Source organism: Hibiscus syriacus, unplaced genomic scaffold, assembly GCF_006381635.1.
Source record: "Hibiscus syriacus cultivar Baekdansim isolate YM2019G1 unplaced genomic scaffold, ASM638163v2 tig00111582_pilon, whole genome shotgun sequence".
Taxonomy (NCBI): Eukaryota; Viridiplantae; Streptophyta; class Magnoliopsida; order Malvales; family Malvaceae; genus Hibiscus; species Hibiscus syriacus.
In genome coordinates this window covers 37631-109719 of record NW_024063126.1, presented here as the reverse complement: position 1 = coordinate 109719, position 72089 = coordinate 37631, and the positions used below count along the sequence as shown (strand labels likewise).

The 72089-nt window shown below is 33.5% G+C and overlaps 1 protein-coding gene, 1 long non-coding RNA gene and 3 pseudogenes across 2 annotated transcripts; 4 read left to right on the top strand and 1 right to left on the bottom strand.

Annotated features, from left to right (window-relative positions):
* The first annotated feature begins 39458 nt into the window (after positions 1–39458).
* On the top strand, positions 39459–40512 carry LOC120165374 (annotated as a pseudogene).
* A 611-nt stretch (positions 40513–41123) lies between these two features.
* On the top strand, positions 41124–42560 carry LOC120165522. Its single transcript, XR_005519820.1, has 2 exons — positions 41124–41223; positions 42183–42560. It is a non-coding gene; the product is annotated as an uncharacterized LOC120165522 (long non-coding RNA).
* Positions 42561–42670: 110 nt separating this feature from the next.
* Positions 42671–47522, bottom strand: LOC120165521 (protein EMSY-LIKE 3-like). Its single transcript, XM_039175026.1, has 12 exons — positions 47100–47522; positions 46493–46554; positions 46090–46179; positions 45878–46023; positions 45670–45779; positions 45324–45561; positions 45028–45222; positions 44884–44952; positions 43881–44126; positions 43719–43787; positions 43576–43639; positions 42671–43005 (listed from the first exon to the last, which is right to left on the bottom strand). The coding sequence occupies exons 2-12, from the start codon at positions 46518–46520 to the stop codon at positions 42938–42940; spliced, it is 1323 nt and encodes a 440-aa protein (XP_039030957.1). The 5' UTR covers positions 46521–46554; positions 47100–47522; the 3' UTR covers positions 42671–42937.
* Positions 47523–54376: 6854 nt separating this feature from the next.
* Positions 54377–60779, top strand: LOC120165143 (annotated as a pseudogene).
* A 2050-nt stretch (positions 60780–62829) lies between these two features.
* Positions 62830–66143, top strand: LOC120165192 (annotated as a pseudogene).
* The last annotated feature ends 5946 nt before the right edge of the window (positions 66144–72089 follow it).

Sequence of the window (72089 nt, the reverse complement as noted above, 5' to 3'; positions counted from 1 at the left end):
GCCGACTCACTAGTAGCGGTTTAACCGGTGTAGTTTGAACCAGACTAGACAACGGTTCCTGGTTGAACCGGCCGATCCAATCTGATTTTCAAAACACTGATCTTAATCTTATCCGAAACTTGTATTCCTTGAGATAAGAGTGAGGCACACCTTGAGAGTAGGGCAAGAGCTCTAAAAGTGAACAAGAAAATATTTAAGATAATTTATGTATGTAAGATAATATTTATTTGTATATTTATTGAATATGATGTGTGTATATATGGTAAAATTAATTAATATAAAGTCCTTAGGTGTCAAATTAAAATTTTAATTAATTATGATAGATGATGTTATGGTGTGATTTGATGAAAATAAAGTTATAGAAATATGATTATATTATTCTAACAAGGCAGGTATCATTGATTGATTAAAGGTACATAATAATCCATATAAATGTCAACCTTTAACTCCCTATATAACCATGGCCACTGAACCATTTCTTGCAAACAAACCCATCGATTCTGGGAAAAAATTCAAACAGTCAATCCCTCTTTCTTTCTCTCCAAAAGAGGGGTAAAAACTTATTTTCCCAGAAGTTAACTGAAAACGAACATGGCTAGATACGACAAATACTCATTCTTGGACTACTATCTCCTCCTCCCCTCCACCTGTTTTTCTTCGTTTCCATCTTTCTCTTGGTACTGGGTTTCTCCTGCTACATAAATTACGAGTCCGTGTTCGAGGATTTAATGAACCAGGTCAAGTTCTTCCTCATGCTGGCCCCGGTCGTTCTTCTCCTTCTGCTTCACTGCTTTTCGGGCAACATTCCGAGCCTGATTCCGGAACCGGAGAAGGACTTGTTTAACCGGGCAGGAGGGTCGCCGTGGGGAGTGGCACTTGTGCTGGTGCTCCTTTTCTACATGATCTCCTATCAGTCTTCTTTCCATGAACGTTGGTTCCCGTTTGGGGCTTAGATCATCAAATTTAACAGATAATACATGTACGTAAGTTTGAGCTTGTGCTTTGCTTCTTCTTCTTGTTCTTGTGTGATATACGTATTTTGTAATATTTTATTAGGTAAATATTATACCAACCACTCACCCAATTATAGCTAATTTTCATTTTAACCATCATTTTTGAATTCTTGTCAATAAAATCATTTAACTTTTTAAATGTCATTCAATCAAGCTAGAAAAGTTGCTACCGGGTAACATTCCGAGCCCGATTCCGAAAAATCAGTCAATAAGATCATAGCTCATTTTCATTTTGACCATCATTTTTGAATTATTGTCTCCAAGGAGTTAGTCATCAACCCTACCATTGCGCCAACAACATTTTTTGGCTAATGTTTCACAATATATAATATTTAACTTATATTATCAAGAAGAAAAAAAAAAAAAAGGAAAACGAAAGTAACAGTAAAAAAAATTGAACCTTAGGGTGTGTTTGGTTCACGATATAAGATTATCAGTGGGAATAAAAGATTACCAGGGAATAGGATTACTGGGAATGTTGTATTTTGTGTTTGGTTGGTTTAGCAGGAATGGTGTTTGGTTAAAGGAATAAAAGATTATTGGAATATATATTTAACCAAATTGTTCTTATTATATATTTATTTTTTTTAACAAGTTGGAAAATATTTATATATTTTCTTTAAAAATTTAAAGTCATAAAATTTATTTTTTTTTACAAAATTGAAAATATAAAAAGGTTTAATGAAATGGTAAAATTTTATTTTAACCCTGAACTTCATATAAAATTTTAATTATACTTTTTTTTTGTAAATCTAAAATAGTTTAAGGATAAATTTATAATTTAACCTTCGTAGAATTTTTATTATTCAATGACATAATAAGAATATTTTTGGAAAAAAATTAAGGGCATTTTAGTCCAAACGTCGGTAATCCAACAATACCTAAGGAAAGGGAGGTAATGACATTCTAGAAATATACCCAAAATCCACTATTGTGTAAGATTACCGGGAATGACATTTCCAGCTAACCAAACGGGGTAATGTGGATTTCATTCCCGGGAATCTCACATTCCCCCAACCAAACACACCAGTATTACAAAATATAAAAAAACATACTCTTATAATTCAATATCAATATTATTAACTAATTAAAATATTAAATTTAATTAAAAATATTAACATTAAATTTATTTTTTTTAAATTATTTTAACTACATTTTTAAATATATAACATGTATTTAATATTAACTAATAATTACATCTGTTTGGTTGGCCAAGTTTTTTATATGCGTAATAGGCCAATGTTTGATTCGTTAAACACTAGTTTTACAAGATTAACAAGTTAAGATTTGTACAATATTAATCGACTTAATTACATTTTTTAACTGTATAATCCAATAAAAATAATTAATATAAATGATGTATACTTTTTTAAAAAAGTAAATTAATAATTACATGTTAATAATTAATTAATTAAAACATAGTTAAATAACTAATGTAGTGGAAAACTTATCATGTAAGTTAAACACATATTAAATACATAGTTAAATAATTAATACGTAAAATATAAATGTTTCGTTACTTTATTTTCTTTTGGCATTCTTATAATATAAAAACTAATGTGGTGGAAAACTTAACAGTTGTCGGTGCAATGGTTGAGTGGGATACTTAAATTCTTTGGAGAGCTGGATCGAACGTGTCACCATCTGATTGGTGGAAAAATCTTTAAATTAAATTAAGAAATAGCTTTCCAATTGTGTGACATGCGTCTTCATATAATTGGAGGATTAAATTTGTTTAATTAATTTAAATTATAACTAATAATAGAATGTATAAGTAATGAGGACTAAACATGTAATTATATCAATTTTCTAACTGTCAAATCAACACTACTGTTAACTGCTAGTGGTCTGATTGAATGCATTTAAATAGTTGAGTGGTCTGATTGACAAGAATTTAAAAATGATGATCAAAACGAAAAGAGGCTATAATTAGGTAGTCACTTGTATAGTTTACTTTTTTTTTTTTTATAGTTATAACATCTCCGGGAGGTTAATATATTATATGTGTAAATTTCATCTGTTGTTTATCAGGTTTTGTAACTGCCGTCTTTAAGTGAAGAGTTCACCGTAAAAGTAATAATTTATCTGGCTATTTCGGCTTTGAAACTTATGGTAATTAAACAAAAGGGAATAATAAGAATAGTAGGCTGTGCATGGGAAATTAAGAGGTTCATCTCATAAACTTTGTAAATAAACTTGTTTTTGTAAAGTAATTAGCACGCCTAAAAACCAGAGGACTAGAGTCTAGTGTTAGAGTGTAGGGTGCGGTTGAAAGCCCAGACCCTCACATCCTCACGATTTTTAACGTTAAGTCAAAGCTTAATTAATGTGTAAATGCTCTTTTGTGTTAAATTCAAAATCTTTTACTATAAGGTTAAATAATCTACTATTGGTAATAACAAATTTCTTTTGTATAGATAGACACAAATAAAAATTTAAAGCAGATACCACAACTAAATTTAAGAACTTGTAATACCCCAAAACGATACGGATGGCCTAATATAATCTGAGGTGTCATATTAAGGTCACCGGAACGACCCACATTTAAAATCTTGAAAAAATTAAAATTTTATCAAACGCAATTTAAATTCATAAAACAATTTATAAAATAAAATATAAGTACAAAAATTGTACTGATGTTAAAACAGAATTCAATCATATACAATATCAAAACATGTGTCAGACACTGATATAAAAAAACAAAATGTGACCAACATGCGCCCTAATTATACATGTACATACTCGGAAGCAACGTCGAAGAAACTTCCAGCATTGATGTAGATAACTGAGCAAGAATGATTCACTTTTAATCTGAAATGATACGTAACATAATGAATTTGGGAAAGCTCGATAATACAATTCTACCAGATAAATGCTGAAGGACAAGCATATAAACGACAAGCATAAACATTTCTTGATGATGTAAGCGTATACATGCTATAGTGATGAGTTGAAATATCACTAAGTAGTTCTTCAGGTAACATTCGAAAAACTTACAATTCAATAAAAACATTCAAATAGGCATATTCATGAGATTAAGTTGAGGAGTCTAGTGTATTCTATAAAACCAGAAAATAAGTGTTCAAATAGTCTAAAAATAGTAGTAGTCTATTTCAGTAAAACAGTTTTGAAAATCACAGTAATATCCTCTACCCAAACACTCCATTTGCAGTTCTGGCTTACCCTAGGTCCATTGGACGTAGGAAACAACCTAAGGGAGTACCTTGGGGCCTTAGAGCCTACCCAAGGGAGTACCTTGGGGCCTAAGAGCCTACCCAAGGTGTAATACCCCAAATTTTGGTCAGTGACCAAAACATAAATCTTGAAAGTTTAGTGGCCAAATCAAAAAATTGGAAAAGTTTAGGGACCAAAAGGCTAATTTTTAAAATTTAGGTATTTTGATCCCATAAATGAATATTTCAACCCCAATAATGATGTTTTCATGGGAATTAGAATTTTGAAACGAAATTTGTAAAGTAGTAAAGTCCGAAAGAAAATCAGATAATCAGATCGAACAGGAATTTTATGAAAATTTGAAGGATGATAGATAAAGGTTGGAAATATTATTTCCATATTTTAGAACAATGAAATTTAATGTGGATCATTAGAGTTGAAGTTGATTTTACATATTTAGTTGGAATTAGAAAATTTAAGGACTAAATTATAGTTTTTGAAAATTTACAAGGGTAAGGTGGAAAGTAGATTTTATTTGTTCATCTTTGACTTTGGAATATTAAAAGGGATGATAGTACAATGGCAAGTTGAAATTATCATGTTTTATAAGGGTAAAATGATAATTTCACATTAAATAATTTTAAATTCATTTATATAGATTAAGCCAAGTGTATTGTTTTAATTGAAGAAAATCAGAAATTTTCAGTTTCTTCCAGCCCCAAAACGTGCACCGCCATAGCTACAAGGTAAGAATTTTATTTTTTTTTTAAGCTTATTCGATGATTTTGGATTAAGCTATTAGATAGAGAATTAATCCCCTTGAAATTATCTATCATTTGGTATAAATATTACATGGAGATCATGCTTATATGATGAGTTTGGAAATTAGGGTTTATGTAGGGTTTGTTGATTTTGAGGATTTGATGAAAGACTTTTATTTTTTTAATGTTGGAGATTAATTATAAAGCTTGTATGATGATTAAAACTACTTGAAATTGGGTGGAATATAATTTGGCCATGACCTAGGGTTTTGAGAAAATTATGATTTGATTAAATTATGTTAGGGCTTTGATTGTAGAAGCTTTGAAATGATGTTTAGAGGTGAAATTCATGCTTGAATCAAGTGAAAATCAAGAACCCTAACTACTGTGATATTCAACCCTAAGGAATTAATTGGGAAAAATTGGGAAAATTTTCCCTAGGTTTGGAAATGATGTTTGAAAGGTTCTACAAGCTTCAGAAAGTTATTTAGGCCATTTGTAATTTATGAAAGGGGGACCTATTTGAAATTATGAAAAATTATAGGGTTTTTATGAAATGTTAGAAAGATGATGTACTATGCTGGAATTGAAAGTTAGAATATTGAATTTGATGTTAGAATGTGAAATTTGACTATTTTCAAAAGTTGGCAAAGTTTGAGTACTAAATGGAAAATATTCACAAGGTTAGTGACTTAAGTGGTAATAGTGGAGTTGAGGTATTGGGTTGAAAATTAGATGCTGAAAATTTAATTAATTTGTTTGAAACTTGAATTGAAGCTAAAAGGCAGAGGACTATTTGGAATAAAATGGAAGGTTGAGATGAATTCTAAGAATTCATAAAGGTAGTTATAAAGGTAGTTAAATGGAAAGTTGAAAAATGTTATATGAAGTTTGGGTGAATTTGGATAAAAAGGGATTTATTGGTCAATTTGAAGTATTATCACAATGATGATGTGATATGAAATTCGTATCAAATGAGCATCAAAAGGTTTTTAGGAATTTATTTTCTATTGTGTGCCTATGTTAGTAAGATTCTAACATATGGTTTGAATTGTATATATATGTAATGGTGTTCATTTAGATTATGATTAAAATCAGATCAGCAATGTTAAAGCTAAGGAGAAGCTTAAGGACGTAATGGGAAGTGGTAGGAAGGTTTACAAGCTAAAGATATCATGTGAGTGTATATTTAATTCGTATTTGTGTTATCGAGCAAACATTGGCTACGATGAGCCAACGACGGATTACTATAGTAAGAAGTAGGGGTGTAAACGAGCCGAGTCGAGCTCGAGTATGTGAGCTCGACTCAAACTCGAAAACTTTAAACGTGGCTCGAATCGACTCAAAAATTCGCTAGCTAAAAATTATTGAATCTCGAACTCAAAAAATTATTGAAACTCGACTCGAACTCGAAAAGGCTTGAACTCAAAAAAAAATTCAGGGCTATTGAAGCTCGATTTTGAGCTCGATTCAAGCTCGCTAGATTCAAGCTCGAACTAGATTCAAGCTCGAATCAAACTCGAATTTGAACCTACAAAAATTTATATTACATTTAAATACATAAATAATTTTCCCGTTAATCAACCATCACCATACATTTAAATATGAATGTGCATGAACTATAAAAAATCTAAAAAAATAAAAATACAATTACAAGAAATTTAGGATAATTAATATAAGCTTTGAAGTTTTTATAATAATTATTAGTATTATGTTACTCATGTTTATTATAACATATGGTGCAAATCCACCAGGAGGAAGCCCGAGACAATACACCACCCACGTGAACCCACCGAGGAAGACCCATGCTGGTCGGCCATCCACCGAAACCAATACTGTCATCGCCCATGCTGTCCATGCTCGAATCCATGCCCTGTAAACACACAAAACAAGGGACAGAGCACCAAGCACAACAAGAAGACAGAGAAAATTCAAGGATATAGTTCGATCATTGTCGCTCTTTGTGAGTACTATAAATAGTGGGAAATGTGTGCAAGTATACACAATTGAACAAGTAATAAAGTGATGAGTGAGTATCGTTCCACAAGGATTGGGGAAATCAAATAAGTTTGTCACGGCACTTTACTCTGTCACCTAAGTAAAGTTAGAGATAGTATATATACAAATGATAATGTTGTGGCAAAATGAATGGATGGTATGGAAATGGAACGATGGTAATGTGGTAGTAAATGGATATGTTGTGGCAAAATGAATTGTGTGTAGTGCAATCAAATAAAAATGTAAAGGCAAAATAAACTGTAAATACTAGATTTGCTTATAAGAACTTTAGACTCCTCACACGACAAACTACTATGGGAATGAGTGATAGGAGTCACTTAGGAAATCTAAGTTTACTTTTAGAATAGTCTTACTTCTATATCTTAACTGCCCGACAGAGTTTACTAAGGGGTTCCCTATGCTATCTCTAGTTAAGGGACTCGACAGATTGAAGATGCCTTGGCAAAACCGATTGGCGTTAGCTACTGCAGGGATCCTATTGGTCCAAATAACAGGATATGTCTCGGCAATACCTTTTTGCGGCAGCATTAACATCTAACCTATCGCTCATGCACAACTCCTTTTAGTCGAATGAAATCTTAGCCTTATCTCTAAGGTGGATTAGGCCTAGTTACTATCTAGAACCTCTTGCTTATGTGGTTCCTCCCTAGTTTCTCTCGAATACTAAGGATGTGCTACTTAGATATTCTCTCGAACACTTAGTAATCTCATAAGGAATGGCTACTCTCATAGCTCCTACAACCTTAAGACATTAAGATCCATAAACAAAACAATTAATAACATAGAAAAATATCATTCATTAAAGCAAAACTTAATATCCAAAATGAACTCCCACACAAATAGGATTAGTTCATGGTGGGGTTCGAAATAAACAAGCACAAAGCAAGTTTAATTCCTTACAACCCGAATAATAAATAACGAAAGCAAAGAGCAAAGGGAAGGAGGAAAAGCCTTCGACGTGCACTGCCGGAGCTTCCCTCGGCCACCACGATCAATCCTAGCGATCTAGCTCCTCTCGGACGCCTAGAACGCCACTCCCTCTAGCCTGTCAACGGAGGAATGCCACGGTAAATCGGATTGATGGAGAACTTTTTCTCCGAATTTTTAGGATCTTGGCGGATATCTAAAAATCTCTCCAAGTCTTTTTTAAAAGGTCATGCTTCATCTTCTTTATAGGGGAGAATGAACCTAGGGTTTTGTGTTAAAGATGGTAATGGCCCCTCCTTTAATGCTGATTGCAGAAAGCACTTTTTTATAGTGACAGCTGGCTCTTACTAATGTTCATTCCTTTTATGTGAAAGTTGGTGCAAAGATGGTAATTGGCCCCTCATTTAATGCTGATTGCATAAAACACTTTTTTATGCGTGCAGCTGGCTCTTACTAAAAATATTTTTCTCTCGTTTTAATCACTCTCGAATGCCAATTGGTTTGGCATTGCATTTTGCTCAGTAGTCTCCTTATGTCACGACATTTCCCTTTTGCTTTTCCTTGCTCCCAAATCCTGCACATCACCAGAAAAACCTTCCCCATAAAGCAGCACTGATTACAAATAAAATGCCACGGCAAACATAATTTCACCACATTCAACTATATGCTCCTAAAATCTCTATGATCCTAAATGGGCTCTTAGTCAGTTAATAACTTAAGTGAAAGGTCCCAAATATGACCTTTTTACGGAGTTATCACACCCCAAACTTAAGCTATGCTTGTCCTCAAGCAATGGATAGTATTAAGCAAAATAAAAATACCATGGCAAGTTCAAAAGCAGAATAGTTATATGGGATAAAATTTCAGCCCTCATAACATTTGGCTTCAACATGCTAGACAATTTTGAGAAATCAAGTACTGTCCCCTAGGCAAGATTCTTTGTGTGGGTGTGTGCGTGTTTGTATCAGTCATGCTTAACAAACCTAAAAATTTTCTACACAAGCTTCCTTGTTTTGCCACGACATTTACAAGTTTACTCCCACATTGTTTTCTTTTTTTTTATTCCTTCTACGAAGGGAGTCAGCCCATCACACCTACCATCCCACACTCTAGGTGAAAGGGAGCATACCTTCCACCCCCGAGTTAGTCAGATAGAGTCATCCCGTGACTACTTTCATTCACTCATATACCACAGTTGCCTTTTATTATTTGTAGTTTCCAGGAAATGCCATGGCATAGCGAGTGTCCTTCTACAATATGCCGAAGCATTTATTCACAACTTCATTCTTTTTTTTTACAAAATGAGGTTTTCATCGTTTATGCCAAGACATGTAAGAATTCTATTATAAAAAATTTCTAAGTTCCTTAAGCATGGAAAACATACAATCGTGTATTCAAAGGGTTCAATGAAGCAAGTCCTAGAGTTGGTTCTATCATCCTCAATCATGTACATTCAATCCTATCCATAAAAAATTCATCATCATCGGGCATCCTTAATTTATTCCAGAAAACTAATTCTAACACTTACTATTGTCATGGCATATTCGTTCTACTAATAGTATCATGTAATGATTTGAGAACCCTACCTCCCCCAAACTTGAGAGAAGTATTGTCCTCAATGCTTACAAAAAACTATGGTAAAACTAGACTACATGCTATGAAATGCAATGCAATGCAAGGTACCTTGACTTCATGCTTGTGGTGGTGCAGCGGTCGTGCGACGTGGGCACTTTCGTAATTGTATGGGGCTTGAATGTTCAGAATTTGATGATGGTATGATTGAAGGTTGGACGAACCCTAAACCTATAAAGAAAAATAAAATAGCTAAAAAGGAAACTGAATAAAAAAACATAATAAAATAAACATTATTTATGCACAGGAGTAATTTTACGCAATGGTTGGACTCCTTGGTATGTCTTCAGGCGTTGGCCATTAACTTTAAAGATGGACCCATCGTCCATGTTCTTGATATCAACAGCGCCATACGGGTAAACATGGTGGACTTCGAATGGTCCCGACCATCGTGACATCAGTTTTTTAGGGAAGCGTTTGAGCCTAGAGTTAAACATAAGCACTTTCTGGCCAACATGAAAATGTCGTGGCAAAAGCATTTTGTCATGCCACATCTTCGTTTTTTCCTTATAGAGCTTGGCATTTTCATATGCTTGCGCTCGAAACTCTTCCATTTCATTCAGATCGAGCAATCGTTGCTCCCCAGCTGCTTGTGCATCGAAGTTCAACCTCTTTATCGCCCAGTATGCCTTATGCTCTAGCTCGACTGGTAGGTTGCAGGATTTTCCATATACTATCTTGAAGGGCGACATTCCCAAAGGTATTTTGAATGCGGTCCAGTAGGCCCAGTGTGATTTATCGAGTTTTGGGGGACCAATATTTCCTTCGAGGATTCACCACCTTCTCGAGGATTTACTTGATTTCTCGGTTGGACACTTCAGCTTGCCCATTCGTTTGGGGGTGATATGTCGTGGCAATCTTATGTCGCACTCCATACTTTTGTAATGCCTTGGCAATTAGCTTGTTATCAAAGTGGGTGCCCTCGTCACTGATGATGGCTCTTGGTGCTGCAAATCGAGTAAAGATATTCTTGTGAAGGAACTTGAGTACCGTCTTAGAGTCATTCCTCGGTGTGGCAATTGCTTCAACCCACTTAGAGATGTACAAGTTTCCAAAAGAAGATGGAAATGGTCCCATAAAATCAATTCCCCAAACATGAAAGAGCTCTATCTCTAAAATATTTTGCAGCGGCATTTCGTGTCGTCTGGAAATGTTTCCAGTGCGCTGGCATCTGTCGCATGCTTTGCAAAATGCGTGGGCATCTTTAAATAGTGATGGCCAGTAGAAGCCTGATTGGAGTACCTTGGCAGCAGTCCTCGCACCTCCAAAATGCCCTCCACAGGGTGCTGTGTGGAAATGGTGTAAGATGGCTTGTTGCTCATCTTCGGGGACACACCGTCGAATCATTTGATCGGCACATTGTTTGAACAAGTACGTTGTCGTCCCAAAAATAGAACTTGGCATCATGCAGAAACTTCTTCTTGCCCTGGTTGTTTAGTTCATAAGGAAAAACACCACTAACAAGAAAATTGACAAGGTCAGCGTACCACGGAATTGCTGTGGCATATAAAATTTTCTCATCAGGGAATTCTTCTTTAATATTGAAAATGTCATGGCATTCTGAAATGTTCTCTAGCCTAGATAAATGATCTGTAACCTGGTTCTCAGTACCTTTCCTATCTATTACCTCTAAGTCAAATTTTTGCAATAGTAATATCCACCTAATAAGTCTAGGCTTAGCATCTTTCTTGTTCACTAAATATTTTATAGCTGAGTGATCAGTGTGAATAATGACTTTGGTGCCTATAATGACTTTGGTGCCTATCAAGTATGGCTTAAACTTGTCAAATGCAAACACCACAACAAGTAATTCTTTCTCAGTGGTAGTATAGTTCAATTGTGCTTCATTCAAGGTACGGCTAGCATAATATATAACATGAAAAATTTTACCTCTACGTTGCCCAAGAACAGCTCCCACGGAAAAATCACTTGCATCACACATCAATTCAAACGGTGCCGTCTAATCTGGGGGAACCATGATCGATGCAGAGATAAGTCTTTACTTCAGCTCTTTGAATGCGCCATGGCATTTCTGATCGAACACGAACGGCTAGTTCTGTTGCAGTAAGGTGCACAAGGGTTTGGATATTGTGGAGAAGTCCTTGATAAATCGTCTATAAAATCCAGCATGTCCAAGGAAACTCTGAATGCCCTTGATAGAAGTTGGTGGGGGTAGCTTCTCGATCACCTCGATCTTTTCTTTGTCCACCTCAATTCCCTTTGCAAAAATTTTATGGCCAAGAACAATGCCCTCGGTCACCATGAAGTGACATTTTCCCAGTTTAGCACGAGATCGGCCTCCTCGCATCGTTTCAGTACCTTTGCCAAATTGCCAAGGCATTTTTGAAAGTTATCTCCAGAAACAGAAAAATCATCCATAAAAATTTTCAGAAAGTCCTCAACCATGTCTGAAAATATGGCTTGCATGCAGCGCTGAAAAGTTGCCGGGGCATTACAGAGTCCAAAAGGCATTCTCCGAAAAGCATAAGTGCCATAGGGACATGTGAATGTTGTATTCTCTTAGTCCTCTGGTGCGATGGCAATCTGATTGTACCCCGAGTAACCGTCCAAGAAACAATAAAATGCCTTGCCAGCAAGTCGATCCAGCATTTGATCGATGAACGGCAAAGGGAAGTGATCCTTCTTGGTGGCCTTGTTGAGCTTGCGTAGTCCATGCAAATCCACCACCCGATTACTGTGTGAGTAGGTATCAATTCGTTGTCCTCGCTTGTTACCACTGTCATGCCTCCCTTTTTAGGCACACATTGAACGGACTCACCCAAGAACTATCTGAAATGGGGTAAATCACTCCAGCGTCAAGCCATTTAAGAATCTCTTTCATCACAACTTGTTTCATGATTGGGTTTAATCTTCACTGCAGCTCTATGGATTTTCCGTTGCATTCTTCCAGCAGGATTTTGTGCATGCAGATTGTTGAACTTATTCCCTTCAGATCTGCCATCGTCCATCCTAACGCTCGCTTATGTTATGACAAAACACTTAGCAAACTAGATTCTTGGTTAGGAGTAAGGGCAGAGGAAATAATCACAGGTAAAGTTTCATTATTACCCAGATAAGCATATTTAAGATGTCGTGGCAAATTCTTAAGTTCTAGGGTAGGAGCATGCTGTAATGAGGGCTTCAGAGGAACAAACTCTTCAAAATTCAATGGTTCAAAATGAGTACCTGTGCTAGCTTTAAGGAAGCTAGCCTGCTGCTCTTCGGATGAAAAATTATTAGGCTCTCCGGCCTTTAAGTCTTCCAATAGCCCCTCATCAGGTCCTAGCTGAATGAAATTGTCCTGGAAAAATTGATCGGCTTCTTTCATGATTACTGTATCCACTTCTAAAATGCTCTGGCATTCTTCAGAATCATCCATGTACTTGAGAGATCGGAAGACATTCACATTGACATGTTGATCGCCACTCACATGGTTAACTCGCCCCTCTCGCAGTCGATGAGAATACGACCGGTAGCTAGGAAGGGTCTCCCCAGAATTATGGGTGTTGTGGCGTCGACCTCACAGTCCAGAATCAAAAAATCAACAGGAAAAACGAACTTGTCAACCCGCACGATGACATCTTCAATTCACCATTCAGGACACACATGTAACGATCGGCTAATTGTAAGATGACGGATGTGGGTCTTGCATTTCCTATCCCAAGCTTCACGAAAATTGACTTAGGCATCAAGTTCACACTTGAGACAAGGTCACATAGTGCCTTCCCAACAAATTTATCTCCTATCGAACATGGAATGATGAAACTGCCCGGATCATGTCTCTTTGGTGGCAGCTTGCTTAAAGAAGAGCAAAATTCTTTTGTCGTGGCAATTGTTTCGTACTGCTCAGTCTTTCTCTTCTTGGTAACAATTTCCTTGAGAAACTTAGCATATGTAGGCATTTGTCCTCCAAAAAAGGAACATTTATTTGAAGTTGACTTAGAATGTTAACGAACTTCTTAAACTGGATATCCTCGATATCCTCGTTATGCTTCTTCAGTCTTAAACTGGTACTTCTTCTAGCAACTCTTACTCAACTTGCACGATCACAAGGGGTGAAGCAACCTTCGGTCTTCCCCCAAACTTATCTTCAACATTGATTTGTGTACCACTCCAGAGAGTTAGCACACTACAGTGTTCTTTGCCATGAGGTTTTGTGACTTTAGAGTCACTCGGTAGATGTCATGGTCGTCGTTCTTGTAATGCCGCGACAATTTGACCAACCTGACTCTCCAGCGTCCTTAATGACGAACTATGGCTCTGAAGCAGAGCTCCTTGATTTTTGATGGAGGTCGCATGGTCTTGCAGCATTGTTTTCGTAGTTGCTATGAACTCTTGCATTGTGGCCTCCAAGGAACTAGTTGGATGAAGATGGTCCTCCCTTGTTAGAATTATGCCATGGCATATTCGATTGATAACCCTGGGAGTCATTGAAATTCTGTTGACGAGCTGGTTGACGAGTATTGTTGGATCCTTGATTTCCCCATGAAAAGTTTGGATGTTGATGCCATCCAGGATTATATGTGTTGGAATAGGGATTGTTGTTACCTCGATTGAAGTTACCAACATAATTGATGGATTCTTGATTAGTCGGGCAGTCACTCTCATTCGTGGCATAATAAACATGCTGAATGGGCCTTCGTTTTTCTCACCTCACTTGGCCTCTATAAATTCTTCAACATGTTGGTGATAGCAGCAAGTTGGGCGAACACCGTATCCTTAGAATCTAGCTCGAAAGCTCCATGTGTTTTTTGCCCAAGTCCAAGCCTTGTGGATGGAAATTGGTAATCATTGGTGGCAATCCTATCCAGAATGTCAAATGCCTCTGCTGGTGATTTGTCAAGTAACGTCCCATTTGCCGAGGCATCTAGCATCATCCTCGTGGGTGCATTAACTTTATTGTAGAACATCACCACTTGCGTCCAATCTTGAAAACCATGATTTGAACACTTATGAAGCAAGCTTTTATATCGGTCCTAGCACTCATACATTGATTCGTCATCAGCCTGAAGAAAAGAAGCAATGTCATTCCTCAGTTGGGTATTCATGTTCAGAGGATTATACCGCAGCAAAAAATTTTTGCACAGATCAGTCCAAGACTCTATTGAACCCGCTGGAACGCCACTCAACCAAGCCCTTGTTCGGTCACGCAGAGAATACAGAAATAGCTTTAATTTCAAGACATCTTCATGCACTCCTTGTTGGCGAAAGGAATCGCACACCTCCAAGAAGTTTCGAATATGCTGTCTGGCATCTTCATTTGGCATGCCCCCGAATTGCCCTATGGAATTCAACATATTGAACATGACATGTTTGAGCTCAAATTGGGCTGCCTGAATTTCTGGTGCCACTATTCCAGAATTTAAGTCATCCAGGATCGGGTTTAAGTGATCCTGAATGGCACGAGGCCTGGGTGCATTCCCAGCATTTAGATTTGCCTCGGCATTCTGATCATCCTCCTGACCAATGCCTTGATTTCCAATCTGGTACATGTTTGCACGTTGATCACTTCTTCTTCTCCTAAAGAGCCTCTTGATCTCAGGTTCAACCGGTTATAATGGCTTGTTCGAATGTCTTCTGGTCATACACCACGAAAAACCTGAAATAGATAAAAAAAATAAAAAGTAAAGCTATCTAAAAAATAAAAATAAAATATAAACAAGTAAAATTAAAATGCTATGACAAAACTAATTAACTTCCAGTTGCCACTCCCCGGCAACGGAGCCAAAAACTTGTCCGCTCGGTATGAGTACTATAAATGGTGCGGAAATGTGTGCAAGTATACACAATCGAACAAGTAATAAAGTGATGAGTGAGTATCCTTCTCCACAGGGATTGGGGGAAATCAAATAAGTTTGTCACGGTACTTTACTCTGTCACCTAAGTAAAGTTAGAGATAATATATATACAAATGGTAATGCTGTGGCAAAATGAACGGATGGTATGGAAATGGAACGATGGTAATGTGGTAGTAAATGGATATGTTGTGGCAAAATGAATTGTGTGTAGTGCAATCAAATAAAAATGTAAAGGCAAAATAAATTGTAAATACTAGATTTGCTTATAAGAACTTTAGACTCCTCACACGACAAACTACTATGGGAATGAGTGATAGGAGTCACTTAGGAAAATCTAAGTTTACTTCTTAGAATGGTCTTACTTCTATGTCTTAACTGCCCGACAGAGTTTACTAAGGGTTCCCTATGTTATCTCTAGTTAAGGGACTCGGCAGATTGAAGATGCCTTGGCAAAACCAATTGGCGTTAGCTACTGCAGGGATCCTATTGGTCCAGATAACAGGATATGTCTCGGCAATACCTTTTTGTGGCAGTATTAACTACCTATCACATATACAACTCCTTTTATCGAATGAAATCCTAGCCTTATCTCTAAGGTGGATTAGGCCTAGTTACTATCTAGAACCTCTTTCTTATGTGGTTTCTCTCTAGTTTCTCTCGAATACTAAGGATGTGCTACTTAGATATTCTCTCGAACACTTAGTAATCTCATAAGGAATGGCTATTCTCATAGCTCCTACAACCTTAAGGCATTAAGATCCATAAACAAAACAATTAATAACATAGAAAAACAATCATTCATTAAAGCAAAACTTAAATATCCAAAATGAACTCCCATCAAATAGGATTAGTTCAAGGTGGGGTTCGAAATAAACAAGCACAAAGTAAGTTAATTCATTCCTTACAACCCAAATAATAAATAACGAAAGCAAAGAGCAAAGGGAAGGAGGAAAAGCCTTCGACGTGCACTGTCGGAGCTTCCCTCGGCCACCACGAATAGTCCTAGCGATCTAGCTCCTCTCGTACGCCTAGAACGCCACTCCCTCTAGCCTGTCAACGGAGGAATGCCACGGCAAATCGGATTGATGGAGAACTTTTTCTTCGAATTTTTAGGCTCTTGGCGGATGTCTAAAAATCTCTCCAAGTCTTTTTTAAAAGGTCAGGCTTCATCTTTTATTTATAGGGGAGAATAAACCTAGGGTTTTGTGTTAAAGATGGTAATTGGCCCCTCCTTTAATGCTGATTGCAGAAAGTACTTTTTTATGCCGTGACAGCTGGCTCTTACTAATGTTCATTCCTTTTATGTGAAAGTTGGTGCAAAGATGGTAATTGGCCCCTCATTTAATGCTGATTGCATAAAGCACTTTTTATGCTGTGACAGATGGCTCTTACTAAAAATATTTTTCTCTCGTTTTAATCGCTCTCGAAATGCCAACTGGTTCGACATTTACATTTTGCTCAGCAGTCTCCTTATGTCACGACATTTCCCTTTTGCTTTTCCTTGCTCCCAAATCCTACACATCACCAGATAAACACCTTCCCCATAAAGCAGCACTGATTACAAAATAAAATGCCGCGGCAAACATAATTTCACCACATGCAACTATATGCTCCTAAATGCATCTATATGATCCTAAATGGGCTCTTAGTCAGTTAATAACTTAAGTGAAAATGTCTCAAATATAACCTTTTTACGGAGTTATCAGTCATCATCATAAAAGGGGGAAAGGTCAGCCATAAAAAAAACCAGATAGGAATTAATAACAGGAGGTAATATTCTTCTACTCCATATGTATACCATATTGTTGAAGGATTTCTCGGGGTATTTTAATTATTGGTTCTATAACTACCTGAAGTATCAGTAATAAGAAAAATAATGGATACAGTTTTAACTGCAAATAAATAATAGAACAATTTGGATATAACAAGAAAATGCCTCAATCATAATTCCTGAGATGGAAACATGAAAAACACTACCTCTCCTATAATATTTTCCTGGTTCTGGAAGAGTGCAACCATAACTATTTTCCCATTTTCCTTTTTTAGCGGTACCTACAAAAGAACATTGATTAAGAGTATATTTGAAGACAAAATACCAAACAAACGTGCAGAAAAAAAAATCTAATATGTCATTTAGAATTCAAGAGAACAACTGTTGAACAAAGCTTGATTCAAAAAGAGAAAGACGGGAGGGAAGATAACGAGTTCAAAATCAAATGCAACAAAAATTACACACTTTATGTAAACTTTTGCATTAACAAAAAGTGAAACAAATATGTAATGAACAATTACTTACATCTCAACTTTATCATTAAATGCCTGGAAAGTATAAAGGAAAATCATGATGCATTCTGCATTGCATCTAAAAGCAAACTTTTCCTATTGACCTAAAACGTCATAAGCGAGATATACCAGCCTGCGATTTCTTCCATCAGCGAATGATATGAAAATATTACATGGTGGCTTGAAAGATCCAACTAGGTAATTCTGCAAGGAAACAAATACATAAACAAGCTTTTCACTTAACTATCATTGAGAAAGTAAAAAGAAAGAAAAAAGCAATTTCCTAAGAAATTGATACTTTAATACCATGACGCTTCAGTGAGCCCTGAATCAAGACTTTTGCTCAACATTAAGGACCTAGAAATAGTAACATAAATCATTGGAAATTTGAAATCGATTTACAAAATGTTTTACAAATTTAGACAGAAAAAGAAATGAAAAAAAATAAAGTTCTAACCAGATTCAAAATTTTACCATTTTCTTACCTTCCCTGGGGAAGCCTTAGGACCGAAATCAGATCATAAAAATGAGGAAAGTATAGGGGGAAAATACCTTAGCTAGGGATCTAAGAGAAGATGAAAGGTTGACTATTGAATGGAGATCATCTGAGCCTTAGGAACATTCGGCTGGTGGTGTCGTGTTCTATAGCTTTAGATCGGGGTAAATAACAAGAATGAGTTAGAATATAACCAAGTGCTTGGTAGTGTATGGGTTAGGATTAGAGACTTACCAATTGAGTCCCGTGGTGGTCAGAGTTAGATTTGGCCACCCGCTGTGGTGGCTGATGTAGAAAGCTTTCGAGTTTTCTCGGTCGCCGAGAGAGATGAGGATAGTAGGGAAATAAAGTGGTTTATTTGGGTAGTTCGAAACCTAAAGGGTAAAAGTTTTGATCTGGTTTACCCTATTGTATTAGGGTCCTCACCAGAGAAGAAGATGATTATCATATTGAGAGTGGCGTTGTGTGTGTGTGTGAGAGGGAGAGATAGGATTGATAGTGTAACACCCTAACCCTTACCCGACCCGGATACTAGTCCGAGATGTCACATTGACTTTTTAAAGCGATGTTCTTACAAAATAACAAAACGTTTGAACTTATATTAATAAAATGCGATCATATATTGTTTAATTATGTTCGTTATAACAAAATTTGAAAATTACATTTTCATGAATAGTACAATATGGTATGAACAGTACCGTGAACAAAAATATTAAATATAAATTGTGTATCGATGCACTGCTACAGTAACTTCGACAAAACATGTATAAAACTCATAAAAATATAAGCTTTCATCAGTATAAAATTTTCATCTACATATATACTTTTAAAACACTACAAAAGTTAATCATATGATTTTACAAAACCGATTAGAACATATTGGATTCAAACCTTTATTTACATGCCAATCACTGTCATTATTACAAAATACATATTATTCAATTCTTTTCTGATTTGATCTTTGGAAAGGAGAAACTGGCATGCCTTGCATAACTCTTATCAATCTTCCTCTTCTCGAGCCTACGTGTGAAACAATCACACGCTAAGTCGTTGACTTAATGAGGCATATAAAACATATAATAAAAATCATAGAATATTTCACATAACAAAATACATACATGTACATATACCATCATTATCACTAACCCATTTATCATATGATCTTATACTTATCATTTCTGTGTATCATATAACACATATATAATTTCACAAAGAAACACATGTAACATCATATAATTCCTATGAAACATTCCATATCACCAAAAGCATATACATAACATATATGGTATTTGTTATTATCTCTTTATTAGCTCACATACACATGGAATTCAGTGTAAACAATAATAGCACGATATCATATAATAATGCAAATACTTTTGATATCTTTTATAGGCCCATGTACAATACTAAGAACTTAAGGTATTCGAGTACATTGAGGTTATGCACTTATGCTGTCACCACAGCTCGTATAAGTCCCACTGAGTGGCATATGAAATTTATCCCGAAGGACCTATGTATTTGTCCCGAAGGACCGCGTAGAACCCTCGACTCTTGGCATGCCAACTATACTAGCTCTCATATTACATAACATGGGCATTATTATTTATAAAGTTCATATCATTACTCTTATGACCACATATTTCTTTTCTTCTGTCTATACCACATGTATGTGTAAGCATATATCTCATATCATATAAACATTTATTACATATTACATGTAATCACGTAGGTTGTTTCATATGGCTTATATCATTTTCATTTGCTCATGTACATATGTCATATCTTGTTCACATATTATATATACATCACATGGCACATAAAATAACATATCATGTATATCACATAGCTAATATCATATTTTTCATATGTTCATGTAGTTTAGTATCACATATCGCATATAATAACATATGACACCTATACACATTTTCATGTACTCATGCACACATAAAGATCACATAACATTTTAGAAGTTACTTCTTACCATAATAACTCCGTCACTGGCTCATCGCAAGCCAATTTGATTGATAACATAGGTACAATTAAATTGTACTCACCTTAGCCTTGCTTACTTTGAGTCGATCCTAATTCTTTGATCGTTCCAGAATAGAATTACGTTCTATATCTACATAATCACACATATAGTATACATATCAGCATTCCATTTGGCATACTCTAATCTTTCTTAATCTAAAATAAAGATCTATTTTCATTTTCCCTTTGTAGTGTATCGGTACACACTATAGTGTGATGTACTCATGGCATTCAATGTTTTCATTTTAAGGGGTGCATCGATACACTTCATGTGCATCGATACACACTGAATAATTTTTGGAAATTTATCCTTGATGCATCGGTACATGTTGAATGTGTACCGATGCACACTAGCCCATAATTGTATTTTAAGCCCAAAAATTCATCCTTTTCAGCTTAAATTCTTCATGTTTCATTCCCTTTTCTATTCTTAACTCAAGTACATATACTTAAACTAATTCCTACTCATTCAATACATCATTAACCTCAAAATTACATCTTTCATATGGAAATCAATAATCATACCAAATTTTCAAGATGCTCTAAATCCAATTCTATCACTTCATATCTCTTAACTAAGTTGATGACAAGTCAAATTTAGTTACAAATTCAACTTATCAACTATTTTCCAGAAATTCTCTTAAAAACCCATTCTCTTTAATCTTTCATAACTTACAAATCTTTGAGTTTCTATGACCTTTTTCATCTCCATCATGTTTCCTAAACCTTCCTTAACCAAAACCATACTTAAATTTTAAGGATTAAGCAAAAGAAATCAAACTCACATTATCTTAAGCCTTCACGTTGGAGAAGAGAAGAAGATGAAGAATATAAGTCTGGAAACTTATCTCCTCAAAACATGCTCCACATGGATATTTATACCCACTAATTATTTTTAATTATTTTCCTTGTTCAATGACCCATTTTCCATTTGACATTTTTGATAATTACTAATAACTTCCAGGAAATATTTCCAAATAAATCATTGAACTATTCAACCATTCTACTTTAATCACCAAATTCTGAAATATTACAATTTGGTCACTAACCCGGTATTTAGGATGTTATAGAGAGAGCTGCCGAGAGAGGCTGTTGGAGAATAAAAGGGTTGTGCGGCTGTGTTTGGTATTTTGTGTGCGTGAGTTTAGTTTAGGTTTAGTTAAATTTAGGTTTCATATTAATTTTTTGGTAAATTAAGTTATAGTCCCCTAAACTTGAGCACCCTTTTGTAAATCCCTAATTTAATTCTTGATTTGTATGTTGAATTTTACGTTTATTTAAATTTAGTCATTAGTTTAATATGTATATGCATGTTTAATAAATTTATAGTTTGGTATGTTATATTTTAATTTTTGCATTTCAATCACATTTGTTTAAATTTTCTTATTGTTTTAAATGTTCAGGTGTCATTTATGTTATTTTCCATATATTTAGCTTAAACCGAATAGGATCAATTGCATATAAGACCCTATAGTTTATGTGCATTTTGTATTTAAGTCATTGGTTTAATTCCAATTTTGTAAGTTTAATTTTACATTTACGTGAATTTAATCATCAATCATCATTCTAAAGTTAGTATATTTAGCTTAAATTAGCCCTCACATTTAGGTTTCTCTTAAATTAGTCCTTGTTTAGGATTTTTTTCTTTAATTAGTTGTGTATACCTATTTTGCATGTTGATATGTTTATGTATAAGTATGCGAATGATTTATTTAAGAGTCACATAACATCATTTTTCATAATTTGTATGTTACCTTCAAGTGCATAACTTAACCCCTATCACATAATTAGATTTAGGGTTTATAGTTTAGGGTTTAGGGTTTAGGGTTTAAGGTTTATTACAATGACATTACTTAATCAACTTGGTACCAATTTATGAGGTAAGTATAATTTAGGGTTTATTGTTTAGGGTTTAGGGTTTAATATTTAGGGCTTAAAGTTTAAGGTTTAGGGTTTAGGGTTTAAGGTTCATTATAAAGACATTAATTAAAATTTGAGGGTAGTTGTATTATAGAATTTTTAATATATTTTTAAAATTTTTTAGTTATCAATAGTGTATTTTTAATATATTTTTAATAATGTAATTTTAAAAAATATAAAATTATAATATAACATTTTTTTCGAGCTGCTCATGAGCTTTTCGAGTCGAATATCGAGTAGCTCGTTTCGGCTAAGAACTCGAGTCGAGCTCGAGCTCAAGTCGAGTCCATTCAATCCGAGTATTTATCGATCCTTGATCGAGTCGATCTCGAGTAGCTCGCGATCTGGCTCGTCTCATTTACAGTCCTAGTAAGAAGTAAATTCTAACTATTATGTGAATTGTGATTCATATATATATGTTCAATTAATATGCTAATAGGATTAGTGAATAAGCTGAAAATATAAGTTAGTGATATCTTCCCAAATTTGTGTTATGAACAGTAAGTTTAGAAAATCATCATAAATTATAAAAAAAAAAGGATTAGAGGACAATTTTTTCACCATTGGATTTTTATGTAAGTGTAGTTTCGTTTAAAACAAACGGATACTAATTTTGATAAGTATACAAAAAGATATGAATTTTTAATTGATGATAGGTCAGAAAGCAGGGCAGCAAATTCTGCTCAAAACAACTTCTGTAGGTCAACATCGAAAATTCACTATAAATTGTATAAGATGAACTAGAAAAACTTAATTATGTAGTTAGATTTGTATTCGAGTCTAGTTTGTAGTGGTGTAAACGGAATAATTTTTAAGTGTGTATATTAATACATAATAATATTTCTTTGCAAGTAGTGCATATTGCCATCATATAAAACTTGTCATAAATTATGTTTTCATGTTACTCCTATGTTATAGGTTATATAAATGCTCGAAATAAGTCTTTATTACAATTGGTATGATAGTTATGATATTTATTATATGATGAATATGATGTTTATATATGTTAAAGAAAGATAATTGATGATGATTATGATATATAAATGTTAAGTGGAAATGAAATGTTTAGGGTATGAACTGCCCATTATGTTATGATATGAAGTGTTGGATATGTTGATATATTGGTATCTTTGATAATTGAATAATATATAATAATTAATGGAAAAACCCATTGTATGTAGCAATGAGATTCGTATGTACATTGCCATGTCATTAAGTTGAGTACTTTTCCAGTTAAGTTATGGTACATTCGTGTACATTATGATCTGCACCATTGTTGCTCATGTTATGATTGCACTTGGAGTTATGTTAAGTTATGGTACTTTACAGTTAAGATTGACACCGTGATGTGCCATATGCGCACCTTATGTTTTACTCACGTACCTTGCGTTCTCATAAATATGCATTGGCTATGAATTTGAAAATAAGCTATGAATCTGACAATAAGCTATGAGTCTGAAAATAAGTTATGAGTCTGGAAATAAGTTATGAGTCTGGAAATAAATTCTGAAATGTGAAAGTACTTATTATGAACATGGAATATGAAAATGAATATGTGAATGAATATGAAAGTGGAAAATGAGAATAAAATAAGAAAGTTCTAAAAAATATTTTAATGAAATAGAATATGACATGATTGTTATGTTTATTATTAATATCATGGTTTTGAGAAAATCATGAGATGATGATTTTCAGGTCTCCGATAAGGAAAGATGGCTTGAATAAATCGGTTTTGGATATTTAATGATCTTATTTGACTTTAAGTTTAATGTTTTGAATCGTTATGATATTTTAAGTTAAGTTTTATATAAAGAAATATAATATTATGACGTTGTTAAGTTGTTTAATATTTTATATCACCTTAGTTTGTTTATAATGCCTCACTAAGTGAATACTTAGCGTGTGATGATTTTCACGCGTAGGTAAAGAAGGGAAAGTGAAGTAAGGAGTCGAGTTGGCATCAATCAACAAATAACAACTACAAGTATTAGTAATGACATCTTGATATTTTAAATTTTCTAGATGACATATATACGAATAAGAAATATCTAAGATATATTATTAGGTTTATAAATATGAATCGAATTTTTATATTATAGATAAAAATTATATTTTACGAGAACAAAGAAATAATTTTAAAATTAGGCAGTTTTTAAACTATTGAACCACTAAACTTCTACCTAAAATTAAGCTTGATTTATATGATAATTATTATTTTATGATTTTACACGATTAATGGAATAATTGTAAAGTTAATAATGAAATGTTTTATAGTATAACAAAATTTTAAGCATTTATGATAAGTGAATGTTTATAAAGTTGATGTGACATCTTTAGCTCATATTTTGAGACGTATACGGGTTATGGTTGTTACACAAGGGTCACCTTAAGTCCGTAAGGAATTACTAGCTTGATCAAAGCTTAACCTCAGAACTCTAGGATCCTACCAAAATAGTATCTAAATAAAACAGTTTCAGACAGTACAATAATATTAGAAATCAGGAGCCATATATATTTTCTATAAGAAAATAGAGATAAGAGATCGAGTATTTATTTCATATATCAGTCATAGTATGAGAGTGGCAGTATAGTTTTCATTTTAAAACACAGACTTACCTCCAACCAAACACTCCACATGCAGTTCCCCAGAACTGCATCCATAAGGTACCCTAGGCCCATTGAGCATGGGAGCCAACCTAAGGGAGTACCTTAAGTTTGTGAGGAATTACCATCTTGATCATAGTTGAACCTCAAAACTCCATAATCCTACCCAGGCAGTGCCCCAATAAAAATCAGATTATACAAATATTAAACAATAATCAGTAATATTAGAGATCAGGAGCCAAATATATTTTATATTAGAAAATAGAAATCAGAGATCAGATTTTTATTTCAGATATCAGAGTTGTACTTTTTATAAATCAAAGAAAATATCTTTGCACATATGGAACACACTAGAGGATCTAGATATTTTTAGAGGCACTTGGTAGCTATTAGAAATAGAAAACATGAAACTTACGTAAATTGATCGGATTTTAGGAACGAGGTCTCTATTAAAAGGGTTTGATTATTAACAAATCTAAGTCAAAAATTCAGAAATTGATGCTTCGGAATCATTTAGGATTTCGGGTGCATCAGAAAGGTGATTAAGAACCTTACATCAAAAATTATTTATGATTCGGATATAACAAGAGTGTTTTTATCACTCAGGCCATCGGGGGCTATTAGTCATTGCAATTCCAGAAGAATTCTTAGTAACTTAATCCAATTAGGGTCAAACGATAATTTGTAGTAATTAGGATTTATATCAAATTATCGGGATTCCGTGATAACAAAATAAATAGATTTTTTCGCGGTCGTACTCATTAATAATTCGAACTGATATCCTTCAGAATATTCACTTCTTAATACTGATTGCAATAGTTGAACTGATCACCATCTAGTCACCATTGAAATGGATCTTGAGGGAACGAACATGTATTCCGATGATATTATTTATTTATGTATGCAACCGTATGTAGATTAACCAACCCGCTTGGGTCGTGCTCCAGGATCTTTAGAGGCAGTACAACACTTACGTTTTTAAGTGTTTCCAGAGTTTACCCAATAACACCCACTTATTTCTAGGTCATAAGGGTGTTTAGGCCTTTTTAATACTTGGGGTTATTTCAGTCATTTCATAGTTCCTGAGTATTTGGGGCATTTAAATCAATTCAGGTATTTTAATCCTTTCTTTCAATCCATTCTTCACATATAATTCAATCATTTCGAACAATTCAGATGTAAAAGGTACTTTCGATAATAATCTTCAAGTGTTTACTCAGAGACCAGAATTTCTAGGTTTTATGCCTTCTCAGAAGTTAGAACTAACTATCCAGAATTTTCGAATTGATCATGAATTTTACCAATGAATCAGTAGTTCAATCAAGTTGTGAATGAATTCTTAGGTCATTTTCACTATCAGGGCAGATCTAGATCTCTTAATCAATTCAAATGTATTTTATTCATTTCATTATATTATGTGCATTACTTCTGATAAATTAGTTTTTAGGGTTATTTACAGTTTCACGAAAAATCCTAGTCTTTTTTCATCACAGGGTTATTTCGTAATTTCATAATCGAGTAATTCAGACATTTAAATTTTAACGAAAATAAGAGGTTAATTGATTTATTGATTAATCATTGAACTTGGATTTATTTCAAGTCAAACTTCTAATTTCTAATGCGAGTTGTCGCAACGACCCTTTGAGTGGTCCCAGGTTTGCGCTTCGACTTGGAATTGTGATAGAGTCGCCACCGATCATTTCAAATGAGGTAGATCGGACACCTTGATTTTTCCCATTTACTAGATCTGAATCTTACCAGAGATGTGTCGGATTCGGGAGTCGTTTACGTGTGGAGAATGATGAGCACCCCCACACCGTCCTTTCGATACCACTCGTTACCCGATTGTCTTAATTGCGAAAATAGAAAATTTGAATAAAAATTAAAAGTTTGATCCGATTTACTTACCTTAGAGAATTGGTTATTTTAAAATAAAATAAATTAAGGGTTTTTTTAAAAAAGAAATAAGAAAAAAAGAATTTGGACATTATCTGCACACACGTGGAAGATGGGTTACGAGTACCATTATATAAATGATAAATAATGTGATTTAAACAAAATAATTACTACGAAACTTGAAATCTAAAAAAAAAAGTGCAAATGTTGAAACTAATGAATTATAAAGCAAACAAATAAACCAAAATCAAAGAATCATAATCAAATACATTGTATTAAAACACAGTAAATAGGGCAATTAAACAAATTAAAACAACGTGTCAAAAACGTACAATAAACAAATTAACAAAAAAATAAAATGAAAATGAAAATCTAATAAAACATGGCATGAATTGAGACTTAATAAAGAAATAAAAAAAAACATAGCATAATAGGAAACAGGCAACGAACAAATGCATGAGTTTAGTATGTTTCATAAATATGATCAAAATGAATTCTTTTTAAGGAAGGTACGAGGGACTATGATCATAAATATCCCATACCCATTTAAGGAGCGTGACTCCTCTAAGGAACCAAATCGGGTCATCGGGTAATTTAATTGAATATAAAATTTCAAAAAGAAAATTAAAATTCTATCAAATTAAATAAATAAATGAATAAATCATTTAAGATCCACAATTGATTTTCATCGAAAAACCTCAAGGAAGGTTAAATCTATAAAGATTATTTAATAGTCTTTTTTCTTTGTTCCTCGATTTTCTCTAGTCCTACAAAGTTTTTAAGTAAAATCAAAGATGTGATCGATTTAAAATAATAATAATAATAATAAAATGAAGATAAAAAATAGAAAGATTATTAATTTTCACTAAGAAACCTCAAGGAATGCTAAATCCATGAAGGTTAGTTTAAAAGTCATCTTTCCTTATTCCTTGGTTTCTTCTCCTAAAAAAATAAAAAGAAAAAAAAGATCATAAAAAAAAGATCGAAATTAAACAAAATGACAAAAATAAAAATAAAGCAAACGAAGTACCTTTAGTCAAAGGTTTTCTTTTATTGCTCGTATTATTCTTGTTACAATCCTCTCTCCATTACAAAATAAGAGTGTCTATTTATAGGCTCTCAAAAACTCTAAAAAGAGAAAACCCTAACATCTTTTCATTAATGTTAGATATATTAAAAACTTCAAAAATAATAAAAATATCCTAAATTACCCTAAATAAATAATGAAAAGTTTAAGGCTGAATATATTCACAAATAATAAATAAAATAATTGAAAATTCAGAATAAATTAAAATTCTGGTATTAGGCCTGAATCAAATTTTCTGCACGCTCTGTCTTCGTTAAAATAAACATATCTTGAGTTTTCGATATCCGATTGAGACGTTTCAAGATGCATTGGAAAGACAACTGAAAGCTGATTCAATTAAAGAAGACATAATATCTTGAAAACATTTGGATATTTCTTGAAAATTTGTTATAAGTCGACTGATGTATTGGGCTTCAAAAACAGCTTTAATAAAATGATTGGGCTTTGGAAAAAAAACTAGGCTAGATAAAAATCAGGTATTACATGAGTCATCCGAGTCTTATTAAGTTTACTGACATTTTATCCATTCAATTCGAATTTATAAATAATTAACTATATGCATATGACCAACCATAATCATCCATGCATTAACCAATACCAGTTTGTTCCGTAAAGCTTTTAAAATATAGTAATGTATTACCTTGATTTTTGAGCCATATCAATCGGCCAAATAAATTCCATTCGATCTCCTTGAACTTAATTTCAACGTCCCATAATATCTCAGATACATAAAAATAGAATTTACGTCAGAAAATAAACTTAATCAAAAAAAATGGATCAGATCGAAAGTTAAAACGCTAAAAATAACTTACCATGTTCGAATTTGATGAAACAGACTCCAAAAATAGACTCAAGACATCGAAAAAAAAGTCAAAATATGTGATCCCTATTAAAGTCAACATGAGGTCAACGGTCGGTAAATACCGGTTAACGACTCACCCAGTTGCAGCTCAGCTCTGCTCCAGACGGTTTGGTTCGATTCGTGGCTCAACTTGAGCATCGACTCGGCTCAAGTGACGGTTGGACTCAACGGCTCGGTTCTAGCCATTCTAGAAACTCCTTTAGTTGGAAACAACCTCACGTGCAGGAAGTAGTACGTGGATCGTGTACGGTGGCTCTGGTCTTCAGACGGTGACGTAAATTTCCAAATTGGTAGATCCTTGGCTCGGGAGTTTCGTGCACATGTCATTTCATGATGAAGAGCGAAAGATATAGAAGTTTAAACGTCACTCCCCACAATAGATGCGACGGCGACGACACCACCAGTACTAGCAGAAGCTGAATCGCGAGAGAAATTTAATGGTGTGGGTGGTGAGACTCGTCAGTGCTTCGATGACGATGAATCGATGAATAACCGAGATGAAACCTTGATTTTTTATAAGGATTCTGGTGATATCCACGTCGTTCGATGACAATTGACGGTGTATAGTCGACTGGGTTTTTATCGAGATGAGGTGACAAACCCTATGGTAACGGTGGTGTAGTTCACGAAGAATGGGTTTGATGATTGATCGGAAAAGAAAAAGACGAGCAACTAAACTAATTGGGGATTTTGGTTCTGCTCGTTCTGATGGGAAAATGGATTCAAGGATCTAGCCCATAAAGATTAAAAACCAAAATTTATTATTTATTTTTCCAAATAGAAGCCTAGCCTAGTTAGTAGAGGCATAGGCTCCTATGATGCATAAGTCACAAGTTTAATCTTACTAAACCCTCATTATTTCTATTTTTTTTCTTTGGACGAGGGTGATGGGAAAAATTTAGGGTTGGATCCCTAAATTTCAAGGACTTTAAAAAATTTCATAAAATCCTCTAAATCATACAATGGGTCCTTCAAATTGATTAAATAAATTTAAATAAAAAACGAAAGAAATTTAGGGTATTACAACTCTCCTCTCCCTAAAACAAATTTCAGCCTCGAAATTTACCCGAATTGAAGAAATACAGAAGCTGAGCTTTTATCCATTTTTCAATTTCTCATGTAGCTTTTGCAGGATTACGATTCCTCTGCTATACCTTAACCAACTGATTATGCGTTCTCATTGGAACTCCTTCTTATCAAAATTCTAGAATCTAAACATAATTTTTCTTGTAGAACCAATCAGACCTTAATTTCAAATCCTTAATCAGAATAACACTTATTACATTTATGCAACATTAGACATAGCTGCTTTCTTTCAGACGTAATAAAATCACCTCGAGTTTTATACTTTTTCCATGTACACGAACACTTTTCTTTTATCGCATATTGATCAAACCACTGGGGTTTGAGGCTTAACACTTATCAAGTTTAAATCTCATAGAATTGGAACAAGAAAAATCCATAAATTCTTCAATTTGGTTCATCAATGCAGAACTTTAAGGGGAAACACCTTGTCAAAGCTTGGACCAAATATCTTACTCTTCAATCTGCTTGGGTAACATTGCTTAATCTAGAAACATCACTTAGAAGGTTTGGTTACGAGCTTATCATCATAAAATGTTTGGGGTAACAATTCCCAAATTCGGGTCAAAGTCGGGTCAGAATTTTCAAACAAGCAGCCCATACGTTACTCGCGAGGCACTTTACAGAATATGGACAAATGTTAATGATATTCCTATTATTCATAGGTCAAGCCCTGACGGACAGAATACATATTTATGCTTATTACAGAAGAAAGACTTGACATCAGAGTTTTCACTCAGAGGAGTACGATTATAATCGAGGGGCATGTACTGAACATACACTCTATGACATTTGATTGCTCGATCTACCCAGAAGACTTAACTCAACCTAAGTTCTGATACCACTAAAGTAACACCCCTAAACTGATACGAGCAGCTCGATCCGATCTGAAGTGACACATTAGGGCCACTGAAATGACCCACATTACAAATTCAAGAAAAATTAAAATTTTATTAATCACAATTTAAATTCATATAATAAAATATAAGTGCAAAACTCGTACTAATCTTAAAACATAATTCAATCATATACAATATCAAAATATGTGTCAGATACTGATTAAAAAACAAAATATGACCGACATGCCCTCGAATTTCATGATGATCGAATTTCTTTTAAAACATTTTGTGTCGGACAAAAGGTTTTGTTATTTAACTCTAAATTTGAACTTTTTATAGGAAAACTTATATCAAAATGACTTGGACCATTTACAGTGACTCAAGTATTTCCTCATGGTGTTGTTGAAGTTGAAAAGAACTCAAGAGTTCGGTTTAAAGTTAACGATCAAAGGTTGAAACCGTATTATGAAAATGCTTTGGTTGGTCTAATCGAAGAAATCAATTTAAAGGAACCCACAGTCTAAAAAAAATCAGGTTGTCGAGTTAACGGCATTAAATAAAACACTTGATAGGAGGCAACCCATTTCGTTTTATTCTCATTTTATTTTCCCTTTTTTTGCATATTTATTTCATTTTAATTTATTTCATCCCATTTATTTTATTTTATTTTATCAGATGCTTAATTTTATTTTATTTTTCACTGAACATATTGAATTTCAATCGAATATATAATCAAGGAGCAATGTTTCAAATATGGAAACAGGAGATGGTGAAGTTAGCATAACCCACCCCCCCCCCACATGGCGCACCATAGCATTCCACAAGTTAAATTTTTTCCTCTTCTGCTAAAACTTCTAGCTTGGGGGGTTTGAAATTCTTTTTCAATTTTCAGCAAGGCCCACATTATCATCTTTATACTACCTTTTTAAACCAAATCCAATCACTTTCCTTCTAAAACTTCTCACGGGTCTCACCTCAACCTTTTACCAATCTTTATCAATACTTTTCAATTATTTCAAAACCTCAATTATTCCACACTTTGACCGGCCAAACTTCTTCATCCACCCAACTTCTTTTTATTTTCTTTTATTATATTTTAACCTTCCATGTACCCCACCAAATAAAACCTTTGCATCTTAAAGTAATCTTTATTCTTCTTTATTTCTTTTTCTTTATCCTTGCTTTTAGTCTTGCGCCACCTTCACCACTTTCGCAAGACTAAACAAGCCTTCACTGTCGCACCTCCTCTGTCGCTCATTCACCATCGCCATTTACGGTCATGGCCACATTAAATCAGGGGAGTAATTATGTTCCCTCTCTTCTGTTTTTATATTCATATTGGGACAATATGGTCTAAGTGAGGGGTAGAACTTGCTATCAAATTTTTTTGCTTGCTTATTTGATTGTTTGGAATTAAGCTGTTCTGATATTGATGCTTTGAAATTTTTAGTTGCTTATCTTGAAATTTACTTTATACTCTTGCTTCCTGTTGGGATTTATGGAAGCTCGATTCGACAACCGAAAGGGTTCACCAAGAGGGGTTAAGTCAGTTCTTGTGTTTAGAGAGTAAGGAGATTGAAAGATAGAAAAATTTGCACAGCGATTTATAGTGATTCGACTTCTCAACCAAGTCTACCTCCACTACCTTAGATCCTCACCAAGGATTTTCTAACAAATTCACTAATTTGTTCTTTCTTTTTACAGGATAAAGAGATAACATTTATAAACTCCCTAGTTTTTCACGGGCTAAACTAAAATCTTTCCCTAGCTTTTAGCAGGTTTAGCTAGAACCAAAAACCCTTTACAATGAAAGGAAATATAAACAAGGAAATCTCTCTAATATAGGTGTTTACAAGAATTAAGCTCACAAGAACAAAAATATTTACAAGAGAAAGGAAAATAAGATTGAAAAACTCTTCTATTGTGTTTGATTGCTTGGATAGGTGGTCTCTTTCTTCTTTAAGTGCCATCTGCTTGTTTTTATAGCTTGAAATGAATTTGAAGTCGTATCAAGCCGTTGGGGATATTTTGGAGCCGTTGGGGATTCATTTTCTGCAAAATAAAACTGCCCATAACAAGTAGTATCGATACTCCTTCAATGAGTATCGGTACTACCTTTGTAATATTTGAATTTTTGACTGTTGGGCTTGATATTACTGTAGCAGTATCGATACTACTGTAGTCGGTACCCATTTTGCATTCGATGTTTTTGAGCATCGGTACCGTTCATTACTGTTCACACATTATCGGTACTATTCATACAATACAGTACTATTCATAAAAAAATTGTGCTCAGTTCCAAATTAAATGGACTTTGAATTATTTTTGAAATCTTTGAAAAACTTTGAATAAATTCAATTCAAGTCCAAAAACATTTTGCCTTAATTGTTATATCAAAATTTAGTTATACACTTCCTTTTAGATTGTGACATGTTTTGATCGAATTTAATTTGCATGATGGAGATTATTATAGCTAGTGATTTTCTGTTTAGTATTGATATTTCCTAACGAGCGTACATTTTCTTTATTGCTCATTGTTCAACTTGTGTGTACCAGACTAATTATGATATTCTAGAACTTATAATCACAATGCATATCGAGACTACATGTTGGGCATAATGTTTTAATATAATAGGGGAACCTAGGATAAATCCACTTTTCCCAAAAAGCCTACCTATTTATATATCCTCCGTGAACCACACTTGAGTCTATTTCCCTTTGTTTGATTTTCAACTCACCAAATTAAACCCGAAGCCTTTCTTTTCATTTTCCTCTCTTTTTTCACACCCTCCCAAAAAGCCTACCCATTTATATATCCACTAGTGAACTATATTTGAGCCTATTTCCCTTTGTTTGATTTTCAACTCACCAAATTAAACCCGAAACCTTTCTTTTTACTTTTCCCTCTCTTTTCACACCCTTGTCGAGACTTGAGATCTTGTATCATTCTTGTTCCACAAAAAAAAGGGGAAAATTTTCGTAAAAAAACTAAACTATTCATTGTTTTGAACAACAAAAAGAAAAAGAAAAAAAAATAGACACTTTGTTCGAATGAAAAGAAAAAGAAGAAGAAAAATTATTGTTTCAATTGCCTTTCATCTATTCTTTTTCCTTGTTTTATTTTTTATTGTGCTTCATGTTAATTCGTGGATTGTTCCTAGTTATTTTGATCTCTTGTTTTGACATTTTTAAAACTTTCTTTTCGGCCTTTTTCCTATCCTAACCTAAGCCCCATTACACCTGATTTAAAGACCCCTCGATTATTGCATTATGTTCACTTTTAGTAGTGGAGACTTGATTTGATTCCAAACCTATGGTAATATTTTGATTAGTTTCGGTTTGAGTGATTTCATTTACTCAAACACTTTGAGTGGATATGTGTGAATCTTTGTGAGGTATTGAGTTATGTTTTATTGATGTCGGCAAATAATTGGGATATCTTGCTTGTTTAAAAATCTCCTTAGTTGTGTTTTTGCTTTATTGTATCTTGAATTCGGCAATTGTCATGGACTTGGTTCGATTGGAAGCTTGAGAAATAAATTGATATTGAAGATGACAACTTGTGATTTTGATATGTTAATTGAGGAATGCTTGAGGACAAGCATTGAATAAGTAAAGGGGAATTTGATCGGTGCCTAATTTAGTTATTATTTTTCTTTTAAATTGCTCCTTAATCGTTGGTTTTTGTGGCTTATTTGTTCGTTTTGATTCATTTTCTGTGCAGGACACTAGATTCTAGAGAATGCACTTAAAAGGCAGAATTCTACAGTTTTTATATTTTTTGGAATCAAAGTTGGATTAGTGGGCATGACTTTGGGCATGACGCATCTGACGAGGCGATGAGTCAACACCTTCTAGAAGGTCCAATCAGCTCTTCTAGAAGAACGAATGGATCAGTCACACGTTTCTGCAATTCGAATTTGAGTTAAACTCATGTTTTAAGATATTATTTTAAATATTATATTATATTTTATCTTATCTTTGTTTTTAGTATTTTTGTTTAAATAGTTTTAAGTATTTTCATTAGGATTTATCTCTTTATTTTATGAATTATCTTTACATTATTTTCAGGATTTTGAAGGCTATAAATATCATCTCAGGGTAAGCCTAAACACACATCTCTTCATTCAGCATTCACTATTCCTTTTTCTCTAGTTTTTAATAAAAGTTTTTCTTTTCTTTTTTAAATTTCTTCTTTGTTTTATTTTTATTTTCAAAGATGCTAAGTATGACTTTGGTCATACTTAGCTAATTTTCTTTTAAACCGAAGGCTATAGCGATGGCTTAATTCCAAACTTGATAATTGTAAGGCGCTTAAATTGCTTCAGATATCTCTCTCTGTTTTCTGGGTTATTTTCAAATCAAAACAATTTTCAAAACCAAAAAGTCGGCATTGGTCTGGATGTTGTTATGGTTAACGTGGGAGGAAGGATCAACTTATTGAAGCACATTCGACTTCCTGAGAACACACTTAGCAAAATTGTTTACTAAGAGGAAACTGAGATCGAAACCATTTATTGTTGAAACAACATAATCCGAGTCGACAGCTTTTCGAGCCTCAACTTTTTTAGATCTACAACATTGTTGTTGCTTAGATCAATTCACAAACTGATATTAAAGATTGCACTTGGGTATTCGGTATACAAAGCATAGTCACAAGGATTTATCCTTGTAGACAAGTGACTGACGTGAATCCTGAAGTAAAGATATATTTTAATGATCGAGGAAATTGAGTCAGAGCTGAAAGTCTGAGGCTATTTTTACAATAAGTCTTCTTTTCAAACTCCAATTATTATTTTATTCTATTTTTTATTTGTCTTTATCTTATCTTCAAACAGTTTTTTTTTCAAAACCCCTATTTATCTTATTCTTATCTCACCTTTTATTTTTATATTTTTAATTTCTTTATCTTAAATTTCATCCCTATCCAAACTCTACCGTTCATAAACAAAAAGATAACTAAATCAGAAACTGCAGAGTCTCTATGGGATCGACATTTACTTTCCACTTGTTATATTTTATTTATATTTCTTTTGGGATTAAGGAATTATTTTGACGCGAAAACGATGCGTGTCAACCATGTAAAGTAAGAGAAACTTGTAGATTTGAATTCAATCGTAAAACTTACATACATACGAAGGAAGCAAAGCTCCTTTAAATACTGATAAAAGAAGAAAAGCAGAAAACTTAACTAACTAACTTAGTTAACATTTTATTGACTATATCTAACAGTACTCAAATGACACCTAACTATAGAGTATTGTTTTATAGAGTATTGTTTTGTTGAGTCTCTAACTGTTAAAAGTTATAAAATGATCCTTTGACGACATGATATTATTTTGTTGAGTCTCGACTATTAAAGGTTACAAAATTTTCATTAGACTATTTATATAGGTTTAAATGCATCATTATTCCCTAAACTATACCGTTTGTATCGAGTTATCCCTCAAAGTATTTTTTCAAAATATTTTGCTTTATAAAGTTTAAATTATTACCCCCATTTGCTTAAAATCGCTAATTCTATTTAAAAAAGGATAAATTACCTATTTAATCACTTAATTATTTATGCAGCTTCTTCATATATATATATATATATATTTGGAGGATTGTAACCACTGTCCTCGTATTGAACACGAAAAGTACTTCAGGTAAAATAAAGAATCACAACAACTATAGTACTCTAGATGTTTTATGTTTTAAATAAGCTTAGGATGTGTTGTTTATTACTCGACATCGAAGCTGCAATCATGAGACATTTAGGTAACAAAAACACAATTTTTAAAGAAATATTCATACAATATCTTATGGTAACAATAAACTTCATATGCGTCATTTAAAATAAAATACTTTTGTAGGAACAGTTCTTAACTGGTAAAATACAATAATCAAGCCAAAGTGTGTTAAACGCCACTAGTTGGCTTTTCATTTACATTGATATTCAAAATAAAATCATTTCCTTTGTTATACTTACACTGTGCCTCCACTTGTTGTATTTTTTTTTTCTCAGGGGAACCTCATTCATCATGAAAATGTGCAACTCTTTAAGAAGGTAAATCTTATTTGCAAAGAAAACACGAAACAATATATGAAGGTACATCCATTATATGTATGGATTCAATTTTCTTAATTAACAAACTGCAGTGCCTTTTTTAACGAAATTAATGGTTTGAAACATATGAAGTAACGATTTAAATTTCGAAAGTAAAGCGTCATGAAAAATACTTTAAGATATAACTAAGTACAAATGATACAATTTATAGGAATAATGGTGCATTTAAGCTATTTATATATTCTAAACTAGTCATTTTCTATTAAAAAAATGACGGTCATCTCAGCTAGACGTTAACATGCTAACTGAGATATGATAAAATTCTATTTTAATATATTTATTGGCACCGTCGTTTTTTCAAACACTAGCTTGACGGCATCATATTTCAAGCACTAACTCGTCAACATAGTGTGAACAGAGAATCTATACACAAAATAGATCCACATAATAGAAGAATGTATGCCACTTATTAAATCATTTGGTACATGAAATTTTAGTGGAATTTTATTCTTCATTTGAAAGTGATATTCCATCCTATTATCATATTTTTAATACAAATTTGATAATCACTCTTAAATTTCACCCTTGGTGTTGTGATATACAAGTATATTTCACTCTTGAATTTTATTTATTCTTTGCATATAATTGGTTGAATCGCTAATTTTCATGTTAATAGTTTAACAATGAAGTTTAATCGTATTGTTTACTTGATTTTAAAATTATTTTAAAATATAGAAATCTAATTTTAAGAGAGAATATAGTTACGTAATTATATATAAAATATAGGAAAAATTCTACAACATTGGACGAGCATCTTTGAGCACCGCTCAGCATAATTAATTTAATTTAAAAAAAATAAAATTCTAAAAGACTCAACCTATAATTATAAATAGTTAAAAATTTTAAAGGTAAATTATTTAAAATAATTATATTATTTTCCATAATTTTTTGGATAAACTATATTATTGATCACCTAACTATTTAGTCATTTTACTTTTACCTACCGATCTTTCAATTTTGTCAATCAGACCACCTAACTATTTAAAGTGTTGCCATGGCAGCTGTAAAATTGGTATAATTATATATTTAATCCTTAATATTTAATATTTTATCAATTTAATCCTAATTTTAAATTAATTCAATAAATTTAATCTCCTAATCAGATGGTGACACTTGTCACCACTTAATTAGATTATATTTTAAATTTAATTCAATATATTTTAACTCCAATCATAAGGTGACATGTGCCTTTTTATTGGTGTTAAAATGATTCGAAATACTATAGATATGTAACCAGCTAGGAACGAACTCACAATTGGAAAACTTTTTAAAATAGTTTATATATTCTGGTAATATATATATATATATATTATAACATTTAATATATATTATAACATTTAATATATATTATAATTAATGATAGAAAATATAAATGAGTTTAAGATTTTTATATTTTTAAATTTATTTAATTTAATATATATTTTAAATCTTATAGTATTTTGAATCATTTTAAAACCAAAGGGAACACATGTCACCTATGATAGGAGTTAAAATATATTAAATTAAATTTAAAATATAACCTAATTAAGTGATGACAACTATCACCATCTGATTGAGAGATTAAATTTATTGAATTAATTTAAAGTTAGAACTAAATTATTATTTTGTATAAATATTTTGATTACTAAATGCATAATTATAAAAGATTTCATTAACTGTCACATCAGCACTTCCGTTAAATATTAATGATAAGTGGTTTGATTGAATATAATTAAATAGATAGGTGGTCTGATTGACAAATTGAAAGATCGGTGGTAAAAGTAAAATGACTAAATAGTTAGGTGGTTAATGATATAATTTACCCAAAAAATATGGAAAAATAATATAATTATATTTTATTTTCAATAACTCGCCATTATCTTTTTTAACTAATTTATAATTATACATTAAGTGTTTTAGAATTTTAAATTTTTATAAGGGTAAACTACATGGGTGACCACTAAACTATGACCCATTTGCATTTTGACCACTGATGTTTTGATTTGATCAATCAGACCACCCAACTATTTAAATGCTTCAATCAAGTCACTGGCCTTTAGTTTTTACACATTCTATTAATTTAGTTCAATGGTCAAAAATGAAAATGGCAATAGTTTAGTAGCCACCCATTTAATTTACACTTTTTTATAAATTAAATTAATGGTGTTTAGCAGTACTCATTGTTAATGGTGCTTAATAATGATCGTCGAACTTGACAGATTCGTCCTAAAATATAACCATAGTGGGTTGTTTCGGTTATATATGAATTGACACCACCAACCGTTTGGATCAATTGGTATGAATCTTTCTATCTCAACCAAAGTTTTGAGTTGTTCAAATATTTTATTTTAATCAAATCAATTTTATATTTATTTTCATATCGGTTCGTGTGGTTAGTTGTCTATATTATTTAAATTTAAATATTACAAACATTGTAAATTTAGGATTAATATATTGAATTTTTTATATGGTTAAAAAAAGGCATATATAGTGTCTGCATTGGGGCAAAAACATCACACACTGAACTAAAACAAACGGCAGTTTATAGTTAAAAGGATGCAACAGAGAGAGGCCAAGTAAATAATTTAAGTTGAACAACATCTTAATGCCTAAATTAAGATCAAAACTCATACGTTCACAGATTTTGTTTCAACTTAAATTATATATCTTGTGTTAATCAAACAATATTCAGTAAGTTGATCAAATTTGGTTTCTAACCTACAATTTTCACTGGAAAAAAGTTACTCCCTGGGATTTTAAGTTAAATATATGGTTTAAAATTAATCACCTACTTGTATTATAATTGTTGGTAAACCCAATTCATCTTCAAATTCAAAACCTGCCATTTTCATTATCATTTTCTTCCTCAAATCTATCCTCCTGGATTTTTTGAATCTATAATTTCCCTAACCTGCATATATATTTTCTTTTAAGACCAATCTCTAATGGTGGAAGATGATTCAACCATCGTTTTGAACACTAAATTAGCTGTTCTGGCGGCCGAAACTCGGATTCTGGCGACAGCAACTACAAGCATCGCCCCAGCAAGCGTGCCAGGAATGATCACGGTGCGTCGTTAGCAAGGTTCAAAGGTGTCGTGCCGCATCAAAATGGGCATTGGGGTGCGCAGATATACGCCAACCATCAGCGGATATGGCTCGGCACGTTCAAGTCCGAGAGAGAAGCAGCCATGGCTTACGACAGCGCGGCCATAAAGATTCGAAGCGGCGACACGCATAGGAACCTCCCATGGACCGATCTCAACGTCAAAGAACCGGACTTTCAGAGCCTTTATTCGACCGAAGAAGTGTTGAACATGATCAGGGACGGTTCGTATCAAGCCAAGCTGGAAGATTTCGTCAAGATCTTGTCTAAAAAAGATGGGAAATCGACCACTAATCTTAACAAAAAGCTTGTGCATGGCGATACACACTTCTCATGCATGCAACTTTTTCAGAAGGAATTAACACAAGCGATGTCGGCAAGCTTAACAGGCTCGTGATTCCCAAGAAATACGCCGTCAAACACTTCCCTCGCATTTGCGAGACCGATCAACAAAGTCCGGTGGGTGGGGTCGAAGACATCGAACTTGTCTTCTACGACAATCTAATGATGACGTGGAAATTCCGATACTGCTATTGGAGGAGTAGCCAAAGCTTTGTTTTCACTAGGGGCTGGAGCCGATTCGTGAAGGAGAAGAAACTCGGCGAGAAAGACACCGTGACATTCTACGCATGTGAGTGCCCTGGTGGGAGTCAAAATGGCAGAAGCTTCTTCCTCATCGATGTGGATTACAATGGCGAAAGCGGTTGCATCGATGAAGGCGATAAGAAAAGGACGGAAGCATCGGCGGTGGAGTTGGAGCTGAACTTGGGGAAGAAGAATTACACTAAAACTAGTAGCACTGAGTTGAATGAAGATAGAGCTGTAGATGGATTGGAATCGGGTCGTAATGTAAAGGAGAAAAGTATTACACTTTTCGGAGTACAGATCAACTGATGAACATGTAGGTCTAACAAGTGAGTTTCAGGCTGCTTTGTTAAATTTAGTTGCTTTTTGGTGTATTGAGACTATTATAATGTATATTAATATAATCCCAGGAATTATAACAACTAATTCCTGGGTTAGGAACTTACAGTACTATGGTAGAAGAATAAGAACTAACCAATGAAGAATACAATAAAGTCTCCTCATTTTAGTATTAATGTACTTGATGAGAATAATATTAGTATTTGGGGTTTTAGAACTGCTTCTCTTCTTCCTTTGATAATAAATTATCCGGTCAAACGGCAGGCAATAGTGCTTATTAGATAAAGTCTTGGTAAATCCAAAGGTTATAACTTGATCTGTTAATCAAAAACCAAAACTTTTAATTCAATAATGTAACATTACAAAAGTAAATGAACACTGTTGTTGGTTGAACTTAACTTTCAAATCAAACAGATAAGAGATTATACTCTTGGGAACTTGTTATAGCAAAGCAAAAGGATTAAATTTCTAAGTCCAAAGAGTATAGGGACTGGAGATGAAATAGACCTTTTTAGTTTGAAAAGCTACCGAACAAGTAAAACCTTCGTGGCCCTCTGATTGTATGGAGTTGTCCAACTAAACAACACTCAAACTCCCAACTGCTTTGATCAATTCTTTTGTTCTTTTGTTCTTTCTTCATTCTTTCTTTTACTGAGATCTTGTTGCTGGGTTCTTCTGCAGGTATAATATAATCAATGGTTTTTTTTAATAATATTGATTTTTTATGTGAATAATTGTTCTTTGGTTTTGGGTAGGGATTAGGTATCTGTTTAGATTTAGATCCCATTAGAGAGGTACTGAATTCTTCATGATAACTTCATCGTAACATTGAATGGAAGTTAACTGGGCAAGTTTTGTTTCATGAATTGTTGGCAGATTTAACTCTAGCCTGTTAATCAAGTGCTAATATGCAATTTGATAGGGCAAGTTTTAAGCTTATCAATTATTTCAGGTTGCTTGTTGATAATTCTAGTGATGAATTCATAGTTACTTGTGATTTCTTGTTGTGCTTAGTGGTGTTGTTCTAGATTAATGATCAATACTTTATTAAATGGGATAAATACTAGTCTACTCTATCTATAGATGATTATGGTAGATGTTAGAGGTGGGGTTACAGTTGTTTTAGGAAATGATCTGTTGAAAATCTTCATCTTCTGCTCAAATCTTTCAAAAAACATACCTTTCTGAAGTTGTTGCATCATCTAGAAAAATGGAGGTTTTAAATTTATCTGTCGTCCTTGGATTCAAAAACAACCAGAAATTATCCTAGACTTTGTCCATGAGATACATTGAACTGTAGAGAGTATTAGCAACAGTAGCTCTATAAGGTAAAAGCTTTTTTTCCCCACTTTTGGCTAGTTCTAGAACAAATTATTTAGTTAATGTTTGTCCTTTTCAGTGGAAGTTATTGATGTGAGCGGATTTGCGGATTTGTTATAGAATATGTCTGATAAGTTTTGATATTTTCCTAAAGTCTTTTATATATACATTAATTCTTTATTAAGTTATGAATGCATTGTTCGGTTTCTATCCACTTAAATGACCCTTAGAACTGGTGCTGAAAATATATAGATTTTGTTTTCATTTGCATTGAATTGTGTTAATGGTCAGGGGTAAATGGGTGCATCCTCTTTTGACAGGGACACTATTGCAGGTTCTGCAGTAGATCAACTCGAGCAAGTTGTGGGATACGTAAGTCTGGGGTAGCTTTCGGCATGATGACCTAGATCCTTTTTCGACAAGTCCACAATGTCATCCTGCAATCCCTAAAACCGGAGCTCTTTGTCATGGTAACAAGCTGAAATCTGTTGCACCAAAAGGCGTTTGATCGAAGGAGATAGCCACTTTGAAATGGAAGGCCTTGATTATGATGCTGATGTTGAAATGAATCCTTGAATGTATTGCCTCATTGAAGGTCAAGCAACCTGTACTTAGACTGGTTGGTTGAATTGCTGTGAAATTTGTCTTCCATTGGATTTGTTGGTTTATATATATATATATATATTGCAACTTGCAGGAAATTAAACCTTTCGGTTCCAAAAAATCGAAACATGGGTCCCCACTGGACATGACTGCAGCCAAATGAACAAGACAGGGACAAAGATGATAATGCAATCACAAAATTAATAATATTTTTTTACTAGGTCAGGGATATCATTCACTAGCATTTTGAAAATTTATACAAAGCATTTTCCTAGCTGACTGTAAAGCTGAAGTTACAAGAAGACCAAGTCCAACGAACCTTCTAACCAAAAAGATTTATGTACACCATGAAAAGGGCATTAGCCTAGCTGATAGAAAAGAAATAAATCAAGGTACAAAAGCTTCCGCAACTGGATATATAAAGCTGGCTAAAATCCCAAGTTTATGCCATTAGACCCTTCAATCATTCTCATCAAACTGTGGTTTTCTCCATGCCCTTAGTTGATCCATTGGTTGTCCTTGTGAGCAACAGATGTTCATCTGCTTTTAAGCCAAAGACATTAATAAAAACGATAAACCATGCCCAAACTGTGTTTTGGACATCTATTGCAGAAAAATAGGTAAATAAATGACAAGTTTCATTTGTATCAAATGTGTTTAAGATGGCAATATGCATTCTTACTTCATGAATTAAGGTATAAAACCTTTGCTTTGAGCCATATACCCCAAGAAAATGGGTTTAAAGACAACATAAGAGGTCACACAAGCTTAGACATGTCACAAGCTCATCCCCCCCCCCCAAAGTAGGTGTTCATCTTGCAGTTGCTGATGTTGTAGGCACAGCAGCTAATTAACAAGTTAAATTATGAAGCAGGCTGAAGATAGAAGCTACGGCATACATGTGGTGTTCATGTCAGTTTGAAATTTGTAGCATTGCATTCATTCTTACGAGAGTCGTAACGAGGAAGTAAAACAATAATTAATTGGAACTTTTTACACCTTTGCCACAGGTAAACTGAATATCCAAAAGCTACAATTAAATTGTACAATAGAAGATTGCTGCATCCTTATTTTAACTGAAATTATATAATTTATGCAGTTAGTTATTACCACTTTCACCATCAGATGCATCTTCAAGTCTTGCAATTGCATCAATTAGGGTTTGTTCATGCTCCTGCAATAATGACTACCTATCATGATTGCTGCAATAGCTGATATAGAACACAAGAATATCATTAGAGGAAAATACATACGTTCAGCACTTTCTTTGCTTTCTCAATCTCTATAGGATCGGGATGGCTTACACCAAAGACTTTTTCCACCTAATCAAAATTTCCAAAATTAGAAAACAATTACACAACATATTTTGACAAACTCAGAATATTATTTAGGTTATCTTTGAGCAGCAATTGTACCTCCTTAATTAGAGTATCTGTACGTAGTATCTTTATATCACCCAAAACCTTTTTCCCAACACCATTTTGCGCCAAAGGGAAATCCTTCCTACCCTGACCCTTTATACTCCCCCTACCTCTTCCTGCTCCAACCACCCCACCACCATGACCCATGGACTTCTTAATCCCAAGGCCTGGTCCAGGGCGACTACCTCTATGAGATATTCCAGGATCATCACCTTCCCATCTAATATCTTCAGGAGATATCTACCATCATATATATAACAAAAAGTTGAGTGGCAAGAAAGCATAATACAAAGGACTTACTCTGATTGTATTTGAGTGACCAAAAAGTGGATACATAAAACACCATTCTATGTTTCTTACAGCTCGTTATGAGCCTGAAGTAGTGAAAGGCACAAGCAAGAAGATAGTAAAAGACATTCTTGGAAGTAATGAAAAAAGATAAATGTTGTTATTGAAAATGTTACCACTTCAGCTTGCAATATTCCAAACTTAGAACAAAGTTATGCATGATAAAAGGGGATCATTGGTACAATAGCTCCAAAACATGAACACGATCCTCTGAATATAATGCAAAACCAATACATTTGACGAGAATGATAATAACAAAGCAAATGGCCAAGACGTGCACAGACAGTTGTTGACATTGGTCATTACTTGGTAACACAACTTGAATCAAGTAATAGGTATATCAACAACAAGGAAATAAAACTGTATCACAGGACCCTTGCTTGTATAAGTATTAATAGATATATCCTAACATATATAAGGTATATTGCCACCTCCATAATTTCATTATTTCCAAACCAAACTGCACCAAAATTCAAGAAAAACATATTGATCATTGACTAACTGATAAGCTAGACAATGCAGTATAAGTCCATAATTTATGCTATTTAAACCATATATCTGGAAACATATGGTTCAAGGAACAAGGTATATGAGGTGATACAAAACAATAATACTTTGCATAGATAGCATGAAAATGAAGTAATCATACCTCTTTGAGATTGACCCATTCCCAAGTTTCATCTGCTGTATTAATGTCATAAACCAAAGCATGCCGCCCCTATCAACATGGAAACATAGGATTATAAAGGTCCATTTATTAACATTGTACTATATATACAACTACAAAATATACCTCAACTCGATTATAGTCTGTTATAACAGCCTCATAAAAATGATTGTCTTCAGGCCACCTTGTCCAAACTTTCCTTCCAATTAATGGATCGTATGGTGCTCCTTCAGTAGGTTCATTCATTGCAAAGGCCCCTGAAGACCTACGGTTAGAAGCCTGCGGTCTGCCAGGAGGCCCTGCGGAAGGGTACTGTGTCGACTTCATTGAGGATACAGAAAAATAACATACATCATCAGCAAATTGAGAAAGTAGGATATGCATATTCCATTCATTAACTTCCTTGGAACAAAGTGACTCACAGATTTTGATTTCTTGCCCTTTCCAGCTGGTGGAGGACCTTGTCTCAAGGCCGATGAAGATGGTTGCATAGATGGATGCAGTGCAGGAGATGGTGCAATCATCGATAACGAAGCTACAGATTGTGACATTTTCTGTTTCTTGCGTGATCCTGATACTGTAGGACTAGGCACAGGGTCACGAATAGGCTGACTTGTACTGAGCATTCCAGGCTGGATCCCACCCGACGTTCTCCATTCCCTGACAGCAATGATTGAGCATAGCTCCCATTTAAATGCAGATACGACAAGAAGTCATTAGATATTTAATAAAAGCTGCTCAGTAGAGCAAGGCAGAGTGTAGTCAGACCGTATTCTCCTGATCATGTCATCAGCATTAACCCTTGATAGAAGCTCTCTATGTTCCTCATCTGACACTCTCAACTCTTTTCTGAGTTCAGTTATTAAACTTTCCTTCTCCTGAGAGGGAAAACATATTTGGTTTAAAATTAAATAGCTTTAAAACTACTTGACACAATCTTTATGGGATAAATTATTGAATAAAAATTGACAAATACCCAAGTTAAAGAATCTGATTGAGCTTTGAAGGCACGCAGGACCGAACTGTATGCTTCCTGTTCAATGAGATGGAGTTGTGTTTCCATGTCATCACCATGAATCCTAGGCAAAGGAGCAACTGCTGATCTTCCATTGCCCACAGAACCTACAAAAGCTGATCTGCCATTGTCCGCAGAACCTACAACAGCTGATCTTCCATTTCCCGCAGAACCTACAACTGCTGGTCTTCCATTGCCAGCAGCAGTGCGACCCCCTCTCTGAAACCTATTCTGATGTGAAGAAGGGATATCATCATCTGTTCCTGCAAATTCAGATCAGAAAAAAACTCATTCGCTGAATAAAGCTTCTATGATATTGAAAAATCTATCCCAAGGTTTGCAGAACACTTCGAGACAATGTAGAAATCACAACATTGAGAAAGAGAGAATTGGGTGTGAGATAAAGCAGGATGGAACCTTTTGTGAGTACAAGCTATTTTTATAGCAATGGCTTACAAACCCTAAATATTACATCAATAAACCAAGCCTGAAGAAACCAAGTTCTTTGAACCTCAAAATCATCAAATGCATGGGGGAAAGAAAACAAACTAAAACAAAACTTTCATCTCAACTCACCACTGCTATCAGAAAGCCCATGGTCCATGATAGCTCCTTCAAAATTCAATCTTCACTAAAATCTAAGAAAAAAGTACGAACAAGGAAGCTGCTAAGTTCTCGAGAAAGACAAGGTACAAATACATGGAAACATAAAAAATGGCGTAAACCTTGATTTAGCTAAATTAGCTATAAACTCACGATTCTAGTATTTGGTGCTACAAGAATATCAAAACAAACTCTAGCTTAACCCATGAACTTCAAAAAATACTTTTAAAATATCAAGCATGGAAATTATACTTGCAACTTATTGCTTCAAACTAGAAAAATAAGATCAAAAGAATATGATAGTTTTTGTGGTGTTCTACAAATGTGACTTAGACTTGTACTTAATGAATTCACCTTAGTTAAACGCCATTTTGCTACTTGCATTTTGCTTTTACAAGCACATTTGAATACAGAAACAGTAACTCATTGAAAATTAAAAGGGTAGCTCTTCTTGAATAAGAAAACACAACATTCCTCTTCTACATAAAATAATGAATTCAAGAAAATTCGTTGAAACAAAACCCTAATTTCCAAAAGTTAGATATTAACTAAACGATATAATGCAAAGCTTCAAGCTCACCCTGCTCGTCCAAAGAACTCCAATTCGGAGAATCGAAACCGAAAACCCTTCAAATTTCAACCGGAATTCACTTCCAATCAGCTTCGAATGACGCTTTCTAAAAAAACTCTCCGAATCCCGATAAAAAAATCGGTCAAAGAAACTAGGAATAAGTTAAATCTCGAGAAACGAATTCGTCCAATAAGAGGATAAAATCATATTTCAGAATTCCGAATTCTGCTTGAAACTTGGGCAGATGGGAATCTGAGGAAATACGGGGAGGCTTCCATATGAAAATTGGGGATAAATTTAGGGCTTAGAGAGTGGATTTTGGTGTGAAGGAAGCTATCATGTAATGGAATTGCGAGAGGGAGTGTGTTTGAGAGAGAGAAGGCGGACTTGAAATGTGTTATTATGGCGCAAGTTGTTGTCAAGTTTGAGTTCCGCTCATAATTCCATATCGTTTGTTTAATTACATGAGTTTGATATTCTCATTGCCGTCTTTGCCATGCTTAGCTATTATGGACTTGGGTAAATTAAGAGGTCTTCGTGGGTTGACCCGTGGTTAAGTGTCTATGAGTTGTAAGGATGTCTTTTGTTACACAGATGCAAGTGGTTTTGGCCTCATGTGATCGGTTACATGAGACATGTTGTCTAATATTTGAGGATTGCAGAAAAGACAAGAGAAGAATACTATTGAAACCCACAGTGTCACGTGATCGATCAGCAGCTGCTTCCAAGTTCCCCATCTCATTTGAAATAAGAATAAATCTGATCAAGAAGATATTCTAATCTGCATTAATAGACTGGAAATCCCAACATGCACTTCATGATTATTGGGACAAAAATGTTATTTCTAAGAGACCAAAAACAATTCAAAGGTACATTCTAGCTAGATCTTCTAGACCCCAAACGACTTCTAATAAGTTGACAAGTTTTTTGCTTCTTCTGTCACTGGTTGGATACCTTGTCGAACTACCATGGCTTCTCTTGCCAAACCATGCAAGTGGCGTGCCACTGCTCTAGGAAGTCCTGAATGACTGCATCTCTAGCTTTTATCCTTTGCTGAGCATGTTTCCAACGGAAATAACATTGGTGCCCACAAAGGGAACTATTTGGAGTTCATTTGCTTGCTTCTTGAATTTGTCCACAATGACCTCCAGTTCAACTATAGTTTTTCCATCCTATTCTCGTTGCCTTTGAAGGGACTTTTCGAGATCAATTACCTTCTTTTCATCAACCCTTACAACCTTTGCCAACCTATTTTGAAAGGATGACTCTTGATATATTTGATGAAAACCCGGTCCATTATGAATCATTCGCAATGTAACAGGGTAGTGTACTCTTCAATTGTGAACACCATATCTTCTTGATTTAATGTGAAGCATCTATACCCCGTATTCCAAAATTACACCAGAGCCCGAATTAAAGGTTCATCTATCTTGACATAGAGCAGGTGTGATATCACCATATTATTGGCAAAACTTCTGTTTTCTGTCAGTTTTCCAACTGTCTCAAATATTTCGCAATTCCTGATTATCATTTTGTTTGAGGCTGATGGAAGCGTAGCCAGCCAGATTTGACACATAGTTATCTTGCAGACAATCCCCTTTTTCCTTCTGAGTCCTTTCTGACCATATATGTACTTCTGCATTCTTGGCCTCTTGCATTATAACCCCTTTGTCCATTAATGCCCACTATTCGAGTTTTAACGAACACTTTTGTAGATCAACACTTCTTTAAATGATGCAAGCGATAAAGATGGAAATAAAAAAATAAAAGGAAATAAGTTAGTAAAATAGAAATAAAAATAATAATAAAATAAAAATTCCTACCCTACATGATATTTATCCCACATACTTTTATTCTTACCCGGACATGATTTCTATCTCGCATGTTATTTTCTTGAATAAATCCTAACCACACATATTTTTAATTTGCATGCTTTGAACAAAAATAAAGCAGGAAATAAATAAAATATTCTAGGGTTTGAAATGGAGTTTTGGGTGGGCTCTAATTCCTTGCAGCATCACATTTTGGTTCTAAAAAAGGTACCTGAGTTCTCCTTGCTAGTGTCCCTTGGACGTGCCAAACCCTCAGTCCTAAGCCCGTTATAAGTTAATGTGGACCAAGTTAATATTGAGAGGATACATTCCTTTTTGTCTGTACGGAGAATAAATTCACACAAAGATTAGTATATGAATCTTGAAAGTTACTTGCTAAGCCTATACGAAGAATAAATTCTCACGAAGGCGTCGCTTTCACCCCACTTAAAAAAGGTTTGGTCAAAAGCTGAAATAATTAAAAAATATTAGTACAACTATTTATTCGATAAATAATTATCAAAGGTAAATAAAAATGGTCAAAAGGATAAATTGTAATTCAAACTTATAATTTTTGCTTAGGAAGACATTTGGAAATCAATTTTGGCCTGGCTCGCTTACCTGTCCCCAACGGAGTCGCCAAGCTATCGTGACTGTCCTTCTGGTGGGCCCAGAATCGTGTTTCGACTTGAATTAATGTGTTGGAGCCATCACCGATAATTTAGAATTAGGTTGACCGGACACCTTAATATACCATTTGTCAGATATTTGTTTTACCAGAAATTAATCGAGTTCGGGAGTCGATACAGTAAAGGAAGGATTAGCACCCTTGTACTGTCCTTTCGTTACCAATTTGATTTCTCAGTTGTCTTAATTGCGAAAAATTAAAAATTAAAATTAAAATTTTGATCCGAATTACTTACCTTTGACGAATTTAAAACTGATCTAGAAATAAATTAAATTAATGTTAAACTGTAAAATAAAAAAAATGAATAAATAAATATTAAATAAATAAAAGAATAAAAAAGGAAAATTCAAATAAAAAAAGGACTAAATTGAAAAGAATTTAGAATCAAAGATCAATTTGATGTTAATTAAAAGCTGCAAGGAATAAACCAAAAAGTTAGGGGTTAAATTATAAGAATATAAAAAATATAGCAGGGATTAAATTGAATTAATTTAAAATTCCAGTGTAAAATTACAACAGGAAACCAAAATGAATTACACATCAAAATATCAGGGACTATGAAAATAATTTAAAAAAATAGTATTTACACCGAATCCCCTCCTATATAAAACCCTTTAAACAAAAAAAAAAACTCATTCTCCTTTATTTCTCAAAACACCCTCCCCCTAAACTCTCTCAACTTTCTCCTTTATCTTCTCCATCGGCCTAGGACCGGATACCCCTCTGGCGACCAACTGTCACTGCTTCGTCGTTCCGGCCACCGAAAATCTACCCCATTCGAAAGAGCTCTACACGCTGAGGTCGAAACCAACCCCCAAACATCAAGAAAACGCCTTTATTGGCGTAAATCTATAAAAAAAACTTTTTGGGTTTTACCTTTTCTCAGCGAAATCTCTCGTTTCCCTATGACCATTCTCCTCCCAACGTTAAAAGTCGAAAGCTATTTTGGGTTTTTGTGATTTTTGTGGCTTATTGGTTGCTTCATTCTTGTTGTTATGTTGTTTTTTATGCTTTTTTGTTTCTTTTTCGGTATATGATGTTTCGCTTCTCTGATGGTTTACCCTTTTGTTTTGCTCTTATGGTATTTGGGGTTTATATAACTCATCCGATAATGGTGGTTTTCGAGCATCTTGGGATTTTTTTAGCATTTCAGGGTTGTTCCCCGGTTATTTGATTCGGGTTGTTTCCCGATTATCTTATTTACTCGGGTTGTTAGTTGTGTGTTTGACTAGAGATCTCGGGATGGTTTAGTCTCGAGTTGCTCTGATTTTTACGTTTTAAGCACCAAAAATCTCGGCCGACTAGTAATCTCGCCAGCGCGTGATTCCTACGTGCTGTTATCGGTGGCTCTTGAGCTGGAATTTGATCTTGGCCGTTGGATTAGTTGCAGATCCAACGGCCCATGATCAACTGTGGTGTGATGATATTTTAGGGTTTTAAAAACCCTAGCTCTCTTATGATTCTAGCCGTTGATCTATATCTTGATCTAACGATCTTCATTTGTGCGGCGCCCCTTAGCTTGATACGAAACCCTAGCGTATTTGGGTTGGGGCCTTCTCTGCTGGGTCAGACAAATTACCCTTGTTGGACCAGGTCTGGTGGCTTACTTCATTAGGTCAGGTGGGCTTTGCTTGATGGGTTTCCCGGTTTTGGACTAGATTTGGACCTGAATCGAATCAAACTAATTAAATAAATAAATATAAAATAATAATAATAATAATAATAATAATAATAATAATAATAATAATATATAATACTATATAATACACATACCAATATATAAAATATAAATATGATATATACATACAATACATATAAATATACTATAATATAATAATAATAATAATATATAGTATATATATACTATAATATATAAGTTATAATATATATATATATATATACACTATAATATACTATATAATAATATATTAAATGTGTCCGAACGAAAATAGGTGTCTACAATATCATTAAATTTACTTTTGTAACTTAAATAACAATTTTAATTTTCTTACTAATAATTTCATATATATATATATATATATTAATTTTTTATTAAAATATTTATGAAATTATTTAAAAAATTTATTTAATAGAGTTAACAATAATTTATATATATCATCATCAAACTAATTTTTTAAACTTAAGTAACAATTTAAAAATTTTTATTAATAATTTCATATATATTTTTTAACTAAAAATTATTTGAAAGCATAAATTATTTGGTAAATTTAACAAGAAATTATATATATATAATCATTAAATATTTTTTAACTTAAGTAACAATTCTTTTTTAACTTTTTTAAAATCCAATTATCTAAAGAAATAATAGTCAAATTAAGAATGATCAGCAAATAATGATGATTTATTTTATCTAAAGATCGATACATGTGTTTAACGTATTATCTTATGTTTTAAATGTATAATATTTATTTTATAATGATATATATTTGTTAACTTTATATCTTATATGTTGCACTTTAATACCAAGTAGTGTGCCTAGCTTTGGTGGTTTGGGCGTTGGTTTAAGAACCAACATTGCATAGGTTTAAATTCGAGTGCTCCCTTTTTTTGTGATTTCTTTTCTACCATCTATTTTCCATCAAATCTCACCATATGATTGGGTGAGAAATAAAATAATTAAATTAAAAAATATCTTTCATTCATGTTGTGACATATGTCGCAATCTGATTAGAGGATTAAATTAAGCTGTCACGTTAGCACTCCTATTAACTATTAACGGCAGATAGCCTGATTGAAACAATTAAATAGTTTAGTGGTCTGATTGACAAAATTGAAAGATCAATGGCAAAAATAAAAGGGCTAAATAATTGAGTAGTCAATGGTATATTTTGCCCTATAATAATTATTAAAATAGCACAAGCATTCCAAATAATTATTAAAATAGATAAAAAAAATAGTATAAAATAATTTAAATTTAATTATAATTCTTATCTTATTTGTAATGTATTTAAAGATGCATTCTAAAAAACACAATAATTATGTGAATTTCTTGAAATGATTAAAGAATTAATTATAGATTTTATTTTCTTTAAGGTCTCATTTGTCAAAAACTCAAATTTTAATTAAAGTCTCATTTGTCAAAACTCAATTTTATGCTTGAATATCTTGTTATATTATATTATTTTATGAATTTAGGATTAATACAAAAGTAAGTGACTAAATTATGTCTCGAAAAACGTTTTAATGCTTAAAGAAATTTTCGCTAAAAATAAATACCTAACATTTTCTCAGTTATAATTGTAAGTAACTACCATTTAATTTTTAATTTTTAATAATAAAATAATATTATTTTAAAGTTTAATAAAAAGGAAAAAGTTTAATTTATTTATAAAAAAACCAACTTTTAATGAAAAATATTTAGAAAAACCCTAAAAACTAAAATATCTCATTTTAATCCCATTATTAACCGTCGTCGGCCATCTCCAGCCACCATCGTCATCGTCGAAGGGTCACTCACTCGCCGCCACCCACCTATTGATCAATTGTTATCCTTATCGCCACCCAAAATCTCTAAATTTAAAATCCGAATATCCAAATCCCTAATTTCCAATTTTAATTTCTTAACCCAAATGATTGCAGACCATTATCGTCGTTGTCGAACGTTTGAGTTTGATCGAAATCATACGGTGGTTCAAATTGTGGCAGCAATGTGGTTTATAGGGGTTTGATCGGGGGCAAACGGTGATATGTTACGACGAAAGGTCAATGGGGGGTTTGATCGGGGTCAACGTCGGTGTCGATAATAGAGACGGTGATGGTCACCTCTGGTTGGCCGGTCCATATAGAAGGGGGAAGGAGGGAAAATGGGGGAGGATATTGTTGCATCGGTTGGCCAGTCCACATAGAAGGGGTAAAGAACCAGAAGAATCGGCTAAGAACCGGAAGAATCGGCTAAGAACCGACAAAACTGGGGTGAACCGACTGAAAACCGGTAAAACCGGTGTGAACCGCTGATTCTCTTTTTTTCTTTTAAAAAAATTAAACCAAATGACGTCATTTGTAAAACGAGCTGAGTCAAACTCGAGTACTGCTAAGCTCGACTCGAACTCGAAAACTTTAAAAGTAAGCTCAACTCGACTAAAAAACTCACGAGCTAAAAATTATCAAGTTCAACTCGAAATATAATATTGAAACTTAAACTCGAAAAGGCTCGAACTCAAAAAAAATTTAGAAGCTCGATTAAAGCCTGAAATTCGAGCTCAATTGAAGCGAAAGAATAGTTTGTTCTGTGCTCACCAAAAGGCTCCATGATTTTGAATGTCAAATTACCTCTAGTATTTATAGAAGTCAATTGGGATGCTCTTCTATGTTTCTTAGCCATGTGGGATTGTTTTGTTCTCATATTTTTACTCTTTAGACTTTTGGATGCTTCTATGTTTCTAGCCATGTGTGATTGTTTTTTAAAAATTAAACCAAACGACATCGTTTGTTATGATTTTTTTAGTCCCAAATTTATTTTTTGATTATAGTTATATAATTATATTTATTAATTAATATATTTTACCTTAAATATTATGTTGTAGTTGATCTGAATCATTTTGTTTCACTTGATTTTATATTTTTTAACTTATATATGTTATGACTTTATATTTTTATACCTTTTAATATTGTAAACTTAAAAATGTATTATATATATTAATATTATTTTAAATATTATGTAAAATTTAAAAAAAAATTATTTTATATAAAATCCGAACATTGGTTTCGAGACATAAATTGAGCATTTATTTTTGTACTAATCCATTCGTTTATTTACAAATTTGTAGGAAGGAGGAAAAAACCTCATAAATCTTGAAACCCTAATTAGAAAAGGAAAATTGGTAACCCTCGAAACCTAAAAGCCCAAATTACAATCAAAGAAAAATCGAGAACTCTTTCCAACGCTGCCGTCGGTCGCACATTCGCCTGTCCATCTAATCCTTGACGGCCACATCTCCGAACTTTTCTCGCCGGTATCGCTCGCTTTCACTCTGAGTTGCAGCCATGTATGGAGGGGGTGAGTAGTAAGAAAATTTATCCTCATTAGGCATTGTGCGCGTGTGTGTGTTTGTTGTTACTGTGATGATTTGCTTACTTCTTGAATCTCAAAATTAAGTAACTATACCAAATAATTAACATCCACAGATGAAGTATCGGCTATAGTGATAGACTTAGGGTCCCACACTTGCAAAGCTGGTTATGCTGGCGAAGATGCTCCCAAGGCCGTGTTTCCCTCTGTAAGACAAGTCCAGGCTTCTTTCTTTCTAATTTATGCCTTCTGTTTTCGACCTACTCTTATTCTTCATGGTTGACGTTTTGTTTGTTTGTTAAGGTTGTGGGGTGCATTGAAATGGATGCTGATGATGACAAAGAAAACAACGATTCCGAGACTAACAACAACAATTCTGATTCCAACAAACCCAAAGGAAAACGCAAATTGTATGTAGGCTCTCAAGCGTTGGGTTTTCGTCGTGACCATATGGAGGTGAGGTCTTTGTTTGATGATACTTGCCTTTTCGTGTTAGTTCATTTAATTATTTACTATTTATGTATGTACTACTTAGTTGACGGCTGCTTGCATTCTTCAGGTGGTGTCCCCTAAAGGATGGGGGGTTGATTGGGATATTGTTGATAACATATGGGATCATGCTTTCAAGGATTGTTTACTCATTGATCCTAAGGAACATCCGATGCTACTTGCCGAACCTTCATCCAACACTCAACTACAGAGGGAGAAGTCAGAATTTCCTAGCCCTCGAGCTTAGTTAATTTTCTTTGCCTTTTTCTTTCTCCAATCTGAAAGCATACTGTTTGGTTTTGTTAAAATCTAACAGGACAGCCGAACTCATGTTTGAAAAGTACAAAGTTCCTGCTCTGTTTTTGGCCAAGAATGCGGTATTACCATTTTTCCTCATTTCCAAATCTTTCTATTTTTTTAGTTGGGTTTGATTGCAATTCTTTTCAATGTCAGGTTTACATCATTTGCTTCAGGACGTGCTACCTCTGTTGTTATTGATAGGTATGGTTTATATTCTTAAGTTTTCCTGTAATCAGAAAGTGGTTCTATTACATTCTGGAACAGAGACAAAAACAATGCTCTCTGTTGTTTCTTTGATGAAAGAATGATACAAATAGCCTGGAGGGCTTTTGGTTCAGAATCCACCCTTAAATCAAGTTTCCTTGCTTATTTTACTTACATGTTTTTATGTGTAAATATATTCCTTAGTGGTGGAGGATCAACTATGGTTGCCCCAGTACATGATGGTTATGTTCTTCAAAAGGTATTCCCCCCCCCCCTCCCTTCTGTCTACTTTGCTCAGATTGGACTTTTCCCCAATAAAATATTCAATGTTGAGTTAGTCTGGAAAGGAATAAAAAAAATTTAATTGTATATTGGAGAGCTTTCCCTGGGAAAATTTCTGATCAGGAGTTGGCAAATTTAGCAGCTATGACGAGTTGCAAATTCATACTCTTAAAAATTTATAACTGAGGCTGAATTTGCACCTTAGCTTTATTAGTTGATTTTTCACTTCATTATCTTATGCCAAGTAATGATTTGCTGGGAAAGCAAAACTCTGCAATGTTCTTAATTTTTTTATACTGAAAATGAACTTCCTGCTGGATGAAATTCTATTTCTGTGAGATCTTGAACCATTTGATGACTGCTTTTTATAAAAAAGAAATCCCACTTGCCTTTATGATCAGATCGATGATCTGTACTTTTGTTTTTACCTTTCCCTTGTACCATTTTTTGGTTGCAATAAACAGGCAGTGTTCATCTCCTATTGGAGGAGAATTTCTTACTGATTGCTTGAAAAGCTTGGAAAGCAAAGGCATCGTGGTAAGTATGGTATTAAGTAATTGATGAGAATTCCCGTATCACTTTTCATTGCTTCAATTTAAACTGTTCTCTTTCCTGATGTTGTAGATAAAACCAAGGTACTCTTTTAAGAGAAAGGAAATACAACCGGGGGTGTTCCAGGTATTTTATAATATCACCGGAACCCATTCAAGTTTATGCCATTAATTGGTTTTGCATACATGTCATTCTCAAGTTCAACTTCTTTGACAACACTAGCAAGCCTAATGGCATTAGACAAAAACTGTTCAACTTTTTCTTTGACAACACTATTGTACAAAATCCATTTAAGGTTCATGATCAGTTTCGAGACTCATTTTGAAATCCTTAATACTGCTCAAATGGCAAGGGGAGATTGCATCACTCCCTGCTTTCTGTGCGGTGTTGACATATGCCAGCCAGAGAACTTAAAAACAGCAAAATATGATGAGTTTCAGCAATTTGATATTAACAGTCACTGAGTAATAGTTAAAAATGTTGAACATTGATAAAAGTTCCCTTCCCCTCTTTTCTTATGGTATTTGGGGGGGGGGGGGGGAATCCCTTATTTAAATATATGCTCTATAGTATAACTTAAATCTTAAAAGAGAAGGCAAACACACTTAAAGAATTGCTGTATGGTGGATAATGTCTTCTGATCATAATTGTTTTGTCAAAGTAAAGAAGTTTTCTTGAAACTGCAATGTACTCTATTGGAAATTTACTCCAGCTGTGTTACACTTTTTCTTGTTCCTTCTCTAAATAACCTACATTACTTTCTGAAAATTCTCTTTACTTTGATTCGGGAATTTCAGACTGTAGATGTTGATTTGCCGCACACAACAGAATCCTACAAGCTTTACTCCCAGGTTGTTTTTAATCATTGTTATCCCTTTCCAATTGACAAGTTCGTTCCTGTAATACCTTTGTATATCTTCTTACAACAGAGAGTGATTGCAAGTGATATCAAGGAATGTGTCTGTCGCTCCAGATACTCCATATGATGGTTTGTATTCATTCACCGTCTTTTCTTTCGGGGTCATGCCACTTCATCCTTATATTCCTATTTTATGTGTATGTATGTTTGTAATCATAGAAGCTGCTTAAGTAATATCTCAAAATCTTTGTTTGCTGTAGCTGGAATGCTACCTATGACATTATGCTTTTTAAAAAGGTCTCTTTGCATTACGTTGATGTTGTTAATTTGGTTTTACAGCTTTATGATTGCCTTTCCTTGCAGAAAGTTCATATTCAAATATCCCAATGACCCCATACGAGCTTCCTGATGGCCAGTGAGTTCCTTACTAGTTTATTAGCATCGGTGTGTGTAATTATGTTCTTTTGTTCCTTTGATCTCGATTTCTGTTGCTACTAATATTAATTGATTGCATTTTTTTATGTTAATTCAGGACAATTGAAATTGGTGCTGATAGATTTAAGATCCCTGATATTCTGTTTAACCCATCTTTGGCTCAGGTAGGTGGTCTTCAAACTTTGGAGATCTTGATTTCATTTTTTTAATGCTTTATGTGTACTTTCAGTTTCTTTTTTCTTAAATTTTATTTGTATCAGAGTTCTATTGGGGGTATTAGCTTCTGTTGTTGGACTAGGGGCGGAAAGTGTGAAACAGTGATTAGAGAAAAACAAAGATGGAAGAAATTTGGGGAACAGAGGGATTCGGAAAGAAACACAATCAGGAGAGGAAATCAAAATGATCCTAGGTTAAAGAAATCAGAATTCAATCAAAATCTTCATGATTTAACGCTACGGAGATTGAACCTCAAATCCTTATTTATATGTCAAATACCAGTGTAACTAATGCTTAGAAAATAATTTTAACACTAAAGAATGCAAAGTAGCCAGCATAAAAAAAACAAGAAAGCTTATATAGCTTTGTACAAAATAAACTCCTAACATGCTTATTCCATGAACATTCTTTCTAACATAGTTCAGCATGTTCTTGTCAATTGATATTCTTTTGAACATTGTTCATCTGCAACATTTTGTCCTGAAAATATATGCATTCTTCATTGTTTTAATGACACTGATAAAAATACATGGTCTTAAACTTGTTCATCAGCTTACTTTGGATTTGTCTAATGTGCATGGTCTTAAACTTGCAATTTTTATGCTTATTTATTTATTTTTCTTGCATAACTAGATTATATTTTTCCATTAGTAATTTGAGTGTATTTTGATGTTATTTTGGTGTTTTTTTTTTTACTAGACAATTCCTGGAGTGGATAATTTTGCTGAGATTCATCTGCTCGTGGCTTGCCACAAATGGTATGCTAGTTCACTTCATGCATATTGCCTATAATGTATCTTTTATTTTTACAAGGATTACTTAATTAAGCATTTTTATTTTTTTTGCAGGTCATAGAAAGCATCAATAGATGTGATGTTGACATCAGGAAAGAATTGTTTGGCAGTATACTGGTAGGTCAGCCACACCCAAGCAAACCTGTCCTCAAGTGTCCTTATAATTTTTTCATCTCGAGTTTATTTTTTTCAAATATCATTTCCTGAACAAGTAGCTTATTTGATTGGATAAAATGTGCATTAGTAATTTAATTGATAAACATGTACAATATTTAAGGCATGGATCTGTGTGCATGACTGATATTATCACTTCTGCTATTCATTTATATTGCAGCTTGCTGGTGGCACTGCATCTATGCAACAGTTGAAAGAACGACTTGAGAAAGACTTGCTGGAGGTATTCTTGTTTGTTTTCCATTCCTGCATAATTTTTTTCTCTTTATGATCCTATAGCTTGATTTCATGTTGTTGCATATATATATTTTTGTAATAGCAGTTGTTGATGGTCAATCCTTGAAAATCTGGTTTCTTATAACCGTAGTTTCTTCATATTCTCATGTTGGTAGAATAAAAATTTTGGTAGCAAAATAACTCTACCATTGTCTGTCAATATGAAGGAATCTCTCAAGCTGCTAGAGTTAAAGTATTGGCTAGTGGAAATGCAACAGAAAGAAGATTCAGGTTCGTTGTGGTTTGATTCATATCCTTTTGGTTCTATCTTCATCTGTTTTGCTTGGCAATTTCTATTCTTTAATGGTCCTGAGAAATGCACTCTCTTTTTTGAGCCAGCATCAGTGTTCTTGTTGCTGGATTTATTCTTTCATTTGTGTGATAAATAGTTAAATATAAAGAATGAAATGTATACATTAGTAATAAATAGTTAAGATTCAATATAATATATAGTTGAATAGTATAAAAGCATGGATTATCAAATCCAAATTTATATCAGTGATAGGCATCGGACAAATCCATGGATTTGAGAATTAATGATGACTGTTGCATTTTTTAGCATTTTATTACTCGGTATACTATCTTTGAAATCCATGTTCTCAAACATTACCTAAATTCTTTTGCGCATGCCAGGTAAATATGTTGTTAACTAATGATTGTCACTTATGCTGTATTACGCATAATTCTCAAGCTTATAGATTAAGAAATGTAGCCGGTAACTGCAAAGGGAAAATGTAGAATTCATAAGATGTATGATTAAATATAATGATTTACCTTCTATTGATTACATTACCGAAGTCAACGTAATCTGATCCATCATAACAAGACCAAAAGAAATTATTACCTTTTCTAGTTTGCCAATTTTTTTATCATAAGCTTGTGTACATTTTTAATGAGAATTTTGTTTACTTGCTTTAAATGTTCTGCCTATATGTATAAAACAGTGTCTGGATAGGAGGTAGTATATTGGCATCTCTTGGTTCATTCCAGCAATGTGGTTCTCCAAGTCTGAGTAAGCATCATGTTTCCCTTTTCATTTTGCGATCTCGGTGTTATCAACAGAACATCCGTAGCAGTAAACATATAGTAGGTTATAGTAAGTGAATTACTTAATTTTAAATTAAATGCATGCGTCTGACAGGTATGAAGAACATGGAGCATCATATATCCAAAGAAAATGCCCTTAAGATGATATGCATTGCTTTTATTGACATGGTAAGGAAAGCTAAGCCATTCACATAAACTTTTGTTTCACCATTTTGTTACCAGAGCTCATTTCATCTTTTCTAGGTTTAGGATGTACTTCTGTTGGACCTGAATCGTCCCATTCGTGCTATAACTATTCTGATTGATAACGCCTGTAGGTCAATGTAAGATATTCTATTTACAAGACTAATGTCTATTATCGTCCTAGATGGTGAGCATTCATGGGTATTAGGAAAGATGTTTTCTTCCCTCTTTGTTTCGAATTTGAGCTCTGTTAATATTATTTATCTTTTAAGTGACGCTAACCAGTTTTCTGGTGTTGTTTAACGGGATATCTTGTTAAAATATGATTGCAGTGTATGTTGAACATGTTATCATATCATTTGAACAATATCGTAACGTGTATCTATGTCAATTTCTTCAGGGTTCTACTTAACGTTAGACACTAAAGCAAAAAACGATATAATTCAACTATATTTAAATAAGAACAATTGGATTAAAAGTAACTACAATTACATTTAACTACAATTTAAAATTATGTAATATCAAAACTTAATTTAAATTAAAAATTAAATTAAATAAGAACAATTGGAAAATTGGAAATTTAATACTTCCAATTTTTTTTGGAAGTTTAAGACTCAAGAATTGGTATTTCTATATAAAATTATAAAAAGGAGGTTGTTAGTGGGGGTGAGCAATCGAGTCGAGCCAAAAAAATTTGAAATTTGAGTTGAATTTTTTAGTTCAAACTTGACTTAAATTTTTTCTAGTCGAGTTTAAGAAATTTGAGTTGAGTTATTTGAGTAAGTTATTCGAGTTTTAATGTTAATTTTATAATAATTATTTATAGTATTATGGTAAGGATGGTTCAATTTTTTGATTTTCTCTAACCATATATATATATATATATATATATTCTTTCACATTATAATGTTATTTATATATCAATACAATCTAAAATTGTAAAGTTATTTATAATATTATATTTCTTTTATTTTGAGGTTAAGATATTGATGGGAGTATAAAAGAGCCAATGAATGATCAGAAGAAATAAATGTAGTCAAAAGATCAAATTGAGTAAAATGCAACGTTAAGGGTATAAAAAATTACATTTTAGTAAAAAATATTGAAGTTACATAGGTATTTATAATGATATATGTATGTGGTTCAAATTTGGTAAAACATACTTAAAATAAAGGATAAATTAGAGAAATAAGGAAATTAAAAAACGAGGGATTAAATTGAAAAATAAAAAACTTATATATGAAAGAGAAATTAAGACATGTATTCTATAATAGTTTAGTAGCATGTTGTTTAAATTTGGTTAAAAATAAACTTAAAAAGGAGAAAATGAAGGAATAATGAAATCGGAGATTAAATCGTAAAATTGTCAAAATTAGTCAAATTTTCGGTTTTTCGAGTAACTCGAAGTTTCAAATTTCAACTTAACTCAACCCGAAATCAAATTGATAATTCGAGTTGATTTGAAAAAATCGAAATTAAAAAAATCGATTTTTTAAATCGAGTCTAAGGTCGTCCCTAATTATCAATAGAGACATCAATTTAGTAAACTTTTCACTTTAAACAACCCGCTCTGAAAGTTGTTATTTATCATTATTACTTAAAAAATGATAAATTTTACGTTTAGTAGCTAAACTATTAGTTTCAGTCCATTTTAATACCTAAACTTTTAATTTTTAAAAATCATGCCTAAAGTTTAGTTTTGGTTCATTTTAGTACTATGCCGATAAAAACCTTAGTTTTTGGTTCATTTTAATAACTCATTCAAAATTTAACGTTATTTTGAAATTTTTTTGAAAGTTTAGGTACAAAAACGGACCAAAACTGATAGTTTAGGTACTAAAAGTGTTAAGTTTTACGGCGGGATACTAAAATGAAATGAAAACTAAACATTATATGATTTTAAAAAAATTGAAAGTTTAAGTACTAAAACCTGATAGTTTAGATATATATGGGTAGTTTACCCTAGAAAATAATAGCATAAATCAATTGATTCAAGTGGGCCCTTCCCTTACATGCAGCTGCAAAGCTTATTAACTACACTACGTACCATAGAAAAGAACCACTCTTAAGTCTTATTTGGTCCTTGGCGCCTTGGCCGGCGGTGATTCCAATTATTAACAATTATATTCACTGCTTCGTTCTTCTATAAACTTTCCTTTTAGCACAGGTCCCTTCCTTCCACTATTCCTCATAAAAATCTCCGACTCACATGATGAGCCAATTAGGTATAATCAATTTACAAACTGTTCACTGAAACAGACATGTCACGAAAGTGTTGTCATTATTCATGAAACAATTGCGTTAATCAGTCATGCTCAACTCGTTCCTTCCTTCTATATTCAGCAAGCATCAAGCAACGACATATCTCTTACAAAAGTAGTAAACAACATCAACTAAACAATGTTGAAGCCACAGCAGATTCATCGGTCTCATCATTCCATCGGAAACTTACTTCCTTTCCCCAGTCAATTCATCCATGGCTTCTCTACCCAGCTTTTCTCCCACTGCATAACTCAAAGATCAATCAAACACGTAAAATGTTAAACTTGGTCCACCCCACTCCTGTTAAAGCAACTTTAACAAACACTACTGAGAAACATGTTCTGTTAAGGCTACTGTTATTGCAAAACAAACCGTCACTAGTTTTATAAAAACATAGGCATACAAGAAGGCCTTGATGAAATCCAAGATTTGCTTGGCAAACAGCTGTTGGAGCTCGTTAGTTCCCACCTTGATCCTAGTAAGTACCACGGCACCCCTTTTTTGTTTTGGGATGATAAAATCTTTTACTTCATGAAGTTGGTAATGAGACTTTGCAGAGACTGGATTAGAGAAAAAGAATTAAAGGGTATGCACATCGTGTAAGCAAGGATGGGAGCATGTTAAGTATGAAGCCCAGTTCGAATCCCTGCAGGTTTAGTGAGATCGGTGCTTTTGTGTTGAAACGAGCATCATAATGAAATGTTTATCGAGGACATAGTGTTTGATGGTGTGCCGAATGGAGCTGTTAGCGTCAGCTGTAATTCTTGGGTTCATTCCAAGTTTGATAATCCTCGAAACAGTCTCTTCACCAACAAGGTCAAGATTTTCTCTTTTTTTCTTAGTTTGTATATATATTATCACCATTGACATTGTTTTAAAAGCTTGAAAACTCCTATGGAGCAGTATTTGCATCCGAGACACCAAGTGGATTGTGGAAACTTAGAGAAGACGAGCTCTTGAATTTACAAGGAAACGGCAAGGAAAGCGTAAATCCTTCGAAAGGATTACGATTACGATGTTTACAACGACCTCGGCGACGTTGACACCGATCAAACAAGAAACGATCGTCTCGGCGGCAAAGACTTCCCTATCCTCGTCGTTGCCGAACTGGACGTCCTCGTTGCCGCACAGGTAAGATGACCAATAACACCACTTTATCAAGTCCTATTCAAAACATAACCTGAACTATAAGGATGCATAAAATGGTTTAATGTAGATCCGAGTTACGAAAATGGGAAACCGGTTTCTATGTGCCGAGGGAGGAAGCATTCTCCGAGGTGAAGCAGCTGACTTTCTCCACGAATTTCATGTACTCGATGTTGACGGCACTAATACCGTCGCTCGAAGCTACTATCCTGGACCCTGATCTCGGATTTCCAAACTTCAACGCCATTGACGAGCTTTACACTCAAGGGCTTAACTTGCCAGCCCTTGATAAGCAAGAGGTTTGGAAATCAGTCATCCCTAGGCTCATCAAGACCGTCTCTGACGAAGCTCACAGTATTTTGCGCTTCAAGGCGCCTGAAACACTGGACAGTAGCAACTTCGATCACAACATAACGTTATGGTCATTTTAGATGAAACATCGGTATATTGTGGTTTGGCCTTTTCAGGAGACAAATTCTTTTGGTTGAGGGATGAGGAATTTTCTAGGCAAACTCTTGTGGACTTGACACTCTTAGTATAAACTTGTAACGGTAGGAAGGGGGCACAGATTGTACTTGTTATGATTTTTGTGTATAGTTTTGAGTTTTTTTGTTTAACTCGTCGTTATTGGTTATAGGAATGGCCATTGAAGAGCAACCTCGACCCTGAAATCTACGGTCCAGCAGAACCGCAATCACCACCCACATTATTCAACGAGAAATCAATGAAGTCATGACGGTCCATAAGGTAATTCTGAATTATGTGTTTTCAGCGGCGTTGCGTTTATTGTATTGGAGACATAACATGGTATTTTTTCTTCAATTTCCATTTATGCAGGCGATAGATCAGAAGAGACTATTCATCCTAGATTACCTGACTTGTTCCTACCCTACGTTGAGAGGGTTAGAGATCTTAAAGGCAGAGCACTTTACGGATCACGACAATGTTTTTCTTGAACCCTGACGAGACTTTGAAGCCGATAGCCATCGAGCTAACTCGACCACCAATGGAGGGAAACCACAATGGAAGGAAGTATACACGTCTTTGCATTCCACCGGAGATTGGCTTTGGAAACTTGCCAAAACTCAAGTTCTTCTCAATATTCAATCTACCACAGCTAGTTAGTCACTGGTATTAACAGTGTTCCACTGATTCAATTTCTTGATTGATTTAGACAACATAGGAAACCTGAACTGTGTTTGCAGGTTAAGAACTCACGCTTGTAGTGAACCTTATGTCATTGCAACTAATCGGGGTCAGTGATGCATCCAATTTATCGATTATGCATCCTCATCCCAGTACACGATGGAGATTAACGCATTGGCCCGAGAATCGTTAGTCTCTGCCGATGGACTGATTGAGAAAATCATGACCTTTGGCAAGTATTATCTAGAGGTCGGCTCCATCTTTTACGACCAACATTGGCAATTCGATCAGAATCATTGCCTGCTGATTTGATTAGCAGGTAAATTTCTTCATTGTCTCGATCTTTTTAAGTTTTTGATCTTGAATTTTTGTTTCTTGATTACGTTTTGTTTCATATTGTCCAGGGGAATGGCGGTTGAAGATCCAAATGCTCCTCAAGGCCTTAGGCTAACAATCAAAGACTACCCTTATGCCAGTGATGGTCTCTTACTATGGGATGCCCTCAAACAGGTTACCGAGTATTTAATCACTACTATCCGAAACCGAGCATGGTAGAAGCTGATCAAGAGATTCAATCATGGTGGACCGAAATCCGAACCATCGGCACGGTGACAAGAAAGATGAACAGTGGTGGCCGGTCCCCCCGAATGACTTGATCGATATCCTCATGACTATAATTTGGGTTGCATCAGGTCAGCATGCGGCTGTCAACTTCGGACAATACACATATGCAGGGTACTTCCCTAGCAGGCCTTCGTTCACGAGGACAAAAATGCCAAACGAAGACCCTACCGACAACGAATGGCGGCGATTCTTGAGAAACCCGAAGCCGCATTACTCGAATGCTTGCCTTCGCAGATTCAAGCAACTCGAGCAATGGCGATTTGGAATGTGATCTCACATCATTCTCCGATGAAGAGTATGTGGGGGACAAACTGGAGCCATCGTGGGTGGAAGACCCCGTTATAAGAGCTGCATTCGAAAGACTTCATGGCAAGTTGAAGCAAGTTGAAGGCATAATCGATGAAAGGAATGCAGACTGTAATTTGAAGAACCGAAATGGAGCAGGCATTACACCTTATGAGCTTTTCAAGCCATTTTCGGAGCCTGGGGTTACAGGCATGGGTGTTCCTAACAGTTTCTATTTGAGCTTCATGTGAGATTGAGCTGTCTGAATTTATGAACAAGTTTATCAAAATTGCATTAGCAGTAAGTAGCATCAGTGAGTTTATGAAATTGAGCTGTCTGGGTTTATGAATAAGGTTTTTTTTAAAGGTTTAAATAGTAGCATAATAAACATAATATCTAAAATATATGACGAAGACAAAAATTCTATAGTGCACGTCGCATATCATAACGTACTACTAAAACAACATAAATGAAACATACGATAAGTAAAATTGTCCTTATTATGTAAATATTAAAAATATAAAGATTTATCTAAATTAATCATTAACTAAAATTTAGTTTTAGTTTTAATAGAACTATTTAAATTATAATTTTTTTTTATTAAAATAATAATTAATTACTTTGTTTAGTATTAGAATTTGTAAATTATTTAGATTAATAATTACCACCAGTAGCAATTATCGCCAAAGACTTTAACTCACTGAAATATTCATTAAAGAATATTATATTACAAATCTAACGTTGACCGTCATTTTCTGTCACGAATTCACCATCGCCTAATAATCGCCAGTTTTCATATAAAGTGAACTCAAACACCAAAGCTGTATGCTAAACTCTCAACAAACAAATATATCTTATAAAGCCTTTAATCAAAATAAATAAATAAGATAACACCTTTAGCCTAATGTCGGATTTTCTTTTCTTTTTTCTTTCTATATTGTTTCCGTAGTTCTTATATTTTTGAGAGACACGGCTGAAATTTTTTAGGCAACAGTGTGTATTGTATAATTATATTTCTATATATATTAGATGATGGTGAACCGGGTGACAGAAAACGGTAACGTTAGATTTGTAGTATAATATTTTTCGACAAGTTTTTCAAAGAGTTTTTCGAAAATTTAAGGTCTCTGGCAATGGCTAATACTGATGATCATTCTTAATTAAAATAATTTACAAATTCTAATGCTAAACAAAGTAAATTACTTAAATTAGCTATTTTTTTAATAAAAAATCATAATTTAAATATAGTTATTTTAAACTATAAATAAATTATAATTAATGGTTAATTTTAGATAAACCCTTATACTTTTTAAAATTTACATAATAAGAATAACTTTACTTGTGGTACGTTTCGGTACGACGCTTTAGTGGTATATGCGGTATGCGACGTGCGTTGTAGACTCTTCCATGACGAAGAATAATAACGGTCTAACAATATAAAATATATAGAGCTGGGTATACGGGCTACCCGCCCGTTTAGCCCGTGGGTTTCAACTGTGCGGCTTAAACGGAGCTCCCGCAATCATAAACGGTAAATTCTAAGGCCCGCGGCCCGTACCATTTAACCCGCGTGCTAACGGGCTTACCAATGACCCGTTAAATAACAACAATTTTAAATGCTTTAAATGGAAAAAAATAATGTTTTAACTTGCCACCTTTAAAAAATATGTTCTAACTTAATAACTATGAAAACCCTAGCTCCCCTTTTATAAGAATTGCTCTCTTCTAGATAAGGAAGTTTATTAAAAGTGAATCCCACCAAAATAGGGATTTTTAAATACCCTCATCCTTATTTAAAGATAAGAATAATTCAATGAGTCTTTCAGCCGTCATTAAACTTTTTTCCTTGTAAATTTGTAACCCTAATTTAGGGTTATACGGATGGTAAGGCGTGCCCACACCTTAACTAAAGATTCTTATGCGATAGCTCAGGATGAATAAGCCGTGCCCACGCCTTATGCGAAAACCTCTTCTGGTATTGCCAACTTCTTGAATTCTATTTTTTATCCTTAATTTGGGGATTTCGTGAAGATCATGCTATCCATTGGATTTTGAACTTGTTTAATCTAAATCTTCAACCTAATCCACAAATACGAAATATAATCAAAATCCATGATTTAAGCAATTTTAGTTATTCAAATATGAGGAAATTATCATAGAATATATGACTAATATGCATATTATCAAATAAGTCTCAATAAGTCTAAATTAAATAACATCATAACACCATTAATTCTCAATAAGTCTAAAATAAATAACACCATAACACTAATAAGTCTCAATAAGTCTAAATAAAATCAACATCATAATATTCAATGTTTTTTGAATCCTTGGATGTAGTTGAATCTTCCATTTTTCCAATCACCGGAGAGTTGTCCACTTCATCTACAATATAAGAAAAATTATAATATATTAGATAGTTTAAATTTTGAAAATCAAAAGTAAATTTATAAAGAAACAATTTTACTAAACACTAAGAATATTTACCTTCAACCTCAAATCCTAACAACCAATTTTTGGTACATATAAAAGATTGGACATTTTCCGGAAGGAGACAACTTCAGTATTTGTTGAGAACATGAGAGCCAATGCTAAATGCCGATTCTGATGCAACAGTTGTAATTTGAATGCTCAAATGTCACATGCCATCAATGCAAGATTTGGAAATCTAAGTTGATTCTCCTTCCAATAATGCAAAAGATTAAGACATGGATGGTAAGTTAAAGAAACTGATTCGAATCGACGATGTTGCGCCACTGGTTCGTGAGAGACTAAGAATGAGAGTGTGAATTGGATTTGGGGGCTTGCTTTAGTTACTTGCTTCAGTGTGAATTGGGAACATTTACTCGTAGGGTTTCGAAATGTGAATGGGGCTGTGGGCATTTGGGCTTCATACTTCAAAATTGCATATCATCAAATTAAAACGTGAATTGGGCTTTAGACTTCAGTGCACATAAAACGTGAATTGAGCTAAACGTGAATTGTCTTTTGTAAAACATAAAATAAATTGAAAAAAATAATTAAATTAAGCGGGCTACCAGCAGAGCCCGCGGGTATACCTAAACCCACGGGTTTAACAGCCCGAGCTAATAAGCCCGCAATTAAACGAGGTTTAATTTTTGAGGCCTGAATCCCACAGGGCCATGGGTTATACGGGTAACCCGCGGGCCTTAGCTCATATACCCAGCTCTAAAAATATAGGATGATTCTTCTATGCTCGACGAGTAGCGATGAGCACCACTAACAATGAGCACCAATAATTTAATTTATAAAAATTTAAATTCTAAAGGACAAACCTTATAATAATAAATTAGTTAAAATTTTAAAGATAAAGTATTTAAAATAAAAGGTAAGTTATACCAATGACCACCTAACTATTGCCCCTTTTCATTTTGACCAATATTTTTGAAATTTTGTCAATCAGGTCACTCAACTATTTAAATGCATTCAATTAAGCCACTTGCCATTACTATTTAATGGAGAAGCTGAAGTGGTAGTTAAATATTTGGTATAATTACATATTTAGTCACTGTTACTATATATATAACATTTTGATCCTTATTTTAATAAATTAACCCTCAAATCAAATAGTTCCATGTAATAACCCAAAATCCAACCTTTTATTTTAATTTATTTTAATTTTAAAAGTTACGACATATTCTATAATATAACAAAACCTTTTTCTAAAAAATGAATAACTCAAGCAATACTTTATGTATTAAATTTAAAGAAAACTAAATTTATCACCCTTTGATATAGATCAATCTTTTAGTGCAAAATTTTCCATGTTAAGTCCACCGGGAATCTTACCAGTATAAACTTTATTAAAGATGGACATAAAATTTTATAATAGGAGATGAATTTTTAAAATTTTAAAGGAAGATTGTGTCAAACGTCAAAGAAATATATGTCACCCTTTTCTTACAAATGTACTGGATAAAAAGTTGTTAGTTTTAAAGGTACTATATCACTTTTTTCTAGTAGAATGTCATTTACAAATTTTATCCAGCGAACTTTATATGGGCTAATCAACTATATTTTCCTCAAAACCAAATAGGTTATGGTACCATTGACGGGATGCTTCCGAGAACCATAAATGGAATTTCTAGTAAAAAATTGTTTTGTTATGAATATAAAACATGTAACTTTTAAAATCTTTTAAACTTAAAGATTTGAGGGTTAAGTTTATTTTAATTTATTAAAATTAGGGTAAAATTGATATATATATAAGTAACAATGATCAAATGTGTATTATACCAAATATTTTGACTGCCACATCATCTTCTCCTTTAAATATTAACGGTAAGTGGCTTAATTGAATGCATTTAAATAGTTGAGTGACATGATTGACAAAATTTCAAAAATATTGGTCAAAATGAAAATGGACAATAGTTATGTGGTCACTGGTATAGTTTACTCTTTATTTTAAATAATTTATCTTTAAATTTTTAACTAATTTATAATTATATGAGTCCTTTAGAATTTAAATTTTTTATAAATTAAATTATGATGCTTATCGTTAGAAATGCACATTGCTGCTCGCCGAACACTATAGAATTTTTTCTAAAATATAACTCTCCAGGTTATGAGTGACAATATTAACGGAATGTCAGATGCAATGAACACGAATGTAATATGTTTGCTTGTTATATTGCATTTTATCAACAATATTATTTTATTTTTTAACTAATTATTTATTTAATATTATTATAATTTATAAGTAATATTTTAGTATTTAATTGGTTTATAAGATTTTTTTGGATAAGTTGTTTGTGCATCCAAAAGAAAGAAGCAAAGATGCTACAAAATACCTTCAATAAACAACAAACCACCAAGCAACAAAATTGCTACAAAATTGCTCCTCCTGACAAGCGTCGTAATTGTCAAATAAATAAGCTTTTTTTCTCATATGAATAAGCTATAAACATAGAATAGGGAAGAAGGGGTCGATCCATAGGGAATCAAAACTTTCTAATGTTAATTTGAATTGATATCTAACAAAGTAAATAAATGAATAAATAAATAAATAATAAATAATAAATAAATAATAAAGAATAATAAAAATTGAAACTAAATAAATACATAAATAAATAATGCAAGAATAAAAATATTGAAAATAATTGTGATGAGAGATAGCTTCCAGTTTCACTTCGTTTCAATTTGTCTTGACCACTGAAATAGATTTTACTTCGATTCTTGTCGGTTACAGTTTACAAGGCCCAACCATTGTAACTTGCTCTTTTCTCCGGCGAACTTAATTTCAAAACCAATCTTTGGAATTTAATCATTGTTTGGAATAACAATGGCTATTGATGTTAACTTCAATTCTTCCTTTTGTATTGGAAAATCCCTGCTCGAATTATAGTGTCTCGATGAGAATCGAACACGATCTTGATTTCTCTTAGCGGACCGCTACTAAGTTTGTTCTGAGGGAGTTAAATTTGCTACAAGTCGATTCTTCTCCCCAACGGTAGATCAAAAGTCGATCAAACCAATGCGGGCTCTTTAGATTGATGGTGTCGAGATGTTGAAGGAAAGATCGACTGCTAATCCACTATTGCCGAAGATCAAGAAAGGAATATGAAGATATGAAGCACTATTTTAATCATACTTAGCATGTATAAAAAGAAAAAATAAAGAAGATGAAGAAGAAAAAAATAATCTTTATAAAAATTCCAAAGCTAATTAAAGCCAAGAAAACATTACATCTGTCAAGCTTCACCCTGATAGGTATTTATAGCTTGAGAAAACCTAGAAAAAAATACTAGCTCTTAAGAACATTAAACACTTAATTCCTAATTAATAGTAAACTAAAAGTATTAATACTAAATAATTAAAATCCTAAGCAAATTAGAATCCTAATTAAATAATAAAATCCCAAATATTTTAATTACAACTTTTAATTCCTAAAGAATTGTTGTTTGCTCATATTCCTCCTTTTATTGAAGTTGGCGTCGACTTGCTCCCAGAAAATAGGAAAAATCTGCTTAATTTGCCTTTTTATTAGTGTTTTCTATAATGTAATACCCCAAATCCCAGGTCAGTAGTTTGGGTCAACCGAGACTCATAAGTCGAGCACATTAGATTTTCTAAACCAAGTTGGACCAATTTATAAAGGTATTGGGCTTAAGTTTGGCCCAAGAGTATTGGAGAAGTGATGATTTTAAATAGGATTTAAAGGTGAGAGGCCAAGAGTA

Coding starts and splice junctions, on each gene's coding strand:
- LOC120165521 (XM_039175026.1), bottom strand. CDS start 46,520: ATGGACCATGGGCTTTCTGATAGCAGTG. Junction 46,024..46,089: donor TGGAAGACCAGCAGTTGTAG/GTTCTGCGGGAA, acceptor CAGCTTTTGTAG/GTTCTGTGGGCAATGGAAGA. Junction 43,640..43,718: donor AAGCAAAGAAAGTGCTGAAC/GTATGTATTTTC, acceptor TCATTATTGCAG/GAGCATGAACAAACCCTAAT.